Source organism: Lissotriton vulgaris, chromosome 2_1 (assembly GCF_964263255.1).
Source record: "Lissotriton vulgaris chromosome 2_1, aLisVul1.2, whole genome shotgun sequence".
NCBI classification, from domain to species: domain Eukaryota; kingdom Metazoa; phylum Chordata; class Amphibia; order Caudata; family Salamandridae; genus Lissotriton; species Lissotriton vulgaris.
In genome coordinates, this window is record NC_141687.1 from 1,976,787,526 (window position 1) to 1,976,859,614 (window position 72,089).

Consider the following 72,089-nt stretch of genomic DNA (forward strand, 5'->3'; position numbering starts at 1 on the left):
CTTACTGAACATTTCCAAGCTTTGAAACACACGTGCGATGACCTCAGGTGATTTATTTTGGAAAAAATCAGAATCAATAGGAGAGGTGGTGATATTGAAAAAAGACCAGAAAAATGAGGGAACAGTGGTATTTTTGCCACTTAAATACAATCTATCAAGGCTTAAATAGTCGGGAAGATTGGACTAAATGCTTATAGATATTTAGATTACTTGAATTGAGTGTTTTTACCAGCGTAGTAATAGATGTAAATCTGTAGTAGTCTTTGTTTGTGCGAACTTGGTCCTTAAAAACAGGGTTTCCTTGTTCTCCAAAATGATCTTAAATCTCCTTTTTCCCTATCTTTCCATCCCATCCCGGGTCTCACAATGTAGGTGTTCTCCCATGACAACAGACGGTTTTTGGTAATATCCACTTGTCTGTCCCTGATCCTTCTCAGCGAGTTATGTAACTCACACGACCGCCATAACTAACTTGAGCTATCTCACCCATAGCGGGTGCTTTTTTCAGCACAACAATTGTGATATCGGTATGTCACAATTATCTGCCTTGGACGACATCTAGGGAGATTCAAACATGACCGGATTATCTTGTGTGAGTCCTCTCACTTAATAATATATGCCCCCAACAAGAATTCTGTCTTAGATCGACGGAGTGGTTAATCTGACCACGAGTCCCGCCCTTTTTAGTTCTGCACATTGTTTTTATCTTTACTATCCTTTATCTTAATCTTTGCAGCTTAGCGATATTGCTGATCTCAGCTATTTCTGCGGATGACACCTTTAAGATAGTCACCTGACGCATCAACATACCATGTGCCAGTCTACGTCACAGTCTATCTATGAGTACAATTACTTCATTTATTTTTTCCTACACGAAGATTGCTTTGGCCCTTAAAACTCTGAACAATCCCACCTATTGCCACACATTATATAATTCGGGTTTAGTTTAGGCATGACCTCCCGAGCATATTCTCAAGAGCAGAGGCTTACACTACGGACCAGAAAGGAAACCATGTTTTGGGTCCCCTGATTGGATAGTTAGATCCAATAGACTCAGTATCCCTTTAAGAAACTCATTAGCATACTCTGTATCCAGTATCCTGTCCCGGATTGTTCGATTCAATATCCAATCAGGCAACAGTCTCACGAGCAGAGGCTTAAACTACGGACCAGAAAGGAAACCAGATTTCGGGTCCCCTGATTGGACAGTTAGATCCAATAGACTCAGTATCCCTTTAAGAAACTCATTAGCATACTCAGTATCCAGTATCCTGTCCCGGATTGGTCGATTCAATATCCAATCAGGCCACAGTCCCATAGATATAACCGCAAGCAACTCTGCTAGTCCTGACACACGACTCGGTCCCCCACAGAGAGCAGAACCCTTATCTACTAACTAGGCGAGTGAACATCCTGGCCTTACTTCGATTTCTGAAGGAAATTAATAGAGACTGTAGGTCTTATTTAAATCCGGTATAGCTCTAATTTTTGACTGCCTGTTTATAACTTATTTACAGGTAGACTCTCATTATATTTGGCCATATCACGATGACCAAGGGACTGTGAAACCTTAGATCGTCCCATTAGGTAAGCTAACTTAATTTTCTTACTCAATTAGATTAGTATATCTGGAGAGTAACTTAGAGCCAAAAAAATCCAGCTAAATTACATCTTAAATTGATTTTAGGTTATCTTTGTGAAGCCTAAAAGAGAATTACAACCGCAACCTTCTAAAACATAACCCGTCAGAAGTGGAGAATTTGTGATATTCATATTTATACATGGTAACTTCCTTTCAACAGATGCTATTGATTGTTCGAGCTTTATGTTAAAACTCGCTAGCTAACCCATATTCCTTGGTTTTTCTTTCTTGTCCTATGGTGCAGGCAATTGTGGCCTGATTGCATATAATACTTATGGTCTACAACACAACCATTTTTCCTTGGTCTCCTATGGTCAGGGGGACAACAAAAGATCGCATTTATTCAGAACAGGTAGGCATGAATCTAAACTATCTCTTCTATCCCTAATAATGTAGCATTATATAAGATATGCATTCATGCAAAACTCCATGTTACCACAGAAACAAAAATATACTACTACCAGCAGCATTGTATTAGGCGACTACAGAAGCCCACGCTCCAATTAGGAAACGTGAAGTGATCCCTATAAAGGATCCTCAATATTATCCCAGGGTAAGCTGATATTAATATGACTACCCCATATGTCTATCTCTGAAACTTGGGTGTTCTTTGTTACAATTCAACTGGTTTAGTGGACCCGTACCCCCACTTTGTTTCAAGAGTAGTGAAATCTGAGGCCCCAAGTGCCCCTTACCTGCGTTTCTAGAACAAAATCTTTATATGTGGAATCTAGGTAGGATAATTGGGTTACCTAGGACGGGTCCTAGAACGTTTTCCGAATAAATAGCCTTACTTACTGCTTTGTTAGCTCAAGACATATTGGGAAAATACAGGATATGTTTGCAGTAATTTTTGTTGTCGATAAACCATGTGGCCAAATTTTGATCGACAAAGTCAATAGCCATGAGCCACTTCCAATAAATCGTTTCTCTGTTTTTCTAAGGTTTTTCTAATATTTTGAAAAAATGCACATGTTAACCTAGAGAAAAAATGGTGTCCATTGTAACCAACATAAGTAATAGAGATGACAGAAGACAATGAATTGTAAATATGTTGTGATTTTTTCCACGTATTAACTACAGTAATGCTATAAGTCCACTGAGTTAAAAATGTATTTATTTATTTATTTTTAGCATTTGTTAAGCGCGAACAATTGCCCGCAGGTGTCTCGGCGCTGTACATTTTATTTACTCTCCTGTATGGTCTCATGAAATTGTTTAGAGGTTGAATAACCAAGTTTTCAGTTTCTTCCTGAAAGACATTAGGTTTGGGCTGGAGCGTATGAATTGCGGGACTGTGTTCCATAATTTTGGGCCGGCCACTAGGAAACGTCTCTCTCCCCAGTTGACCAACCTGGTCCGCGGCACCACCAGGTCGTTCTGTTTTGCTGAACGACGTGTCCGAGAGGGAATGTATGGGACAAGATGGTCTCTCAAAAATTGCGGCGCTTGATGATGTAGTGACTTGTAAATCATACACAGTGTTTTAAATTTAATTCTGTTCCTAACAGGGAGCCAATGAAAACTTCTCAAAGTCTCAGCTATAGGCTTAAATTTAGGAGTATTTGAGAGAAGTCTGGCAGCCGCATTTTGGATTACCTGCATTTTCTTAACCCCTTCGAAGCTAATGACGAGCTGGGCTCGTCATGGCGCTTACCTGCCATGCGCGGATGACAAGGCCAGCTCGTCATGATTTATGGTGTTTTAGATTTTTTAGCGCAGGACGGGAAAACGCCTAGCAGCCATGTGGTTAATAACCCTGATTTGGGCATTGGCAAACAAGCCATTGCAGTAATCCAGTGCTGATAGGACAAGAGCACTGACAAGTGTCTTGCCTACATTTGTGGGAAGGAAAGGGAGAATCTTCCTGACCAGGCGTAATTTGTAGAATGCTGTGGCGGCAGTCTGATTGGCATGTGCCATGAAATTTAGGTTGTCATCAAAGATGACGCCCAGGTTTCTTACCTTTGTGGCAGGTTTGGGCACAGCTCCGAAGGATGATGGCCACCATACTGGGGACCAGCTAGGACTGAGATGGCCGAAAGTGACCACCTCAGTTTTATCGGAGTTTAATTTCAAACAGTTCGCTGACATCCATTGTCCAATGGCCAGCATACCTATTTTGAAACTCTCCGCTACTGTTTCCCCATCGTTTCTGACACCCAGAATCAGCTGGGTATCATCTGCATATGAGGTAAGGTTCATCCCGTGCTAATGCTAATTTTCTGCATGACATTTACTCCTAGGGCGATTTTACATACCCTCTGGTTCTGGAAGACAAAATTTATGTCTTGATAAAGGTGATCATAATAAGGAGTTATCACCGAAACGCGTCGACGCACCCTAAAGCGTATAATTCAAGTCTCCAACACCATAATAGATACGCTGATTTGGTAGTGATACTACTCTGGTGATACTAGAGCAGAGAAAGTATATACACACCTGTATCCAACAAATGTATGTTGTAACTGTTCTGTCTGCTTGTAATTGTGCAGGTCGCAATTATATGTATTGTCTCAATCTTATCTTGTTTTAGTCAGGGATTTAGTTTAGTTATCCCTATTGATTGTTTTTTTAATATATTCAGATAAATGAATTTTTAACTTTTCCATATTTTGTTGTATGTTTTTGCTAAGCCATAAGGTACATTATTTTATACCTGTCTTTATCTGTGCCTTAAGGGAACCCTTTCTCTTACCCAAATCACTAATACTGCCAAATCACTAATAGTAGAGAGGGTTAAAAGAATGGCAGAACTATTGGGGTCTATAGAAAAGGAAATTGTAAACAACACAGATCTAACTAGGTAATTGACAACGTGTAGACAAAAACAATCCATGTGCAATACATCATCAGGGCTGATATCAGTTGACAAACTACATAGCAAGGATTCACCACCAGTACAAGACCAGAACATCTCGGCCCCCTGCACAACAGATAAGGGCCATACTACTCCTAGGGGAAATGGAGGGGAAGGGCAGGTTAATAAATTAGGCAATTTTCAAACAACTGTAACCAGGACACCTCCCCCGTCAAGCACCCAAGGTTAAATCAGTAAAAAATAGACCTGCCACCAGAGGCCGCGCCCTATGTCGTGGTATTGACTGGGGTTCCGGAACTAGCGGTCGGAAAAACTGAAGGCCACCAAGAGCTCAAGAACAAAGTGATATACTGGTTGAGTAACAACAGGCCATTACCTCCCAACTTTAATGGCGAAATCCTCCATGTAAGAAGACTTGGATGGGTGGGTCATAGACCAAAGGACATAAGGGGGGACGTTATTATCATTAACTTTAGGGACCGAAGAGTAATTAGACATATTGGTGACTGGTACACTGAGAGAGGTGGGGAAGAAATCTTGACACACGATTTAAGTTATTTCTACCCTCAATCGTTGTTGGCATATCCTCCAAGATCCCGCCCCCTATATGGGTGCAGCACAGAACGTTCCGGTTTCAACGTCCCCACCTTTTTTTTTTTTTTTTTAATTTTTAAAACCTTTATTATAAAACAATGCACACAGCTATTCAGCCTTACATCCCGGAGGCGAGGCAGCAGAGCGGACCACAGTAAGTCAAAGTGCAGAATCAGTACTTCAGAACGAAGGAAGGTTATTTTCAAATTTTATATAAGAAACATGAGAAAGAGAGAAGGAAAAGAAAGAAGCGCCAAAACTGGCGCAGTGAAGAAGGCAATGAAGTTAAATTACAGTGAGGCGTAAGGAGGGGGCCGGTCAAGCACAGAGAACACAGTAATAATCAGTATAAGAGGGACACTAAGAATGCTGGGGGAGGGAAACACAGGATAGCAAAGTATGAAGTCTCCAGTTGGAACCATAGGCTTCGGTGATAAGTGTTCTTCCTGTGGAGCAGATTCCGGAGGTATGCAAATGTCACCCCTATATTCGTTCCAAGCCCCCCACATTTTCTGCCACTTTTTAGGCTTACCCCTGGCAACATACACAGTCTTTTCCTGGAACATACACCAATCCATATTGGCCTTCCACCGTACAACCAACGGAGCCGACGCAATGTCCCGTTTCGCAACCATATTGCCCAGGGTCACCCATCGGGTCTGGGCCACGTTGTGGTCTGTCGGGCCTCATATATTCAGGAGGCATCTTCTGGCTTCTGCATGCACTTCCACCCCAGTAACCTCGCTCATAATCGAGTGCACGCGCCGCCAGTAAGAAGCTATTGCATCACATTCCCATATAATATGCATAAATGTGGCGAGGGCACCACAGCCGCGCCTACAGAGGCCATCAGCAGAGTGTCCCATATGTATAGGTCTGGGGCCAGTGACGTAGACTCTGTGCAAGATTTTCAGCTGCACCAACCGAAGACGGGAAGAGATAGCGACCTCCTTTGGGGAAGAAACCGCACTCTGCCAATCCTCGTCATCAATCTCTATCCCGTCACACACCCACTGATCCCTCACTCCCAGGGGGAGATTTGTACGAACATTGATAAGCTTCTTATATGTTAATGAAATGGCACTGTCTGGCATATGGCCATCCAGTACCCTGTCCTCCAAGGGAGAACTGTCGGGAATCGCCTCGCCCTCCGGCATGACGGACAATAGTGCGTGCCGCAGCTGAGCATACCGGAAAAATTCCGTTCCACCCAGCTGAAACTCTGCCTGTAACTGGGCGAAAGTTTTTATCTCGCCACGCAGCAACATGTCCTCCACCCTAGAGATGCCAATCAGGTCCCACTTATCAAAGCCTTTAGTATGCCACAATCTACCCAGTATGTCCGAGTCATAGAGTGGGGTCACCTTCGTTAGCCTACCCTTCCATCCCTGCGCCTTTGTAATAGCCCTCCAAATATGTACGGCGGTTTTCGTTGGACCAGACATCCGTTTGTCAAGAGACCTCGTGTAGAGCGCCCTATGATATCTCCCGCCGCACAGAAGCCACCGATCCATAGCATACCCCGGATTATCCACAGGACCGTAGTGGCCATGGTTAATAGCCGCCAACTGGGATGCCCAGTAATACCTCCGCACGTCAGGCAACGCTATCCCCCCATCGTACCACGGTAGCGTAAGCTTCGTGATAGCGATGCGAGGGCGACCATCCCAAAGTAGGGCGCGTTGTAAGCTCTCGATCTCACCGAAGTATCGGGCTGGCACCGGGTCTTGAGTGTTTTGTAGGGCGTACAGGAACCTGGGCAAGGACATCATTTTGAATAACGCCGCGCGCCCGAGCAGAGAAAGCGGGAGTTTACGCCACCCCTCCACATCGCGCCTAAGGCGGAGAAGAGGGGGGAGCAAGTTGCGCTCATAGCGTACTTTGGGGTTAGTGGAGATGTATATCCCTAAATATTTGAAGCCTTGGCTCGCCACCTGTATGCCGCAACCTCTCGGAAGGCGTGGTGTTCCCCCTTTTAGGACGTACAAATGTGACTTGGACCAGTTAATAACTAGTCCGGAGTACTGGCCGAAAAGTCGCAACACGTCGCAGGCCACAATGAGGGACTTGCAGGGGGAAGTGAGGTACAGAAGAATGTTGTCTGCATACAGTGACACTCGGTCCTCGAAGTTAGGGGACCACCGGATACCATGTAGGTCGGGGTGGCCGCGCAACCAGGCCGCCAACGGTTCGAGAGCTAGTGCAAACAGGAGGGGCGACAGGGGGCAGCCCTGCCTGGTGCCCCTTTGAAGAACAAAGGATGCTGAAACTCGACCATTGACCGCTACATTAGCCAGGGGGCCAGCATATAGGAGTTTGACCCACTCCACAAACTCCGGGCCAAAACCGAGCTTCGCCAACACTGCCCACAGGTAACTCCACTCAAGGGAGTCGAAGGCCATCGTGGCGTCCAACGACGCCAGGACAGCCGGCTCCTCAAGTGTATGGGCCCTGGCCAGGACACCGTGAAGTCTACGCAGGTTAAGAGCAGTGTTGCGGTGTGGAATAAAGCCCGACTGGTCCGGGTGCACTAAGTCGGCGATGACGCCAATCAGACGATTAGCGAGCATTTTGGCTAGAATCTTAGGCTCCGCGTTTAATAGAGAAATGGGGCGATACGATCGGCACAAATCTCTTGGCTTCCCTTCCTTGTGGATAACCACAATGGTGGCCAACCTCTGGTTGTGGGGAAGCATGCCCGCCTCCCGCGCCTCCAAGAACATGTTCAGCAGGTGCGGGGAAACCACGTCCGGTTTGATTTTGTACAGCTCTACCGGAATACCGTTAGGACCAGGTGCCTTGCCGGACCTCAGAGAGCGAATCGCGAGCGCAACCTCGTCCGCAGTGACATCCCTGTCCAGATCATCTCGATCCGCCTCAGACAGGCACGGGAGATCGATCTCCGACAGGAGAGCACTCGAGTCGGCCTCAGACCGGTCCGAAACAGAGGAGTAAACGCCCTGAAAGTATTCCGAGAATGTCTCAGCGATTGCGCTCGGGTCGGTAACCAACAAACCGTCGTCTCCCAGTATCTCCGGGACGACTCGGCTGGCCCTCTCTTTCTTATCGAGCCAAGCTAATAGCTTGCCCACCTTGTCACCAACATCGTAAATCCGACCCTGCTGCTCCCTACCCATAACGAGAGAAGCGTCGGTGGCAAGGTCTCGATACTCCGACTGCTTTAGGGAGAGATTATGTAGCAGCTCCGGCACGGGACTCGCCTCCAGTTGAGAGTCCAGTTCCATAATCTCCACCTCGATGTGCACCATGTCGGCGTCTCTGTCCCTGCGAGCTTCCACTATGAGGGCAAAAGCCTCACCCCGCAAGACCGTTTTAAACGCCTCCCATAAGGTAGCCGCCGATGCAACCGATCCCACGTTCTCGGTAAAATAGAGCTCAATAGCCTTGGCCAAGAGACCACGCGTCTTTGGATTTCGAAAGTACCACGGATTGACCACCACCGGTCGTTCCGTAACAACGATGTTAAAATCGAATGAAACCCACAATGGGGAGTGGTCCGAAATGCCCCTCGCCAAGAAGTGGGCCTCAGAGATCGCCGGTGCATGAGCAGCCAAGGCAAGAACATAATCAATCCTCGAGAGGCTACCATGTGCGCCGGAATGAAAAGAGTATTGAATTTGGGTGGGGTGCAGGAGTCTCCAGCAGTCGACCAACCCCATGGTATCAAGGAAAGTGGGAAGCCACAGTTGCGAGCTACGGAGGTCTCTAGGCGGATGTCTGTCCAAGGACCCGGAGCAAACCGAGTTGAAGTCACCCCCTACAATAAGCAACCCAGCTGGCAGATTCAAAATGGCGCTTCCAAGGTTCTGAAAAGTGTTGTTTTGCAGCCCGGGGGGAACATAAACCGAAACCAGAGTCAAGACACGCCCTTCCCACCGCCCTGCGACGGCTGCATACCGCCCCCTCTCATCCACTATAGTGGAGTCAATTTCAAAAGGGAGGGACATGCGCATCATAACACCCGCCCCCCCGGGACCCCGAAGAGAACCCCGAATGTGCCACCATCTTGAAACCCTTCCTGTTGAGAGCTCGGCATGTATTCCCCACCAAGTGTGTCTCCGGCAAAAGAATAACATCAGGCATATGTCTTTTGAACAGTTGCAATACCACCCCTCTCTTAATACGATCACCCAAGCCATTGACATTCCAACAAAGAACTTTCAATTTCCTACCCCCCATCGTCGTATCCCAAACCTTCGCCACCCCCCAAAGGCCTCACCGATACATGAAACAAAGCAGAGCATACGACCCATTGCCTAAGAGAAAGAAGAAAGAAGAAAGGAAAACACACAGAACCAACCCCCACACCACCCCCCACCCTGCACCCCTGCAGCAGACTAAAAAGCCCCCCCAACCAGCAGTGTGCCTGTCGCCCCATAAACTAAACTACAAAAAGACCCTAGAGGAGTAAGGAACCCTCGCAGTCCCCCCCTGCCACCCTTCATGGGAGAATAGGATATAACCAATAAAGTGCAACAGCTTGGCATTATAGGTCATAGTCAACGGTCACACCAACCGACAAGGGTAGTGTAAGAAGTACTATTCCTGAGGATCGAAGCCACCAGAGGCACCCCCAGAATGTTCATCCTGCTCCTCGCGCCGGTGCGGCAAAGTGTCCAGCCAGTCACTCGCAGACTCAGGCATATCAAAAAACAGGGCGCAGCCATCGCGTTCAATGCGCAGTTTAGCGGGGAACAACATAGAGTATTTCAGCCCCAAGTCTCTGAGGCGCCGCTTCACCCCCGCAAAATTTTGGCGCTGTCTCTGAACAGCCCTGGTGAAGTCCGGGTAGAAGTTCACATCTGCGTTTTAGATGAGAGGCCCATGTCGCCTCGAAGCCTGAAGGATCGCATCTCGATCTCTGAAGTTGAATAAACGGGCGATGATGGGTCTCGGTGCGACGCCCGTTTCGGAGGGCCGCCCGGTATTCGGTGTGCCCGCTCCACTGAGAAGAAATGACTGAGGCCTGTTGGAGCCAGATGAGCCTTAACCAAGTCCTCGACAAAGAGGTCAACGGACGCTTCCTCAGCAGCCTCCGGTACACCAATAATGCGCACATTCTGCCGCCTGGCACGTCCCTCGAAGTCCTCCAGCCGCCTCGAGAACAGATCATTAACCGACCGTAAGGTACAGACCTCCGCTTGCAGGTCCGATACATCGGTCGTGAGGCTGGAAGTTTGGATATCGAGAGATTTCACTCGATCGTTCGTTTTGCCCAGGTCGGCCCTGATCAAATTGAGATCAATAGCTAGGGTGTCCACCTTATGTGCTAGGACCTCGTGTTGTTTGTGCATCTCAGTCCTGATGCCAGCGATAGCCCCCATTATGTCGCGAAGAGTGGGCTCCGACCCTTCGGGCGAGCCCGCCCGTGGGGAGCCCTTAGATTGAGCGACAACAGTGGGCGAGGTCCTTTGTTGGGCGTACCGGTCGATCTTGTTGGTCTGGGGTTGGACCGTCTTCCTGGTGGCCGGGTTCGCCGTCCTGTCGGGATCACCCCTGCCAGCCATGTTGGGTCCGGGCAGAACAAAGGGTAGCAGTCCGATGTCACTGTAAGCACTCAAACAGGCGCGAGCGGAGCCTCCCCGAATGTCTGGTCAACAGCCAGCAACTCCGCGGCTACGTTCACTCCGCCAGCAGGTATAAGAGGCGCTCACTCAGCATATCGATCATGCTCTGCATCGGTTCGATCGTCGGCCATCTACAGGACAATGGTGCAGCTCTGGCACAAAGTTCAACACGACGTAACTTCGCCAAGGAATGTCGGATTCGGGAACGGAAAGCGGGCCCCGTGTCTACGACCACTCGCCAATTGGAATCCACCACCGTGCATCAGGATTTCTTCCAGGATAAGTGCGGAGGGTCGGAGGGTCTGCGGAGCTCCGAGCTTACGCGGCCATCTTGCTTGCCCGCGAAGCTCCTCCCTCCATCGTCCCCACCTTTAATCACTTCTCTACGCTCTCTAGGCTGGAAGGAGTTGATTGACTCCCCAACCAGGTTCTCGGGGACAGTCATGAGTTTAAACAACCGGTAATTCTAGAAATTCCAATTGTTGTTCTCGAAGACAGTCAGTCTAAATCAATGTTTTCCGGTATATCACCAGCGGAACTAAACTGTACAGAAAAGGTGATAGCTAATTCTGTAGTAGGCAGCAAAAACACCAGGTCCTTAGTAAGCGTCCCATCCACTCTTCCTTTTGGAAAGGATGTGGTACTCGGAACGATCGATGATCCACTGGTAGAACAGGCCACAATGCTACCGGATAATAGCCCTGTTAAAGAAGGTCCTCTTATAGCGTTTCTTTTCTGGAATATAGCCGGACTCCGTCCCAAGGTATAAAATGGCACTGGGTTGAATTTTATTCAGAATTACAGTATAATTTGTCTCCAGGAGACTTGGTCTACCACTGAAATCCATCTGGTAGGTTATAAAACCTATTTCTCCCCGCATTACCTGTAGCGTCTGGTAGACCAAAAGGTGGTTTAAGTACATTCATCTCAAATTCAATAGGGGGGGTGGAAATAACCCCTGTAGAACTGGAAGTGAATTTTCAGATAGTTAGTCTTCGTTTCAACAGAGAGGATACCGTTCCCTTGGTAAGTTTTTATAACAACTTACCTGATGGAGAAGTGTTGAAAGTTTTGCGTAGGTTGCGCCTCAAATTATCTCCCTTGACAAGGGGGTCCGTTGAAGGAGCCACCATCATTTGGGGGGGGGGGGTGGTGTGATTTCAATCAACACCCATGCAACACAGTAACCGGAATTTGTGCGGGATAACAGACGAAAATGAAGAACCTATAGTCCATTTTTCCCACTCAAGTATTGAAAACTGCCTAAATGAAATTCCTTTTGATTTGGATCTCGTAATCGCTAACAAAAAGAACGCCTCTAGTCAGTTGCTGGATCCAACATTTCTCGGCAGAGGAAGGCAGACCACCATAGATTTTATTTTGATATCAAGCACCGTGGGTAGTCGTGCCACTAATTTTGCAACACTGATTAACGTACTAAGTGATCACTGTGCACTTAGTTTAACATTTTGACCACTTTATCAGCACAGTACGCAAAGTATAGCCAGTTCATTGAGACAAAACACCCTACACTTGGACAGATCAAACGGATTTTCCATAAAATGGGAGAAACTCGATCCTCCAGAAATCACAAGGAGAGTCATAAATACAGCCTATCTTCCAATTCTTAAATGTCTAGATCTGTCCACATGAGATGAGGAAGTATTAAGCAATTTTAGGGTGTTCCTAAAAGCAATAAACTAGGCACTTTTTGTAAAGTTAATAAAAATACCCAATCGAACAAAGCAAGGTGGTTCAATCATAGATGCACAGCAGCGCATTCCAAACTAAAAATAGCCCTGCAAAAATCTAACAGGGTGGCCCAAGAAATAGCAACTCTTAGGAGGGAGTATAACATAGCGATAAAGGACAGGAAATCCGAATTAAAACAGGCTTTATGGGACCAATTACATAAAAGTTGCATCCATAAAAATAGTTCAGCCTTTTGGGCCGTGATCAAATCCCCATTCCTATTCGATCACAAGCCTGTGAGGTGGGTCTACTGGATTCATGGTGTAAATCAATTATGGTCCCTATTTTTAAAAAGAGGGACCGTCACGAGGTATCCTGCTACCGCCCGATCTCACTGCTGGACTCCTTGGGCAAAGTGGCGGGCAGAGTTATCCTGAGCGCCTCCAGCACTGGGCGGACGATAGCGGGATCCTCTCGGACCTCCAATTCGGGTTTCGTGAGGGCCTAGGGACAGTTAAACAGGCCCTAAACCTGACAATGCTATTAGGCAAGTACGTACGTGCGAAGGCGGGCAGTATGTATATGGTATACGTTGATCTGTCCGCAGCCTTCGACTGCGTTTGCCATGCCAAGCTTTGGTCCGTGTTATTAGATATGGGGGGAAATCCACCATTGGTAAATTTTCTGCGCAAATTATATTCCAATGCCTGAGCTAGGGTGAGTTTCGGGGTGAAGGGCGAGTTATCCGCGCCGTTTGAGTAGAGAAAGGAGTCCGACAAGGTTGTGTCCTGGCTCCCTTCCTCTTCACGCTTTACACCAACGGTCTGGAGAGGGCCATGTTGAAGGGGAGCCAGGATCTTCCATTAATAAAAAAACGTCTGATTCCAGCTCTACTCTATGCGGATGACGCAGTGATACTGGCCCATACCCCCCTAGAACTCTAGAAGGCACTAAACAGATATTCCAAATTTATGGGGAAGCAGGATTTATGCATAAATATCAAAAAAACCTTTGTTATGACAGCAGGACCAGGGAAAAAAGGACAAAGGACATACATTTAAACAAGGAGATAATGGCAATCACAGCTCAATAACCAAATTTGGGAATTATTATCGACCATAAACTTAACTGGAAATCAGCAATCGAGTCCAGAAAATTCCATCTTATGAGAGCCACTATGGCCCTCGTAAATGTTTCAAAATAATTGGGAAAGAGGCCGCCGGTAGAGCTTTTAAAGATATATTAAGCTAAATACCAATCAGTAGCCCTATATGGGGCCGGAGTGTGGGGGTATGCAAATACCAACAACTTACAAGTGGCTGAGAATGCCTTTTTGAGATTCCTTCTAGCGGTACCAAAGAGTGTATCTACTTTCTCATGTCACATGGAACTGGGGATCTCTTATTTATCGGATTTAGCCAAAATATACAACCGCTCCTCCTTTGGCATCGAATTTGGTCGACAGACAAAAATGAATTCACACAGCGAATCATTTCAGACTGTATGGTTTTGGACCACTCATATAAAATTGGCTGGTTGTCTATATAAAAAGTTTCTTATATGACTTAGGATTTGAAAAACACTCTCTGGTACCAACCTCTATTCGGTCATTATCAAGGAAGGCACTACAGGTGCTGGCCCTTACACACTTAGAAGAATTACGCATAACCAAAGAAGCCTCTAAACCATCTGCCCAACACTGCATGGCTGTTCAAACAACTTTCTTAATTCAGCCTTATCTAACCCATGACTTTACCACCTTTGAGAGATTTCTCCTGACTAGGTTCAGGTTAAATGTTTTACACCGTCTGGTTGCCTTCCCAACAAGAAATAACTGGGACTCAGAACTACCTCTTTGTCCGTTTGATGAGATTTCTACTCAGGCAACCATTCACACTTTCTTTTTCTGTAAATATTACAGGGGGCATAGAAAGATCTGGCTGATTCCGTTATTAAAACTTATGGGCATCAGAAGATGCCGACCGGCCTTGCTATTTTTACAGTTTTTGGGTGAGGAGTGGACATCGAAGTACATTGTTTAGTTTCTGAAATGTATTCTACAACGCCAATGAAAATGGCCGCTGAAGAGGAGCCCTAGGGAAGAGCTCCGGGGCTAGGGATCTCCAAGTCTGGACTAAATCCCTGAACAACCCCTAATCACGACCTAGGACCAAGCGGAACAACTGCTCGATATTCTGAGCCAACTAACAGCAAAAACGAACACAGCTATCGCAAGACGCTGAAGAGAATCCGGTACCTGGTCAGTGGACGAGGCTGACTCCCCTCCACGGACTCCTCGGATGACGGACCTTCACGTTGCGGACCACCAGCTGCGGAACGGTCAGGGAGAACCCTCAACGGACATTCCCTCGGATGTGAGCGGGACGAAGGGCTCTTTGGAATAATCGGCGGCAGCTCCGGTGCACACAGACTGACCATCGCGGAAGGTGGAGCTGGGAGACATCGATGACCGACAGGAAAGGTAGGATCGCCTACACCCCCAGCGCGGCCCCACCAGCTGGCAACTCCCCGAGACTGCAACTCCCCGAGAACAAGCATGGGAAAAAACGGGGGATTCCGCAACTAAGGAGGAACGAGAAGCGGCTCGCCTGTCCTTAAAATGGCGGCTGCATAGGACCACTATAATCACGCTAACAAATCGAATTAGCCAATCACCATCCGCGAGGCACAGATATCGAAACAGGACTGTCGAGCCAAGGAAGATAGACACCCTGACCCTAACGAACCGACAAGGAAAAGGGACCAACCAATTTAATAATTTGAAACTGAAAAAGGACTGGCGCCGGGAATCAAGTTAAGGAGTAGTAAGAGAGAAAGGACCAAGGGAAATTAAAAGGGACTAACCAACCCTTAGAAAAACAGGGGAAAGAAAGAAAGGACCAAGGAAAGAAACCGACAAGATAAAGGGACCAACTAATCGAAGAATAGTGGAAAGAAAGAAAGGAACAAGGAAAGAAAAAAGGTCTAAACAATTTCAAGAGAAAAGAGAAAGAATCCTCCCCCCTCTCAGGAAAGCATCGGGGATAGACTCGGCTGGCTTCTGGTCACTGGCCACTTATCTCCAAACAACTAGCTCTCACAATTAGGGATAGTTAATTTGATTTTTAAATTAACTTAATTAATTACTATTGATGTCATCATAATATCTACAAAGAACTGATTTGATGTGAATAAAGTAATAGAACTAATAAGGACCAATCAACTAGAAGATCTAATACAAAACAGTAGTTTGGAAGTCACTGTCACCCCCTATATCTTCCACGCCTACAAAGGTATTATAACAATGAGCAAACTATACAACAAAGAAACTATACCTTACACCTCGAAACGTGGGTACTGAGTGACCACCACCCCCAGGGGATTTCTAGGTTCTGAGTTACCACCACCCCCAGGGGATTTCTAGATTTCTAGTTCCACCTGGTTACACTAGCTGGGAACTACTCAGTTCAAAACAGTCAATAGGCCTCTGCAGACCCTCAACGTGAAGCGAAAATGGAGGGAAGATACCAAGGATCGACTGGGTTCAATGCAAAGAGCATAGTCTACCCCTCAACGCTATCCAGAAATGCTGCCAAAAAATTCAAACACAACACCTTGAGAAAAAACCCGGACACGCTGTTTTCTGACCCATATTTTGATATAGTCAAAGGCATCAAGATGAACGACCTTATATTCTACACAGACAAAACAGCCAAATGGCGTAACGCCCTGACTGAAATGCTATTCACTAAAACTATAAAAAACATACCATATGGCACAAAAATAACTACCACATTAACTAAAAGAAGTAAGACAGAATAATGCATTACTATATATAAAACGGGAATAGTGCAGCAACCAACAGAGAACTCGAGAAATTTGAGATAACTTTCCAAAACTTAAAGGAATACATAGATGGACCAAGCTACCAACAAAACCGGACACTTCCAGATGACACACTTGAAAACAAAGACTCCAATACTAGAGACACCAATCAAAAGGACGGCCAGAACAACCATATCGCTAACACCGGAGATTCAACCGAAAACGCGTTGGTAATAACAGAGAATGAGACAGAAAGGACAGCGTTGTCCACTAACCCTGGAATCAAAGAGAAGAACCAGGCCCCAAGGAAAGAGCCGTTGCAGCTAACGCATAACTCCACCGCGCTTCAAGAGTGTACCCCAGCTCCAAGCGAGTCCCTCTATGAAGTTATTGAAATAAACAAGGTAGATGATATCGACCCTCTCCATCCTCCCTCGGAGATGAAACCTGAGTCTCTTAGATCACTATCCACAAAAACACCCCTTACATCCCATAACATAAGAATTAACGAGGACACCTCTTATAGAGCCAGAAATCACAACCAAACTAAGGACTCTGAGAAAATATTTATGGCAATGAGAACAGATCATTCACGGAGAAGAGCAAAATGCAATACTCACCCAACCAGGTCTATCTCACACAAAAAATCATCCCGAACACAGAAAGAAGTCAAGGAGCTCCAGAAACTTGTAGGTAACCTGACACAAAACTCGATGAACGTCTCACAGACAATTGGAAAAATCTGGGAGATGGCGATAAGTACGCACTCCAAGGTTTCACACATCCAGAATCTGGTACTCAGACACAACAGACCTAACAGGACTAAGCCCCTGGCAAATGAAGAAGCTCTGGCTTTACTCCGATCCTATGAACAACCTGCCTGGAATAGGGAGGAGAATATCAAAGTAGTACCCACTGACTCTAATAGAACGTCCAGAAAGAATGACAGGAAAGCAATTCACCAAAATTTACAACATATTCAGCTAATCGCACCCGAATCTGATAATGGAAAACGCGTTAAATCACAGAAACCCCTAAATTGTCTACTACTTAACTGTCGTTCGGCAACTAAACATGCATCAGACATAGCTGCCCTCATCATTAATAAGGAAATTGACCTGGCCATCCTCACGGAAACATGGCTCAATGAATCATCTTCCCCCACCATGGATCTCTTAATACCACCTCATTATAACATCGTCAGGTTAGACAGACCAAGGAATGTGGGAGGAGGCATAGCTTGCATTCATCGTTCAGAGATCAAGGTCTGCCAATTCCAATCTGACCCCCTAGAATCATGTGAATACCTTGGTGTTAATGTAAGAACACCAAATAATCAAAGCTGCAACTTGCATGCATTCTACCACCCACCAGGAGAGAGTGCTAAGTTCACAGACCAATTGATGGAGATCATAACGACCAACTCTAATTCGGATGCCAATAATATATACCTAGGCGACTTTAACCTACATTGGGAGGACGGCAATGACAAACTGGTCAACTCGCTTAAGGACTTCCTCAGTGAGCTAAAACTTATACAAGCATGTAACCAACCCACTCACTCACAAGGAGCGACCTTAGACTGGATTATCTCAAGAAATGATGAGGCATCAATCCTCGCAATAGACCCATGTGATTGGTCTGACCATCACGCCATAACATTTGCGATACCTACAATGAAAAAGGGCAGGACCGTACAACCTTGCAAGCTCAAGAAACTGATCCGAGACACAAAAGAGGCCAATATTGAACTACTGGTTGAAAGGTGTGAGAAAGATCTGAAGCCACCCAACAATAAGCAAAATGTCAATGAGCTGACGGATCACTACGTAACCTCGATCGGTAATATCGTCAATGACACCATGCCCCAAAAACTGAAAAAAGTCTCAGAGAAACCAAAAAATCCCTGGTTTAATGAGTCATTGAACGAGGACAGGCGCAAACTAAGAATGGCCGAAAGGAAATGGAGGCAACATCCCTCCTCCCCGGAGCTGAAAGCCCTCAGAAAAACAAGAAACGAATATAACAAAAAGATAATCAACTCCAAAAAAGAATTTATCAGAGCTGAATTGGACAGTGCCATAAACAGACCACGAAAACTCTTTGAGATTTTAAACAACAGTCAAACAAACTCGCCAAAACGGTTCAAGAGAATACTAAAACTCCCATAAGCTGCGAGGAATTCTCCTCATTTTTCACGGAAAAATCCAAACTGCTAGAAATTGAACTCACAAATGCAGCAACTAACCTGTTGACCCTTCCTCCACCTAAAATTGAGGCCAATGTCTCAACAGAGGGTCTCCAAACAAAAAACAAGGCAAAATGGGATACATTTGAATTATACGACCAGGGAAAGATCGCCAAAACGCTGGCGGAACTCAGACCGAACAATCACTATCAAGACCCTCTACCGGGAAAGTGTGTAAGAGAAATCAGCCACACTCTAGTTCCAATCTGGACCGAGATAATAAATGCCTCACTTGCACAAGGGACTCTCCCTGACTGCCTAAAAACAGGGCAGGTAGTGCCCATCATCAAAAAACCGACAGCTGATGCAACAGACCCGAACAACTATCGTCCAGTGACCAACATCCCTCTACTTGCCAAACTCATTGAGAAATGCGTGCAAGGCCAACTAAGCCAACATATAGCGAAATTCTCGCTACTTGACGATTGCCAATCAGGATTCAGAACAGGACACAGTACTGAAACTGCGATCCTGCACATTGTCGATGACGCCTTACAAGCCCTAGACCGTAACCAAACATGCCTACTGATCCTCCTTGACCTGTCATCAGCATTTGACACGGTAAAGCACGAAGTACTAATGACCAGGCTACAAGATAGGATGGGTCTGTCCGGGAACGTACTGAAATGGTTCAATTCCTTCCTACAGAATAGGACTCAGCGATTCCTGGTTAATCAAGCAATCTCTTCCCCGAGCCCTAATGCAATCGGGGTCCCACAAGGCTCAACGTTATCCCCAGATCTATTCAACTTGTATGTAGAACCTCTCACGGAGATTCTTCAAAAATCACAGATAACCTATCATATGTATGCAGACGACACGCAATTATACATAAAGATCGCCTCCCTTGAAGACATTGACCTAATGAACAAGACACTAAAGGAAGCTTTGCGATGGTTAACAATGAACCATCTGAAATTAAACGCCCAGAAAACAGAATTCCTGCTAATTTCACCGACAAGGAGCCAATCTGAAGTCAAGGAATGGACTAAAATGGTGACGGCGCTGAATTGCACCCCGACCCTAGTTAACTCAGCCAAATCACTAGGAATTACGCTAGATGAAAACCTTGACATGAAAGACCATATTAATTCAATGGCCAAGAGCGCCCGCTTCCACTTGAATTACTTAAGAAAACTGAAACCCTTTATCTCAGAGACGGATCTAAAACTGGCTATCCAATCACTAGTTATATCGAGGATCGAATACGGCTGCACCACACTAGCTGGCCTACCGAAAACATCCACAGCACCATTAAAAGCCTGCCTCAACGCAGCGGCAAGACTCATTACGGGAACGAAGAAATTCGATCATATATCTCCTCACCTGAAAGCACTAAACTGGCTACCTTACGAGGCCAGAATTCAAATGAAGATGGCCTGTATTACACATAAAGCGGTTCACTACAACACCCCTAGATACCTAGCCAAGAAACTTAAGCTATCAGGAGGTAACAGAACAACTAGAAGCGCAAGAGAGTTGCTATTGCGACCAGCCTTTTTCCACAAGAAAAAGACCTACAACCGAGCATTCTCTGGAGCTGCCCCCAGAATCTGGAACTCAATCCCGCCAAACATCAGGAAGATCCAAAATACAGTAACATTCAAACGAGAACTTAAGAACCACTTGATGAGTAAATACCCGACATAGAGAAACCTACTGATTACTGAGATGACCATTTACGCTTACAGAGGATTGTCCTCTTTATGAAAATTGGAAGATCAATACCTGACAATTGACTGCTGCCATGTTCAAGCAGAGGCTAGACACGCTACTGCTACCTCATATACCTGTAAACTTATAACTATATCTCTCAGACAAAACTATATAACCACTACCTCACTCTTTGTATTCATCCTTATTATTCTTCATATGCACTGGAATGCCATATAACCCTACCTCACCGAGCTTGGTTTGGTACCATGATACTAGCCAAGCCCTACTAGCCATCTAAGGCCAATTGCACATACATTAGGAATTTATATATCTAATCACGCCCACACATTTTATTGCCTTCTACCTCATATCTATTTTTGTTGTTATTAATGATATTATAATGTATATATGTTTAACATTAGGAATGTATATAGCTAATTACGTCCATACACTATACTGCCTCTACCTCATATCTATTTTGTTGTTTTTACTACTATGATAATGTTATATGTCATTCTTTACCTGTTAAGCGCTCTGATACCCACGGGTCTTGTCCGCGCTATACAAAACTCTATAAATAAATAAATAAATAAATAAATATTTTTCGACATCGACCAAATTTGTAAAAACCATTGTATAATCATGCGCATTGACAAATCTATTCATGCACGTAACAACCAAGATGATTTTCCCTTATAAGGTTCCATGTATATATCATGAATTTGTTTTTAAGTTGTATATATCATAGGGCATTAAATAGTAAATTTGCCTATTTTTAGAACAACTATACGTTTAAATTTTTTTTATTTTAGAGGCAGTATTTCGTTTTAATGAAAAATGTGAAATGAAATTTTTGTGTGAAATTGCTTTTATGGTTTTTTTACATGATAAAAACCGAATAAAGAAATACTTACTTACTTACTAGGAATGTCCTGTTGTCACCGGCTGATGTAGTGCCCTTAGCAGGACACTTAGGGACTAGAAAAATGCAGGACAGGTTTGAACCTCTGTTCTACTGGCTAAGGATGCGCAGACACACAGAGACAGTGTGCAGAACCTGTCCATCTTTTCAAATGAGTGACAATACCGGAGAGAAAACAAAGGCACTGTTAGTGCCTTTACCAGTTGTAGGTGTTTGAGCAGGTGACAATAGACATTGTTGGTCCACTTGACTTCTCCTCACAGACAGCAATAATATCTTGTTTGTGGTGGACAAGTTGTGGTTGACCTCGACCTTACCCAAGGGCCGAGTCACTCTCCTGCCGCTACTGCTCGCCCCTGCTGCTCCCTACTGTAGGGTTTGAGCACCCGTGACTCACCAGCACTACATGTGAGTTGATCATTGTGCTTCACTGTATTTTGCCACTGCCTTTTGCCTTCTGTTGTGAGTTCTGCCGCCCGTTTTCTCATTTATTGTACCCATTTTTCACCCGTCTCAACCCGCCGTAATCCCCCACCTCTTGCCTTGTGTGCCTCTGGTTTCCCGCCGCTTCCCCGCGGCCACGCCCCCTCGATGCTCAACTCCCGACTCATAAGTTGGCCTTCCACGCTGTCCCCTGGTGACCTCGACCTTGCCCAAAGGCCGAGTCACTCTCCTGCCGCTACTGCTTGCCCCTGCTGGTCCCTACTAAAGGGTTCGAGCCCCCGTGCCTCGCCAGCGCTACCTGTGAGTTGATCATTTTGCTTCACTGTATTTTGCCACTGCCTTTTGCCTTCTGTTGTGAGTTCTGCCGCCCGTTTTCTCATTTATTGTACCCAGTTTTCACCCGTCTCAGCTCGCCGTAATCCCCCCTCCCCCCTCTTGCCTTGTGTGCCTCTGGTTTCCCGCTGCTTCCCCATGGCCATGCCCCCTCTCCACCCCACTCACGCCCCCTAGGCGTCCCCTCCCCCACCTTAAATGGCGTCTGCCGCCCGGACGCGCAGCGTACGCGAGCAGTGGGCGCGCCAATTGCACGCCGAAGGCGCACCAAAGGCAAGCCCATCTGTGCCCGTCCACGCCTGGACCGCGCCCAGCGCCCGAACCCCTAGATCCCAAAGCCACCACAACACCAGACTGTGCTACGACTCCAGCACCCTCCACGCACTCAACCCCGGACGAGAGCACTCTTGCTACCGGGCCACCCCAAAGCACACCCAAGGACCCTTCACCTGCCGGAACTGCAGCCTCACCAGCATCTGGCCCGCCAACCACCAGAGAACCCAACCACCTCCGATGCATCTTCCTCAACACCCACTCCGCTTGCAAGCACGCCATCGAACTCCGGGATCTCCTAGACTCAACCACCCCTGACATCGCCTTCCTGGCGGAGACCTGGCTGAATGCCGCCTCAGCACCAGACATCGCCATGGCCATCCCTGAGGGCTACAAGATCTCCCGCAGAGACCGCACCAATGGAGTCTCATCCACAAAGACACCCTCAGAGTCTCGACCAACACCGAAGACACCCTCACCACCACCGAGCACATGCACTTCCAGATCCACACCGACCCCAACACCACCCTCAGAGGAACACTCGTTTACAGACCACCCGGACCCCGACCAAAGTTCAGCGACCCCATCGCCAACCTCATTAGCACCCACGCCCTCGCCTCCACGGACTACATCCTCCTCGGGGACCTGAACTTCCACCTCGAGAACAACAACGACGCCAACTCCACCGCCCTGATCGACAACCTCGCCAACCTCTGACTCAAACAGCTCGTGACGACACCCACCCACGCCGCTGGACACACACTGGACCCCATCTTCTCCCCAAGTCCCTATGTCTCCTTCGACCACACCACCAAACCCCAGTGGACCGACCACAGATTTGTCCACTTCACCTTCAAGAAACCCACCACAAATCACCGCACCCAACAGCTACCACGCCGCTGCTGAGGCAAGGTCACGAAGGACCAACTGACCACCACCCTTGCCCTGACACCACCCGCAGACCCCACCGACCCCGACACCGCCGCCACCAACCTCCAACAGTAGATCAACGACTGCGCCGACATCCTTGCCCCACTCAAGACCTCCGCTACCAACCACACCAACAAGAAAGCTGCATGGTTCACCGAAGACCTCCGGACCTCCAAACGCACCTGCCGGAACCTGGAGAAGAAATGGCTCCGCGACCGAACCCCAGACAGCTACACAGCCCACAAGAACGCAACCCGCAGACACCGCCAACTCATCAGGACCGGCAAGAGGACCGCCTTCAAGGACCGTCTAGACAACAACGCACACAACACCAGAGAGCTCTTTAGCATCATGAAAGAACTCTCTAATCCCAGCTCCAACACCAACGACATCCTACCATCACAGGACCTGTGCGACTCACTGGCCATCCTCTTTCGACTGCAAGATCACCGACATCCACAACAGCTTCAACTCTGACACCCCCACACCCACCGCCGACACAACCACCCCTGCAACCTCCACCCGCACCAGCCGCCTGACCGCCTGGACCAACATCAGAGACGAAGGCACCATCAAGATTATGAACTTCATCCACTCCGGATCCCCATCCAACCCATGTCCTCACCACGTTTTCAACATATCCAGCGCAGCCGTCGCACCCCATCTCCGGAAAACAATCGACACCTCCTTCGAGACAGCAACCTTCCCGGAGAGCTGGAAGCATGCCCAGATCAATGCCCTACTGAAGAAACCCAAGGCGGACCCCAAGGACCTCAAGAACTTCCGGCCCATCTCCCTGCTCCCCTTCCCGGCGAAAGTCACGGAGAAGATTGTCAACAGACAGCTGACCGCTACCTCGAAGACAACAACATCCTGGACCCATCCCAGACTGACTTCTGCAGCAACCACAGCACCGAGACCGCCCTCATTGCCGCCACCGACGGCATCAGGACCCTGATGGACAAAGGAGAAACAGCCGCCCTCTTCCTTCTGGACCTATCAGCAGCCTTCGACATGGTTTGCCATTGCAACCTAACAGGCCGCCTCCATGACGCCGGAATTCAAGAAAAGGCCCTGGCCTGGACCACATCCTTCCTCACGGGCAGAACCCAGAGTGTCCGCCTCCCACCCTTCCGCTCCAAGACGACCGAGATCATCTGCGGCGTCCCACAGGGATCTTCCCTCAGCCCGACGCTGTTCTACATCTATGTGGCACCACTCGCCCACATTGCACCACAACATAACCTCAACATCATCTCCTATGCCGACGACACCCAGCTGATCGTATCCCTCACCAAAGACCCCCACACCGCCAAAGCCAACCTCCACAGAGGAATGAAGGCCATCGCCGAATGGATGAAGGTCAGCAGGCTGAAGCTGAATTCAGACAAGAATGAGGTCCTCATCCTCGGCCCCACCCGTCAGCCTGGGACGATTCATGGTGGCCAACATCGCTAGGAACAGCCCCAGAACCCACCGACCACGCACGCAACCTGGGGATCATCCTCGACTCCGCCCTCGCCATGACCAAGCAAGTCAATGCCGCCTCGCATCCTGCTTCAACATATTCTGTATGCTACGCAGGATCTTCAAATGGATCCCCTCCGACACGAGAAAAACCGTCACCCAGGCCCTCGTCACGAGCAGACTGGACTACGGGAACGCCCTCTACGCAGGAACAACAACCAAGCTCCTGAGATGGCTGCAACGCATCCAGAACGCCTCAGCATGTCTGATCCTCGACGTCCCCTGACAGAGCCACATCAGCCACCACCTGAGATGCCTACACTGGCTCCCCGTCAACAAGAGGATCACCTTCAAACTCATCATCCACGCACACAAAGCCCTACACAACCCTGGACCAGCATACCTCAACGACCAACTCAGCTTCTACACACCCGCAGCCTCCGCTCGGTGAACCTTGCCCTCGCCACAATTCCTTGCATCCGGAAAACCACCGCCGGCGGCAGATCCTTCTCCTACCTCGCCGCCAAGACATGGAACACCCTCCATACCAACCTACGACAGACCCAAGACCTGCTGGCCTTCAGAAGACTCCTCAAGACCTGGCTCTTCGATCAGTAGCGCCCCCCCCAGCGCCTTGAGACCCTCACGGGTGAGTAGCGCACTTTACAAATGTACTTATTGATTGATTGATTGATTGATTGATCACTCCACCAGGTACCCTGAGGCTGTACCTCTGAGGAGCGTACCTGCAAAGCATGGGCGAATTTTGCGAATCTCGCATTCGCGAATTTTGCGGATTTGCGAACTCGCAATCCGCAAAATCCGCGAATTCTCGCGAATTTGCGGATTTTTTTTTTGTGTTCGCGCGGGTTTCTGCCAGTTCGCGAGGGTTTTGTACAATTTCGCAAACGCGAACTTACCTGTCGGGTCGCAAGTTTTGCGAACTTGTTGTTTCTACGTGTCCAGCCTGTTTGGGACACTCTTCTTCATCACTGCCACTCTCTGTCACCACTGCCACTCTCTGACTACTCATGCCACCCTCTGGCCCACCCATGTCACCCTCTGTTTCATCACCGCACCCTCTGGTTGTCCAGTGTACATTATTTTCGGCAAAGCAAAGCACACCTTCCCTGCCTCAAGTGACCTGAATTGATTTGGGGCTGATTAATGTGTCACAGAATATTTTTTTAGCTGGCACCTGCTTCCTTAGTGCTTCCTGATTAGTGATCTTTTGCACTTGGTAAGTGCTTTCATTGTTGCAAAATTAGTTACAACACCTGCCCTGCCCCAACTGACAATAATGAATTAGGGGCTGATTAATGTGTCACTGGATTTGAACTTCCAGCCTGGCTCCTGCTTGTCTGCCTTAGCTGTAATTCAGGACCTTTGTGTAACTATTCTGAGGGTCAGAGCAGGGTCACATAATAGTTGCAAGTAGGCAACTGAACTCTGGAGGGGCCCCTCAGGAAGCACTACAGGAAATGGCTACTAATGATGAGCTTGAACTTTTGAACCTGGTAAGTAGTTTCAGTTTTGCTAAGATCGTATTTCTGCAATTTAGCGCTTATTCGCGGGGCGCGAAGTTGAACTGGGAAGCCGCGAACTCACGCGAACAGTGCGAGCAAGCCATAAAATCCGCTGCTCGCGGATTTGCGGATTTTGCGGGAAATTCGCGAATCTCGCGGATTGCTAATTTACCGAAAATCCGCAAAATCCGCGAGCGTAACGGATTTTCCGCCCATGCTTAGTGGTAGCGAGAGCTCTCCTAGGGATTTTTTCTAGGTTTGGATTTCCAAGGACGGTAAATTCTGACCGGGGAACCAACTTCATCCCTTACATGAGAGAGATATGAGAGCAAACTGGTGTGACATACTAATTCTCCAAGGATGCTTGTTTCCGATCCAAGAAAGACCTGGCTTAGCAGTTCGAGCTGGACTGTTCCCAAAGGCTCATGGTCAAGACTGATTTGCATATGGCTGGGTCTGAACTGGGGTAACGAAGTGAGCATAAGAACGCTGATGGATTGAACCCAGATCAGTGACTGGGGGTGAGTGTCTAAAAAGTTCCCCGTGCTCCATCCATCATCCCCTTGTGTTTGCATTTTTTGCCCTAAGTTGGCAGGTTAGGCCCAGACGTGGGTCTCTTGCTCTCTTTGACACCGGATTTAAGCTAGCCTGGCTGATGAGGGGTGTTAGCCTGAAGCTGGTCCCAGGGTGCTTGTTTCTGATCGAAGGAAGCCCTGGCTTGGCAGTTCAGGCTGGACTGTTCCCATGAGGTACAGGGTCGAGACTGGCTGGGTCTAAACTGGGGTGGCGAAGTGAGCTAAAGAACAATGATGGATTCAACCCAGATTTGTAAATACAAGTGGAGATGCATCAGGAAATGAAGTCCAGTTGACTTGGTGTAATATCAAGAAAATCCTTTATTTCAAATGTTTTTTCACAAGATCAAATAGCAAACAACGCTCAGCCAACGGGTGTCACTCCCTCTAGGGGCACTTCATCAGGGTTTATAAATTCATCAGTGTACGTCATGAAGTATGGATGCTCATTGGCAATTTTCTCCAGTTGCACTGGAGACCGTAGGAGTTTTCACAGGTATAATAACACCTGCATGTATGAGACCGTTAATCCGTATGTGCGACCAAACTCCAAGTCTTTGAATGGAGATGAGTGTCTGAAAAGTTTCAGCGCTTTGTCCATCATCCACTTGTGTTTGCATACTAATTCTCCATGATATTCTCCCACAAACCAATGGTTTAGTGGAGCAGTTCCAGTTCCACAAAATGCTGAAGATCATGTGGGAACTCTACCAGAGAACCTGCCATGTCTCTTATTTGCCTACCAAAAGATTCGACTTAAGTGAATAGGGTCAGTACCTTTGAACTTCTGTACGGACAATGGGTATGGGGTCCACTCACCTTAGTAAAAGAAGCTTGGCAAAAAGCCTAAGAGTCTCCACAGAAGGATTTAGTGGACTATGTGACTAGTCAGAAGAAGTTGATGGTGCAATACAAGAGTGAGTCAAAAACCTTCAGGCTAGCCAAGTGCTGGGGAAGGAATGGTACGACCAGAAAGCTACACTGACTGAGAATCAGGAAGATCACAAGGTGTTGGTGCTAAAGCCAATTTGTCCCAGGACTTTGGAGAGAAAACGGTGAGAATCATAGAAGGTAGTTCATAAAGTGTCTGAAGTAAACTACTTGATGGACACAGGTGCCACAAGGGAAACCATGAGGGTGTTCCATGCAACCATGCCGAAGCATTACCTCCGGAGAGACTACAAAGTGAATCTCATGGCTATGAGGAATTTGAGGAAGACAGTGAGTCTCATCCTGACTGACTGCATAGTGCCATAAAGGAGGGCACTGTGGAAGGGGTTCAGTTAGCCCCTGCGTTTATGCCCGAACAGCAGAGGGAGTGTAGAAAGATGTTGTGTAGGTTTGCCATCCTCTTCTTGCTGACTCCAGGGTTGATACCTGTCTGTGTGTATCACAGACACCAGTGACAGTCTGCCATTGAAGGCCAGAATATACACAATGTCTGACCTGGGTCATTGGTGCATTAATGTAGAAGTTGCCAAAAATTATGGATCTGGAAAGTATTGAGAGATCTCATAGTCCTTGGTCTTGTTCTGTGGTTCTAGTACCAAAGCAAGGGTCTACTGTCTTTCGGTTCTATGTGGACTACTGAGCCCTTAATGAGGTTACACAAAATGAGTCATCCTGTGCCTGAGAGCACCCCAACTTTTTTGCTGACTGGTGGTAACTGGCTCTTACTGATCCAGGACTTTGCCTAACCAGGGTCAGGGCCAGGGCTGTTCTGAAAGAGACACTTAAAATACAGTGAAAACACATATATGTACCAGGGTACACTAAGGGTTAGGGTACCCCTATGAATGGCATGAACTCTCTAGTACATAATAGGGAAGGGAGATTGAAACTACAGTTAAGTAACTAATATATAAAAGGTCATAGAAGTTTACAGGACAGCAGCCATTTCTGCTTTTGCATGTGTACACTGGTGAAGCCTGAGGACAGTCTGAAAGCAGCTCTGTGTTGCAGGACTGCTTTTAAAATGCAAACTGTGCCCAAACTCCACTATGGTGTTTGGGGCACTTACAAATTGATAAACTACAATATTTGGGCATATTAGGCACCCCCAGGGTTTCCCCCCATTGTCCCAGGGGTGGGGGGTCAGGTTCTTATAAGGAGGACCCTTATAAAATTAATGTTATATGCCTTGAGGTTAGTCAAATTGTATATTTCACTCCACACATTGTTGTTAAGTGCTTCCCAAAATCGACCTTTGTACTAGGAGCCTACTAGGATACACATTCAAACCCCTCAGGTCTCCCCTAGCTGTTCCAGGGGTGATGGGAGGGGTCCTGTAGATATAGGCAGGGTTCTTACAAAATACCTTTTTAGAAGTCCTGGTGATGGAAAAATGGCCCAAGTCATTTTTCCCATTCCAAACCCCCTGCCACATAGGTTAACATGGCACAAAGTTATTGGCTAATAATTCCAGCAAGGAGAATCATAAAAATACCATGCAAGGACTTCCTAGAATGGTACTGATAAATCCAGCAATATGGTATTGTTGAAGTTCTCCTAAGGTGCACAGACACCAAGTTATAAGACCTACTTGTCTGTAAGCCAAAATTCAGCCTTTTAGTGTCTGTCCTAATTGGTCAGAGTTAAGTGGAATATCTAGACTCCTTTGATGAGGTGATAAATAGCCCCTGTGTTTAAACAGCTCTTCTTGGATGGCAGGATTCTGCTACATAGGAATTCCAGACCAGGGGAAGGGGTCATAAACAATATTCTTCAATTGAAAGAGGAGACAGGCATAAGAAGTCTGTTTTAGATACACCTCTCCTCTTTGAACCCAGCCAGCTGGTAGGATTAAGGAAGGAATGAGCAGATGTAAGGGGGAGAGACTATGGAGATGATTCACCATCCTAGGGGTGTAGTTATGCAGCTTTTCTTTCCCTGCTATAAAATCAGTCTTTATGAAATTTGGAGAAATTGTGCTCTTTGGGAGAAAATAGTGCCACACTTTGGAGGATGTGATAATACCCTGGGGTGTTGCCCTCCACCTCATTGAACAAGAGTACCCTCCTGCTTGACCCAGAGATCTTGGAATAAGTATCAGAGAGGGGCCGAGCCTCTCAGATCTGCTGCCTGAAACTTAATAAAGAAGAAGGGTCCATGGCGAGAAGTCTGATTCACACCAACCAGGCCCTGCACTCTGAAGTTTGCGCCAGCTGCACAAACTAGAACTGCAGCCATGTGGACTACCTTACTTTAAACGGACTAAAGAGTGGACTCCCTGCAAGCTACAGGTTAACAGATCTCACCTGGAACATCACCACCAAGAATCCTCAGTCTAGAGTACTGTGGTGTCTTCACATGAGAATAAATGCGCAGGAGCATATATATTGAGCTACGGAGATACTTTAATTAAGCCTCAGCCACAGGAGAAATCTTCAACTGACAGCTGGAATTCTCACGTATTCCAGAATACAAGCATGAGAGGTTCCAGCACATTAAAGGTACAAGCATGAATATACATAAGCAATATCACACATCTCCCTCCCAAAGAAAAGTAAAAACAACAAGTTATAACAGGGATAAAGTTTCAAATACACAAAAATAAAGAGAACAAAACTATAATGAATAATCTCTTAAATAAGTGGGGAGTCTACGTACTCTTTGACTTCTAGGAGAAGAAGAAGACGAATTTAAACCATCAGCAAAATTAGAAGTTGAAAGATGCAAACCTTGTCTTCCATATGAGAAATCACGCACAGGAATTCTTGACTTAACCACAACCACTCTACTCCTATTCCAAATTCTTCCATCCTCTGTTTTGAAAGCATTCTTGAATACTTTCACTACAGCCCTCACGTCAGTGTATTTTGACCAGGATCTGCAACCAATTGGAGCTTTGATACGAACAAGATCACCAACCAAGATCTTTTGTACATTCACACAATTTCTTTTATCAAAATAATTCTTCCTTTCATCCTGTTTCCTTTCTTCCTTCTTACGCCACTCACCAACTCCATTATCAATCAAACCCTTATTGAGATCCATCCAACCAGGACACAACCAAGTGTTGGGAGCCCTCCCTTTAAACAAAACAAACAGGGATTTTCAAGTAGTCGAATGGGGAGCAAAACGATAGGCACTTATTCTTTCTTGAAGGACAGATTTCCAATTTAGACCAGAGGATCTTGCTAACTGTATAGCCTCTTTCAATGTTTTATTAATCCTCTCTACTGCACCGTTAGTTTCTGGATGATATAATGAACACTTTTTATGTAAAATACCAGATTTCTTCATGTATTCTACAAAAAGGCTTGAGCAAAATTGTGGCCCATTATCTGAAAGAAGACTATTAGGAAAGCTCTCTTTTCTAAAAATAGTATCAAGGAACTTAATCACTTCCTCTGAAGTAATATCTCTCACTGCACTCACCTCAATCCACCTAGAGTACAAATCCATCAGAACCAAAAGATAAGGTGTATCACTTACACCTGACAAGGGACCAACTATATCTATTGCTAATTCATCCCAAGGATGACATGGTAGAGATCTCTTAACCATGGGCATCTGCTTTGTTTTAAGTATCTTATCACTAGCACAGTACTCTGGACAATCTCTTACAAGTCTTTCAATTTCCAGATCCATCCCTGGCCACCAAAATTGCATGCGTAATATTTCTTTAGTTTTAACAATACCAAGATGTCCAGAGTGAGCATGTGGCAAAAGTTTCTTCCTAATACCCAGAGGTGGTACCATTTTTGTACCCCGAGATAAAAATCCAGAATTTATAGAAAGTTAATCAGAAACTAATGTCCAGGGTTTCTCTAACCGTGAGTTATTACTCAACGAAAGCATCACCCTTTTTATTTCTTCATCCTTCTCAAGTTCATCCCTCCATTCCTTCTCTTCAATCGCTCCTTCTGGAATTTCACATACATTTATAGAATCATCAGAAAAACCACAAACATCTTCTTCATCAAAATTTTCTTTTCCTACCATTCTCGAGAGACAATCAGCAGATTTGTTTGACACTCTTGGAATATAATCAACAGAGAAGTCAAACTCTTGTAAAGAAACAATCCATTTCCTAATTCTTGAGGAAATCGCATCTAAACTCTTCTTATCAAAAACCTCTTTCAAAGGCTTATGATCTGAGAGAACAAGTAACTTTGTCCCCCAAATTAGATTCTTCAATTTTCTCAGAGCCCAATAGATTGCAAGAGACTCTTTCTCTATAACAGAATAGTTCAATTCTGAACCTCTTAGACACCTTGAAGAACAACAAATTAAATAATCTTTTCCATTTCTTTTTTGTACCAAGACAGCACCAAGACCTTTTTCACTTGCATCAGTGAACAATATAGAGGGTAACCCTGGCACGAATGCCTGAAGAGAAGGAGCCTTATTCAACTCAGATTTTATACCATCAAATTCTCTCTTACATTCATCTGACCACACATACTCTACATTCCTTGATGTTAACTTTCTCAAAAACTGGGTTTTGTCCGCAAAATTACAAATAAATTTTCCATAATACTCCACCATACCAAGAAAGGAAATCAGTTCTTCCTTATTCTCAGGCTCTTTTACCTTGTTGATGGTGTCCACCAATTCCTTCTTTGGAAAAATACCTTGATCAGTTATTCTATGGCCCAAGTAATTTACTTCCTTCACTCCAAATTTACATTTATTTTTCTTAAGTGTCATACCTGCATCCTCCAAACGCTTGAGTACTGCACAAACACGATTATAATGTTCATTCATACTATTTCCATATATAAGTAAATCATCTTGAAAGCATCTCACACCAGGTAACCCTCTTAACCGCATCGCTGCGGCGGCTTTTCCCGCTGTGCGCGGCAAATTCAAAATTACCGCGTTACGTGACGAGCTGGCCTTGTCATCCGCGCAGGACAGGTAAGCGCGATGACGAGCCCAGCTCGTCAATAGCCTCGAAGGGGTTAAAATCCTTGACATAATTCTTTGGAAAACTGAAGCTGCAGACACAAGGCCTAACGGCATTCTCTTATATCTGTAGGTTCCCATAGGGGTGATAAATGCTGTCTAGTCCTGGGAATAATCATCTAATACAACCTGATGGTAGGCTGAAGCAAGATCTAATGTGGTGAAGAACCTAGCTCCTTCCAACGTGCTAACCATCTCATCAATATTTGGAAGAGGAAACCTGTCAACAACCACTTCCTTATTTAATGCTCTGAGATCAACGCAGAGTCTTATTTCTCCAGTAGGTTTCTTAACTATAACTACAGGGGCCAACCATTCAGTAGCTTCTACCTGTTCAATCACATCATTTTTTAATAACTTATCTATCTCTTCTTTTACTTTCTCTTGTTCCATCAAAGGTATTCTTCTCACTTTTGCTACTATGGGTGTTGCACTCTCTCTTAATCTGATGTGATGTTCGTAACCTTTCAAGCAGCCCAAACCTTCTCTGAATACCTTAGGAAACTTGTTAGCTAAATCTTCACACAACTTATTTCCTATTTCATTCATGTCAACCGTGTCTATTTGTTGAATCTGTACTTGGGGATTAGCATTGGGATTCAAAGTTACCCCAAGTTGACCCTGATGTACCCAACCTAATAGTCTTCCCAGCGGCTGTATAAACATAAGAAAACATACGGCGAGGAGTAAGGTGGGCGGATTGGATAGAAATATAATCATAAACTTAAAATATGGGAGTAGGAAACATCGAGTGAAATAACGTGTGCCTCTCGCGCTCTCTCTCGAGAAGAGACGTGACGTTTCACCTCTCGCGCTGAGGCTTGGCTTGTGCGCACATGAGGAGAAGACGCGTGATTAGTAAAGACGCGTGACCTTCTGATAAGTGAACGCATGCAAAGTGAACGCGTTCTCCCTGCGCAAGCCTGACATTGTCTTCAACATTCTTTAAGTGACAATCAGCTGGAATTGAAATGCGCTCAGAGTAAAAGAACGCTTTGAAGAAGAAGAATTCTTGAAAGTTCTTCTGCTTAACCTGAACATTCTGATTTACATCATAAAAGAAAATAAAGAAGAAATTACATCACAACAAAACAAAGGAAATAATACATTCTACTCTACAGAAATAAATGGAATTTAAGAATTACAATCTTTATCTAATATAACACAAAGAGAAAAGATGTATTCTTTATAATAAAGAAGGAAAAGAATTAAAAGAGAATTTATTGTGCAAAATTTTATTTTTCATTTTAAAGGAAGAGGAATAAAATATTTTAAAGGATGTAAGAAAACAAAATGCAGAATGTAACCCAGCCTGCTTTCTTTTTGAATACTCCTGGAGAACCAAACATAAAATGGAAAAAATGGAAAAAGATTTTTGCCAACTATGCGAGAGTATGCGGAACTAACTTGAATGCGGAAAGAAAGCTCGCTCTTCTTCTTCATTGTTTAGGAGGGGAAGGACAGGATGTGTTAGAACATCTTCCTGATTTATCTCCTGGAGAGCAACGTAATCTAAATGAATATGAAATTGCAATTGCTCAACTGGACAAACATTATCTCCCGAAAATCAGTACTATTATGGAGCGTTATCATTTTGGCTTAAGAGAACAGAAAAGAGATGAGACTGTGGAAGAATATGTGTCATCACTAAGAAAGTTAGCGTCCTCTTGTAACTTTGGATTGACTCTTGATGAAAGGATTAGAGATCAATTCGTACTTAGGTGTGCACATGATGAAATAAGAAAGGAACTTTGGCTAAAAGATGAACCACCTCTTGAGGAGGTTTTGGCTATAGCAAAACAGGTTGAACATATGACGAAGTGTGTTGGAGAGTTAAAAAAAGAAAAAGAGAAAGGATCTATAGTTGAAAAGAAAGAAGAAACAAAAATTGAAGAAGTTGTTTGTCAAGTTAAGAAGTTTGGAAAAAATGAAACACAAAGTGGTTCAGGAAAAGAAAATATGGGATCAAATTCAGTGACTCAAAACAATTTTATGGGGCAGAGTAACAAATTTACATGTTTTAGATGTGGACAAATGGGTCATTTGGCCAACTCTCAAATTTGTCCAGCTTTAAGAATTTCATGTAATGTCTGTGGTAAGAAAGGTCATAATGGAAAGTTTTGTAGACCAAATGTATTTAGACCGGAAATGACAAGGAAACGTTGGAGTCAGTCACAACCACAAGTTAGAACTATTACCTTTGAAATAAAAAGTGATATGTGTGATCACCCAAAACATCATGTAAAAGTAGGAAATGTGATGATTAACTTCAAATTTGATTCATGTTCTCGCATTACATTAATTGATGAAGAGCTTTTTGACACACATTTTGCGAGTCCTTTTTTCTTGTCTTCCTGTGTTGAGGCGAAGACCTGGGTTCACCCGATCGTCGCCAAAATAATGTGGTGTCTTCACATGAGAATAAATGCGCAGGAGCATATATATTGAGCTAAGGAGATACTTTAATTAAGCCTCAGCCACAGGAGAAATCTTCAACTGACAGCTGGAACTCTCACGTATTCCAGAATACAAGCATGAGAGGTTCCAGCACATTAAAGGTACAAGCATGAATATACATAAGCAATATCACAAGAACCATCAGTGGATTTGTAAGGGATTTGTCTAAGTGGATTGTGGGGACTGAAGTACCCAATTTTCAAAGACCATCTTGGAGCTTCCAGACCCTTGGAGTAAGTTTTGGATACTTTCGGGACCCTTTGAGGAACTTCAGGAAGAAGTTCCAGAAGTTTGGAGCAACTTTGGAAAAAAGCTCCATAAGTGGACTGACTCGACCTGCCCAGCCAAGCCGGCGACCCTCAACCGCGAGCCAGCCTCCATTCCAGGTTTGTCCTGCTGAAAAGCTGCGGAGATCCGACTTCCAGAGTTTGACCAGGAGTAAGTTGAAACCCCAGCCGGCAAAGCCTCACCAAATCCGACCTAGTGAAGAACATCAAGGGAGCCCTGAAGAAAAAGCTCTATGAATGTTTCTAAGTCCGAACATAGAAAAGGTGACCAGGACCAACTGCGAGAGCCAAGCTGCCTACCTTCAATAGTGAGCCGGCCTTAATCCCCAGTTCATCCTGCTGGAAAGCTCCAGAGGTCTGACTTCAATAAGATTGACTGGGATCTTATCGCAAGGCAAGCCGGCAAACCCTCATCGAATCTAGACTAGCTGAGAGGTTCGAGGGACCTCAAGAAGAAAAGCTCCAAAAAAGTTTCTAAGTCAGAAGGTTAAAACTTTGACTAAGACCTACTGTGAAGGGTAGCCGGGCAGGGATCTAATGCAGTTGGCATGAAACTTTGGCTTTGACCCAATCTAGCGTGACCAGATGTCCCAATAGGTGCTATCGGTTTGTATGTGCTATATAATGCTAAATCTTTAAAAATGTATACTTCCACCCAGATTGAAGTGAGGGCCTTTTAAGAACTCTCCGGGTATTGCTGGAACTTTGGCAGATTGTTGAAGTATAGTTGCCCCATTTATTGCTTTGACCTTTAGGAAGCAGCCCAGGAAAGTAATATGGACAGTAGAGTGTCAAAAGCCATTTGAAGAACTGAAGAAGGCACTATGCACAGCATCTGTACTGAAAGCACCTCACTACAGTCAACCTTTGATCGTACAGAGGATGCCTCTGACAAAGGTGTTGGAGCGGTGTTCACTCAACTGGATGACAAAGATAGAGAGCATCCAGTAGCCTTTATTAGTAGGAGATTACTAACCAGAGAGCAGAACTGGGTAGCTATCGAGAAGGAGTGCTTGACTCTTTTCAGAGTAGGGTTACTCTGAAATGATCATACACGTCTGCTTCTGCAAATTGGGACTATATGATGGAACATGGATGCAGAAAACAATGGACGTACCCCATAAACCACTTTTTTTTAACAAGCATTTGCAACGCAATAGGACTCGCATTTAGGCAAGTTTAATCTATTGACATTTTAAATGGCAATGCATTTTACTTTTGTTTTAGAACCCAAAACATAAATAAAAAGTAATGTCATTTACAATGCCAATAGCTTAAACTAATTTAAATGTGAGGCCTTTTGCATTGCAAATGCTTGTTTCGAGTTGGGTGAGCCACGCGTCTTGTTGCGTGCAGCCTCCATTATTTGGAATGTAAATTAAAAAAAATTAGTTGGGTGAGCCACGTGCAATGAGAGGCATGAGTGCCCTTCTTTAGCATATAAATTCTAAAAAAACATTACCATATCCAATAAGTAGGCACCACGGACAATGGGAGGAAGGTAGGAGGGGTAAAAGAAGACACGGACAACGGGAGGAACAGTGGAGGGTATAGAAGGCACAGATAATGGAAGGGAGGACGGGGGTAAAGAAGGCATGAACAACGGGAGGGGTGTGCGTAGGTAAAGAAGGCATAGACACTGGGAGGGATGGCGGCAGGTAAAGAAGGCAGGCACGGACAATGGGAGGGAGGTTGGGGGGTAAAGAAGGTACGGACAATGAGAGGGAGGGCAAGGTGTAAAGAAGGCACGGACAACAGGAGAGACGGTGGGGGAAAGAAGCCATTGACAATGGAAGAGGGGGCAGGGGAGTAAAGAAGGCATGGACAATGAGAGGGGGGCGGGAGGGGGTAAAAAAGACACAGACACCCGGAGGAATGGCGGGGCGGTAAAGAAGGCAGGCACGGACAGTAGGAGGGAGGGTGGGGGGGAGTAAAACATGGACAATGGGAGTGAGGGCGGGGTTGTAAAGAAGGCACCATGGACTGAATGACAGCAGAGCACGTTGTGCCTGCAGTAGGAGAAACTTGATAAAGAAAATAGTGCTTAAAGACTAACTCAATCAATCAGCGGTTTTAAAAAGCGCGCTTCTTATCTGTGAGGGTCTCAAGGCACTGGGGGGTTGGGGGGAGTGGCTCAGGATCAGTCGAAGAGCCAGGTCTTGAGTTCCTTCCTGAACGTATGCAGGGTCGAGGAGCGTCTGATGTTCACAGGGAGCTTGTTCCAGGTCTTGGCTGCAATGTAGGAGAAAGCTCTCCCGCCAGTCCTGTTTCTGCTGATGTGGGGGACCTCTGCCGGGGCGAGGTCGGCGGAGCGGAGGTTCCTCTTGGGTACGTGGAAGGATACTCTCTCGTTGAGGTATTTGGGTCCCATGTTGTTGAGGGATTTGTAGGCATGGGTGAGGAATTTGAAGGTGACCCTCTTCTAAATAGGGTGCCAGTGGAGGGCTCTCAGGTGTTGTGTCATGTGTTCGTGACGTGGTGTCCCGAGGACCAGTCTGGCTGAGGCGTTCTGGATGGTTTGGAGTTTGTGTAGAAGTGTTCTGTTGGTTCCGGCATAGCGGGCGTTGTCATAGTCCAGTCTGCTGGTTATGAATGCATGGGTGACGATCCTTCTGCACACGGGGGGTGGGGGATCCATTTGAAGGTCTTATGGAGGATCCGAAGGCAGTTGAAACTAGAGGAAGCTATGGCGTTGATCTGATGGTTCATGAAGAGGGAGGAGTCCAGGACGATGCCGAGGTTCTGAGCGTGGTCTGTAGGGGTGGGAGGGTTCCTGAGGGTGGAGGGCCACCAGTTGTTGTCCCAGGCGGAGGTGCAGCGTCTGAGGATGAGGACCTCGGTCTTCTCTGAGTTGAGCTTCAAACAGCTGTTTTTCATCCATGCTGCCATGTTCTTTATTCCTTCCTGGAAGCTGAGTCTGGTATCTTCAGGAGTCTTGGTGAGTGAGAGGATGAGCTAGGTGTCGAGGGCGTAGGATATGATGCTGATCCCATGCTGAAGAGGACGGATTGGATCCAGTCGAGGGTGGCTCCTTGTATCCCTGCATCGTGAAGTCTGGTTGAGAGCGTGCAATGTGAAATGGTGCGGGTGTTCCGTTCTTCCGTGGTTTTCTGGTTTCGCCAGGTCTTCTCGATGCGTCTGCAGGCGCGCCTGGCTTCTTGAAGTTCTGTGGTGAACTAGGCGGCCTTCAGAAACGTTGTTTAGTGGGGTGGCAGAGAGGTGCAAGCTTGTCGGAGCAGCAGGAGATCCAGTGATGGAATTTCATGGTTGCGGAGTTGGTATTGATAGTGCCGCTGGGGGAGTTTTGAAGGAGGGCGGTGTTGAGGTGTTCCTCTGTGACCTTGCTCCAGTTTCTTCGTGGCAGGCGTGGGCCGGCTTGGGTGCGGTGGTGGTGTTGAAGGTGAAGTGGATGCAGTGGTGGTCCATGAAAGGGGGCTGTGTTGTGTGGCTGAAACAGATGTTTGTTCCTCCCGCGAAGATGGGGTTCAAGGGAATGTCCAGCTCTGTGCTTGGGCATGTTGATCAGCTGCTTCAGTCTGAGGTTGTCGAGGTTGTCGAGCAGGGTGGTGTAGTCGGGGTTGTTGATGTTGGCGAGGTGGAAGTTAAGGTCCCTGAGTAGAATGTGGTACATGGAGGTGATGGCGTGGGGTGTGGCAAGCTCGGCGATGATGTTAGCGTCTGGGTGCGAGGTCCTGGCGGTCTGTAGATGAGGGTGCTGTGTAGAGTCGTCCTGGGGCTGGTCTGGATCTGAAAGTGGAGGTGTTCTGTGTTGGAGTGAGAGTCACACGTGCTGGATGTGGAGAGTCGGAGGGGGGTCTTAGGTGCGATGGCGAGGCCTCCTCCTGGGCGGTGCGGGCGGTCCTTTCTCTGGATCTTGTAGCCGTCGGGAATGGCAGAGGCGATGTTGGGGCTGGAGGTGGCATTGGTCCAGGTTTCCGTGAGGAAGGTGACGTCTGGCGAGAGGGTGTCGATCAGGTCCCAGGTTTCTACGGCGTGTTGGTGCAGGGAGCGCACGTTGGGAAAGAGGCATGTGAGGGTTGCGGCTGAGCGTGCATGAGGAGAGTCTTCGGCGGCGGTGGGAGCTTTGTCAATGGTGAAAGATCTGCATCAGGTTCTGCACGAGAAATGTCCGCGGGTTGTGTTCAGTGAGGATCTTGTGCAGTCGGCGTGTCTCCTGGGATTGAGTGAGTGGAGGGTGGCTGCATCGTAGCGATGAGGCAGCGGAGGACCAGGGTCCCTGGCGCTGGTCGCGGTCGGGTCACGGACAGGTGCAGACTGGCTTGCCAGGTACTGTGTAACAACCGAAGTAAAAGGGCAAGTCACCATGGGATGTGACAAATGAAGACAAGGTGGTACTAAGCAGGGACTTACAAGCCTATTTACGAATCAGATGCCAGCATTTAAGAAGGACTGTGACACAAGCCAAAGGCAAATTTGGACAGAGAGTGGTCGGGGCATCTATTCCCTGCTCCAGAGTAGGCCATGCGCGTGGACTCTAGGCTCGCCCTAAAAAGAGCCATCTGAGTGGTTTCCTACCAAATCTGCTTTCTAAGAGCTATTCTTTCAGTGGCACACCCCCATCATACTCTGTAATGGAAAACATATTCTGCTTAGTCACGTCATCACTTTTCTAGGTAAACCCACACCAAACTCGCAGGTTGGGATTTGAAATATGAAGGGTATACATTTATTGGCATTTATGTAGCTGTCAGACCTGGCATCCTTGGCGTGGTTTCCCCCTGTCTTTTTGCCTCTGCGTCCTGTATTTTTGCTGTGTGCATGGTGTTGTTTTGCTGGTCTAGATGCACTGGGCACTTTTGCCAATGCTGATCAGTGCCAAAGTGCAAGTGCTCCCTATGTAAGTTATGTTATGGGTTAGTGTTTCTATGATTGGCATGTTTTATTTACTGATAAGTCTGTAGCAAAAAGTGCACTGATAGTGCCAGGGTCTGTAAATCAAATGCTACTAAGTGGGCCTGCAGCACTGATTGTGCCTCCCACAGAAGTAGCCCTGTAAAGGTGTCTCAGACCTGTCTCTGCAGTGTCTGCGGGCAGTTGTTACTGCCATGTCGAAACTATCCCTTTTCTTACATGTAAGTCACCGCAAAGGTAGGCCCAAAGTAGGCCCAAAGTACCCCCATGGGTGGGGTTCAGTGTAGGTGAAAGACATGTACTGGTGTGTGTGACGTGTCCTGATAGTGAAATACAGTGTAATTCGTTTTTCACTATTGAAAGGCTATCTGTCTTATAGGATAGAATTGGGAATACTTTGTAACATCTTACAAGTATAACTTTCCATGGGGACAAGATCGAAAGTTGGAGTTTAGTATGCCTGAACTCAGAATAGAAAATGCATCTTTTAGAAAGGGTGATTTTTTTATTGTGTATTTGAAAAGACCACTTTTATAAAGCGGGTATTTTCTTGCTTGGCCATCCTATGTGCCTCTGCTGGTTTGTAGATTGACTGCCTGGCTTTGGAGTCACAGGAGCTGGGAATGTGCATTCACTGTAGAGAGCCACGGGGGGATTCAGGTGTGTCCTGCCTTTCCTGGATGAGTCAGGGCTGGGCTGAATAGACCGGGGCTGAATTTAGAGTACTGGGAGGAGATTCTGTTGCACCTGAATAGGCCTGGGCTGTCTTACACAATGCTGTCTCCGCCTCCTGCCACTAAGCTGATCCAAGAGGTCAGGACTGGTTTAGACTGAGCACAGGGCCTTTTTGCCACAAGAGAACAAACATAAATACTGTATAAATATTAGAGCTACCGCCAGCGCGATGGTTGCTGCAACCAGCCCGCACTGATGTGGTCAGCCAGAGATGAAGCTACTGTTTGCAAGGCTTCTGACACCGACGCTGGTCCGCACAGATGCGGTCGACCGAAACTGGTGGATTTGGTTGTATTCAGCACCGCAGTAGCCACAGATGGAGCTACTGACTTCATGGAACTGCCTTTTAAGGTTATTCTTGAAAAGTGCATATTTTGATTATTGTTGGTTGGATTTATAGTCGTTTTCATCTTGTTTGGTTCAGATAAAGATTGCTTAGTTTTTCTAAACTGGTGTTGTGTCCATTTGTAGTGTTTTCACTGTATTACTGTATGTGTGCACAAATGCCTTACCCACTACCGCTGAGATAAGCCTGTCTGCTTGTGCAGAGGTTGTCTATGGGTGGAAGTCCCTTACTCTGACCAGTAGCAAGGGTTCCTACTTGGACAAAGGTGCAAATCATTGCCAACTAAAGACCCCCATTTCTATTACTGGTGGTCAGCGGTGAGGATTAGGGCTTGCATTGTGCCTAACATACAGTGATTGGTGTACATTTACAGTAAAGTGCAGACCATTGCACAGCCACATACTATTTGGGGAATTTTTCTTTTTGGAGTTTTCAGCAACTTGTGAACTGCCAATTTTTGTCATGTCTAAACCAGCATCAACTACATCTGTGGATGTTGAGCTTGAAGAGGATAGGGTGGAAACCAGCACCGTGCCACAATTAAAACCCATCTGCAAGAAATTTAAAATCTCAGTGAGAGGCCTCAACAGAAAGGAGGAATATCAAAAGGCACTAAGGGCCTGGTTGGAATCAAGGAATGCCAGTGGGCATACCAAGGAGCCTATGGTGGAGGCAGAGAATTTATGTGAACAGTAGGATGGATTATCTGTTCTGCCTGAAGGGTGGGTGCTTTTCAGGGAGGGCAGCAGTGTGTTTTCAAAAGCACTGTCTCCAGAGGAGCTGGGAGACAGAGAGAGATGCAGAGTTCATGAGATGGAGCTCGGGAAGCTCAGGTTGGGGAAAGAGAGTGACATGGAGGACAAGAAAGGCAGAAACTTGCCATGGAGGAAAAGAGGATGCTCTTAGAACATGAGAGAAGTTTGAAGGGGCTGGACATAAAAGCGAAGAGTCCAGTTCCAATGGTGGCAGCTTGTCTTTGGTGCATCTGGAGGGCTGGTGGCATATTCCCAAGGAGGTTATCAAGGATTGTGTGCTAAGTAATGGCATTCGCCAGTGGATCAGGGGGAATGAGGTAGCAATGAGGTCGCACAGAGTCCCTGAGAGAGACTGAGGAGCTAGGTTGTGGAGCTGCTTCACTGCCGAAGAGAGGCACACCATGCTAGCCTTGCCTAAGGAGGATAAGATGGTTTATGCTCCCATGAAGGAGGCCTTAATCAGAAGGTATGGATTGACCCTAGAACTGTACAGGCTGAAGTTCAGGGCCTGAAAGAAACCTGAGTCACTAACTTGGTTATGGGTATGTTGTTTCTTTTTGCAGAGCATTTGATGGTTTGGTGATAGTTATCTGATTTTCAGGAGCTCTATGATTTGATGGCATGGGAGCACTTGTCTGCTAATAGTTTTCCAGAGCTTCGCCAGCACTTGATTGACAGTAAACTTACTGACCCCAGCAAGCTTGCTGTGTAGGCGGATCGCTGGGTCAGCACCAGGATCCACAAGGGGTATGTGGGAAATGCAGCCAAGGGTGTGCAGCATCCCCAAAAGAAGAATGGGGGATAAGGGTAATCAAAAGGAATTTCAAAAAGGGCCCCAAAATAATTCCCACTGGAAGGTTCCCAGTCCCCCGGTGGTAAGAAGCCATAGATCTCTTCAGGGAAGCCTGCAGAGAAGGATCCCCACAAAATGTTTTGCTTGTGATCAGGTGGGTCACTTCTTTGGGGATCCTAAGTGTCCTAAGTCTACACCTGCACCTACTGGTTCACCGCCCTGTGGGTTGACAAGTGTAGATTTGGGAGAGGACTTGGGCCCACAGGAAGGGTGGGAGCCAGCCAAACTGACCTTTGTCTCACTAGGGGACAGTGAGATGGTCCCAAGGAACCACCTACCTGCAAACACTAAGAAAGACAGGCAGTGGATGACCATTAATGGCCATAGGGTGGAGGCTCTGAGAGACACCAGGCCTGTGTGAGAGCTGTTAGTGTCGGCTGGTGTCTGAAGAGCGGGTGGTCCCAAACATACTTTACCCAGTTGTTGCAGCTGACAACTCAGAGTGCCTCTGCAAAGCGGCACAGGTTCCCTTTGAGTGGAGGGTGGGTCTCAGGTAGTTTGAAAGTAGTTGTGAGACCAGCCATGCCTGTTGACTGTGTGCTTTGTAATGACCTAGAGAGTTCCCCTTGGGAGAAGGTGGAACATCTGGAGATGTTGGGTCTGCCTGAGTGGATGTGTGTGACCATTCAGTCAATGACAGCCGGTAAGGGCAATCAAGAGGACCAGGAGCTTGAAAGTGTAGCACAGGTGCCTGCCAGAAATATAAGAGGCAGGGGTGCAGGAAACCTGCATTGGAAGTTGTCACGGTCCAGGAGGAGGCAGACCTTGAGGGGGCTGCCCTGGAGCCTACAGGGGAGAAAGTTGCCGAACTAGGAGAACTGCCTGAGCCAACCCATTGGCAGCAGGAAGAGGGCACCTTCTTGGAGGAATTCTGCAAGGAGCATCAGGAATGCCCTTCTCTTGTTGGTTTGAGTCATTAGGCTGCAACCCAGACAGCAGGTGAATAGTCTGGATCACATTGGATTTACTGGAAGAATGGTCTCCTGTATAGAGAGCCTAAAGTTGCTGAGCCTGGGTCAGACTGTGTTATGGTGCTATCCCAGCGCTTCAGAGCCTTCTTATTGGGTTTGGCTCATGACGTGCCTCTGATGGGGGAGTTGGGGCAGGAGAAGACCTTTGAAAAGACTGTCACCCAATTTTGACCCAAATGCGCAAGCACTCTGACACTCATTGAAGTTCTTGTCCAACTTGCCAGGCAAGTGGTAAGAGTGTGAGGAAGTGTAAGGCTCCTCTCCAAACTTTTCCTGTGATCAGTACCCCCTTTGAGAGGGTTGGTATTGACATTGTGGGGCCTCTGGATCCCAAGACAGCCAAGGGCAACAGGTGAATTCTGGTCTTGGTCGACGATGCTGCTGTGTAACCCGAGGATATCCCTCTCAGGACCACAACGGCCCCTTTGGTGAGCTGAGCATTGATGGGGATCTTTTCTCGTGTGGGGTTCCCCAGAGAGGTGGTATCCAACCAGAGTACAAACTTCATGACGTCCTAATAGAAGGAGTGTGGCGTTACCTACAAGTTCACCACTCCTTACCATCCACAAGGGAAAGAGCTGGTTGAGAGATTCAGGCAGAACCTCAAAGGCATTTCAAGGATCATGCATAACCCATGAGGCATAAGAGGGATGTCCTCTTGCCATGCCTGCTATTTGCTTATACAGAGGTATCGCAGACGTCCTTAGGGTTTAGTCCCTTTAAGCTCCTGTATAGGTACCCTGTAAGGGGACCGCTGAGTCTGGTCAAAGAAGGCTGGGAGAAAACTCCCAGTAAACCTCCCCAGGATGCATACAGCTACATGCTCCCCTTCAGAAACAAGACTATTCCCTGCAGGCAACTCGCTCAGGCAAATCTGGAAGCAAGCCAGGAGGAGATGAAACTCTGGTATGATCAGAATATCACTCTGATTGAGTTTCATCCTGGCCAGAAAGTGTAGGTCATGGCCCCACTAGAGCCTTGTGCTCCCCAGGACAAGTGGAGTGGGCCTTTTGAGGTGGAGGAGCGCAAGAATAAAGTCACCTACCTGGTGGACTTGCAGTCTCCCAGGAACCCTTAGCGGGTCCTACATGTGAACCGCCTCAAACCTCACTTTGAGAGGTCTGAAGTGAACATGCTCCTAGCAACAGATGATGGAATAGAAGAGGTGACTGAGCCTCTACCAGACCTCTTGTCTGCTTAGGAACATGATGGGTCAGTGGATGGTGTAATCCCCTCCCCCACCCTGACCCCTGAACAGCAGAGGGACTGCTGCCAGCTGTTGGGACAGTTTGCCACTCTGGTAACACTGGGGACAGTCCTCCTGCTAAACATAAAATTTACAGATTGACTGACAGGGTCAAAGCTAGCATCAAGGAGGAAGTCTCTAATATGTTGGCCCTAGGGGTGATTGAGCCCTCAAACAGCCCTTGGGCCAGCCCAGTGGTCTTGGTCCCAAATGCTGCCGTACCTGGTGCCGCCCCAGAACTCCAGTTCTGTGTGGACTATCGAGGACTCAATTCAGTCACCAAGACTGATGCACACCTCATCCCCAGAGCTGATGAGTTCATAGATCAGTTGGGAGCTGCCAAGTAACTTAGTACGTGTGACTTAATGTCTGGTTACTGGCAGATTGCCATAACTGACAGGGCCAAGGAGAGGTCTGCATTTTTAACCCCAGAGGAGCACTACCAGTTCTAGGTGATGCCCTTTGGGTTGAAGAATGCCCCTGCTACCTTTCAGAGGTTGGTCAACCAGGTGTTGGCTGGACTCTTAGACCCCGCAACTTTAGAACTCGCTTAGATCAAGGAACCTGCCAAGAAGAAGAGCTGTGGAAGCTGTGAGGAGAGACTACCACTTTGTGTATGCTCCACTGGAGGAATAAAGAAATGATTGCGAGAGTAAAACAAATAAAGCCAGCAAATAGATAGCGAGCAAATGTGAGTTACAAACTACAATGCCAATGGTAAGCAATGGGTGTAAATATACCCTGGAAAGCTTTCAGAATGTCTCCAAGAAGTCTTTTCACAGCCAGACAGCTATGCTGCCTGATAGGCTTCAACCTAAAAACAGAGGGCCTGATTACGATCTTGGTGGATGGAATACTCTATCACAAGCATGATAGATATCCTGTCTGCCTTATTGCAAGTTCCATAGAATATAATGGCGGATAGGAGATCCATTACATTTGTGACGGAGTAACTCTGTCTGCTAGGATGGTAATCAGGCCCAGAATCCCAGTACCTTTGAATATAGAATAACATCAAAATTACAACTAATCACAGGGGCCATATTTGGGCCAATCTGCTACTGTTGCTTTATGCCACAACTAGAGGTCATGTGATAGACTTTGAATATCATCTGATAATTGAAAAATATTTCTTTATTGCTAAACGTATCGAAACCCCAAGTCAAATAGAACATTTCACATCTGAGCGGAAAACAATATTGATGAAAGAAGTTCTTGAGGAAAGACAATAATAAAATCATGTGTGTGTTTTTTGCAGAGGAGTATCATGGATAAAGGTACACTAGAATAATGTATTTTCCAATGCATTGGATGGATTAGTTTTCATGACAATTTGGAAATGAAGCTCTTATGATATTAAATAGGCACACTCTCAGCTGAGGGAAGTAAGGCTTAGTATGTGGACCTCCTGGTCCTTCTCAAGCCCTGTTAGCTTTAGAGAGAGATCTATGGTGCTTTGTAGTCCTTGCGGAACCCAGTCATGTAAAAGACGTTGGCATTACAACCAGTTCCAGTCATTTACTGGAGAAGATGCAGTAATTTCGGGAGGTGCCCATATGACACCATATACCTCCTGTTAATTATCAAAGGTGTCTATAGCATGTCAGCGCGCCGAAGTCGCGCCTAAGTCCAGCCCGTCTGCGCCCGTCCGCGGCCGGGACGGGCCCAGGGACTAGGGATGCTACCACTGCAATATTTTACTCTCCCCCTGCTCTTATGCGCCTACAAGCCTCTGCTAGCCCCCTTTCTCCCGATACCTGGACTCGGATCACGTCACTTGGCATCGCAGGTACTTCCCTCCCCCATCTGGGGCCTGCGCTTCCACTCATCGTTTCTGCTCCTACCGAGTCGCAGATCCGGGTACTATATCTCAATACTCGCTCTTTGGTCAGGCACCAAGCCGACATCTTCCATTTACTTATGACCGAAAGGCCGGACGTCCTCCTACTATCTGAGACTTGGCTCACCAACGATTCCCTTCCCGACATCTTGGCAGCGTTACCCCCAGACTACTTTTTGTTGAATACCAACCGATCGGGGGGTCGCTCCGGGGGAGGGTTGGCGGCGGTAATACGCAAGGATCTCAGGATTCTTGCCTCCGCTGCCATGACTCTCCCTGAAGTGGACAACCTGGTCCTTAGTCTTGGGACTGAGGTGGGTGCAGTTACCCTTATGGTACTTTACCGCCCCCCCACCCAATGCCGTCCTTCCCCTCATCTTTCATCGATCAGTTGACCAACATTGCCACCTCCTCCCCTCTCACCGTCATCATCGGTGACTTCAACTACTGGTTCCAGCATGAGGACGCCGGCCCGCATGCTTCCGAATTGTTCGAGGGTCTCTCGAGCCTGAACTTCATTCAATTAATCAGGTCCGCCACCCACAATGGCGGCCATATCCTCGATCACATTTGGACCCATGGGGTCAAGTCCTCTCGCCCTCTAATAACACCCTGTGTGTGGTCTGATCATTTCTTGATCGACACTACAATCTCGGCTGTCGGGCAGATCAGGATCCCCCCGCGGGAGGGTGGCACTGCCCGTAAGTGGAGGGCTGTTGATTCCCCCAAACTGTTGTCCCAAACCCGCCCCTTGCTCCCTAATGACATCGGTACCAACGAGCTCTATGGGCAGATTGCCGACTGGCTTATGACAGCCAGCGATATCTTCGCCCCCCTAACCAAGTTCCCCCGATCCCGACACAGCAATTCCCACAAATGGTTCACCCCCCAACCTAAAACCCTCCAATTGGAACTCCGTCAACTCGAGCATAAGTGGAGGAGAGACTACTGCTCATCAAGTAGAGATACCTACGTGGCCGCTCGCAATAGGTATAAACTTGCCATCTCCGTAGCCAAAAAAGCCTATGCTTCAGAAAAAATTCTATCAGCCCCCTGTAAGTCCAAAGAAATTTTCAAAGTCCTCAACGAATTTACCTCCGATCCCAGGACGCTTCCAACTCAGGCCCCCACACAGGAAGCTTGTAACACACTTAGCACCTTTTTTATTTAGAAAATTGTATTGATCAAGGACACCATCCCAGTCACTCCCCCTGGCGCTGGATCTGTCTCCCCCCCCCACAACACCCTTTCGCTCACACAATTTCCTCTTCTAGACCCTACATCTCTGGCCACTCTGGCCTCCCGCACTAAGTCTGGATCTCCTGACGACTGCTGTCCCCCTTCCATACTCCGGGACATCTGCCATTCTTTACCCGACTGCATTCTCCCCCTGCTGAACTCTTCCCTTTCTTCCGGTACGGTGCCCAGCTCCTTCAAGGAGGCCGTGCTGGTGCCTCTATTGAAGAAACCTGGGGCTGACCCCGCCGTCCCGGCGAACTACCGCCCCATCTCCCTCTTACCCTTCTTTTCTAAAATCCTGGAAGCCCACGTCACCGCCTGTCTCTCCCAGTTTATCGAGAGCTCCAACTTTCTCGAGGCTAACCAGGCCGGCTTTAGACCCGGCCACTCTACGGAGACAGTGATCTTGGCCGTGCTGGACGCCCTGAGAGACGGCGTTGACAAGGGTACCCCCCAGGCCTTGGTATTATTAGACCTGTCAGCCGCCTTCGACACGGTGGATCATAACATCCTCCTCCACCGTGTCGAGCAGGCTGGCATCCAAGGCTTGACGCTGGCTTGGGTCAAATCCTTCCTGACTGGGAGGTCTCAGACCCTTAGCCTGGGCACTTTTAGGGCTCCCAGGGAGCACTCCCCCTGTGGGGTCCCCCAGGGATCCTCTTTATCCCCTCTTCTCTTTAATCTCTATCTTCGACCCCTTCTTTTCTCTCTGAGGCAGTGGGACGTCACCGTCTTCAACTACGCGGACGACCTGCAACTCATCTTTTCTCTCAACTCCCCTTCTGCTATTCCCAACTTTCAGGCAGCTATGTCCCACATTCTCCAGTGGATGGGCCAAAACCAGCTAAAATTGAACCCCGGTAAGACGGAGCTCCTCCTTCCCGGTAAGAGCGCCACCTTCTGGGGGCCGCATTTCTGGCCGGAAGAACTTGGCCCCTCTCCCACCCCCGTGGCCTCGGTGAAGAGTCTCGGGGTCACTATTGACTTCGGTCTATCCCTTGGGCCCCAGGTGGGGACGGTGGTCTCCTCCTGCATTTACCAGCTGCGCAGGATCAGGAAAGTGGCTTACCTCCTGACACCTGACGCCCTCCTGCAAGTCATTATGGCCCTCGTCCTCTCCCGCTTAGATTTTTCGAACGCTATCTATCACGGTCTGCCTAAAACATCTTTGGCTAGACTGCAAGCTGTTCAAAATCAAGCGGCGAGACTGGCCCTTGGGATCTCGAAGTGGCAATCCGCCAGGCCCCTCCTTTCCAAACTGCACTGGCTCCCTGTCACTTCGAGGGCGGCCTTTAAGATCGGCTGCCTCACCTTCAAGTCGCTAGCTGGGCCCTGTCCCGCCTTCCTGAAATCCCTCATCAGGCCCTACTGCCCATCTCGTAACCTGAGATCTTCCCATCTCCACTTCCTGATCATCCCCTCTTTTAAACTTTGCAGATCCGGAGGCCGGAGATTTGCATACCTGGCCCCCAAACTTTGGAACTCCTTTCCTCTTTCTCTCAAAACCTCCAATTCTCTTATTCTTTTTCGTAAATCCTTAAAAACCTGGCTCTTCCCCCAATCTAGCTAAGTCCCTCTGTCCCCTCTGCATCCTACCAGCGCCAGGAAACCTATGGTGTCAGTGCGCTCTATAAGCACCCCTTACAATACAATACAATACAATGTTTTTGCAAATATCCATCACGTTTTATGAATGCCTTTTCATGAGACTGGCCTTTCGTCTTGTTAGCTGCAGAGTCATTCTTCTGCTAAAAATCGGACACAGGATCAGCAAATGTCATGTCTATGCCTTTTGCGGGTGTGTAGTGGTGGTGAGGAGTAGGTATGTAGAATGACAGGAACCACTCGAAAGAAAGGGATGCACCATTTAGAAAACTGTTTAGGCCAAACTACGTTTGGAAAGACTGAATAGTTAGCAGTGCATGCAGGAAGGAATGCAAAACAATCTCCAAAGTAAAACCCTAAACCACCTTTAGGATGCCATTCCGGGTTCTATTGGCAAATATCTTGCCATGCACCTGCTCCCCATGTGGACCAGTATAGTCAACCCAAACAGGGCCTTTCCCAAGAACAACTAAAAATGGGTCAAATATTTCCTCCTTTGAAAAAACAGCCCCTCGATCCAGAGAACATGAACAACTACCGCCCAGTCTCCACGCTCCCATTTTTAGGCAAAGTCATCAAAAGTTGCGTTGTGTCCCAACTTGCTTCACACATTCAGAAAAGCAAACCCCAAGATACTCTCCAATCAAGTTTCTGCCAAGGCCACAGTACAGAATCTGCAATCCTCCAAATAGTCGCTGACTCCCTTAGAATGCTTGACTCCATTAACTCCTGCTTCCTGGTCCTCCTGGACTCATCTCCTGGGTTTGACACTTTCAGCCATCTAGACCTCCTATTCACTCTAGAAAAATGCATGGGTTGTAAGGCCATATTCAACCATTCCCAAGTTGTGAAAATTGGTAACACATTCTCGAGACCAGACAGGGGACATGAAGGGGTCCATCATAGTTCGATCCTCTTGCCAACTCTAGAAAAATGCATGGGTTGTAAGGCAATATTCAACCATTCCCAAGTTGTGAAAATTGGTAACACATTCTCGAGACCAGACAGGGGACATGAAGGGGTCCATCATAGTTCGATCCTCTTGCCAACTCTCTTTACCCTCTACCTAGAAACACTATGTGTGATTCTCTGAACCTCTGGAATTCTCTTCCACCTCTACACAGAGGACATCCAAATACACATGAACACCTTATCCCCAGAAGCTGTTGCCCTGCTTTAAAAAATACTCCCAAAGATTCAAAACTGGATGTCCAACCACTATTCAAATCTAAACCAAATTACGACAACATTTCTTTTGATCTCGCCTCTAAAAGCAAAAACTTCAGTACAAGAATGGATGACTAACCTTTCCACCCTGGCAGAGCGCCCCGCCATTGTCGCGACTGACAGATCACTCTGCATCACCCTTGATAATCATCTCAGTCTTCACAGCCACGTCACATTATTGGCTAATTTCACACAGCACCTACTTAGGCAGAGAATTGATTCTGAAACAAGACCTAAAAACAGTGGTGCAATCTCTTGTTCTCTGGAGACTAGACTGTAGAATCACCCTTCTCTCAGGCATTCTCAAAGTTCACCAAGGCCCACTGAGAGCTACACCACAATCTGCAGCTCGCTTCGTTTTAGGTCTCAAGAAATTTGACGACTTTACCCCTGCTCTGCTTACCCTCCAATGGCTCCCCATTGAAGAGCAGGCCCAATTCAAAACTGCCTGCATTACCCACTGGACGCTGTACTTCTCTTCACCTTCCTGTCTAAACGAGAAACTGAAAATCTCCAGAGCAAATAGAGTTTCCAGAAATGCCCAATCCCTACTTCTGGAACCACCCCACCTTCAGTTGAGAACGATACATGAGCCAGTCTTTCTCTGGTAGTGCCACCAGAGACTGGAACTCTCTGCCTTCCTTCCTCCACCTAACCACCTGCCTGGTAACCTTAAAAAAGATCTCACACTCCTCCTATTTGACAGACACTTTCGTTAGTCACCCTTGCTCAGACATAAGTACTCTCTCCACCCACCACGTTCTGAACAAATTTATTATTTTACTCCATAATCTAAATCAGTGCTTAAACTGTGTACGTCCTCTGACCAACTGCTGTAACTGTAGTAAACATCTGAGTTTATTTATCTCAAAAAGGTTCTTTCAAATTACTTTGATCAAAATGAAATTTTAGATGGTGCCCAATAGGAGATTAGATCCATTATGGACAAGAGAGGGAAGGCTGCAGTGATCCTTTTGGACCTATATGCAGCTTCGACACAGTGACTCATTCCATCCTCTTGGATCGATTAGAGGAGATAGGGATTTGTGGAATGACATATAACCTCTTTTGCTCTTTTTTAACTAAGAAGAAGCAGTCTTTCGCCTTGGAAGAATTTACATCTAAGTCATTTTTACTGACATGTGGAGTTCCTCATGGGTCGTCATTGAACCCCATGCTGTGTATCTCAGGCCTTTAGCAAGATTGATACGCTCCTTTGGCTTTTCGACGCTTGAGGCACCCAAATTGTGGTGTCGATTTCCAGTGATGCTGAGGATGTGCAAAAGTACGTCAATAGTTGCATTAAGTTGTTTGTTTGTTGGATGAGACATAATTCCCTTAAATTAAACTTAGCTAAAAGAGAGGTCCTTCATTTTGATTAGGACGTTTTTTTGGGGGAATCTGCTTGGTGGCCGCAACATTTGGGTCCCCTTCCTCTTCCTGTTAGGAAAGTTAAGCATTTAGGAGTGATTTTTTATTCTAATCTTACTTTTCCTTATCAGATCAACTAGCTCTCTACCTCCTGTTTTTGTCTTTTAAGAATGTTGAGGAAGTTCTTTCCTTTCATCTCCTTTGATCTGCAGAAATTAGTGATCACGACGCTGATACTCTCCAGGTTGGATAAGTTAGACTACAGGAATCAAATATTAAGATTCAAAATGATGACAAGCACAAAACCCCAGTCAAAGTGCCAGCAGCATTGTATGGGTTAACTCAAGCATAGAAGTGTTTGCAGTCAGAGTTGCTCTCAACCACACAGCAATGCTCTTCAGCTCTGTTTTTCGGACTCACCAGTTGTTGTGAGTTAAAGCTATACAAGGTTGTAGTATTACTTTGGTGCCCACCCCACTCACACTGAAAACGAGACCAAGAAACTGTTGCGAATGCAAAGGAAATGAGAGGAAGTTGTGGACCATCAGCAGAGAAAACCAATCCGCAAAATCGGAAGACCCAGAGTTGTGGATCCCTTTTCTTCAACTCGTTGGTATTTTCTGCACAAAAAGGAAATACTGAACCTTACATGTGGCTTCAGTGTGCCAACATAGCATGCGAACAGTGCTGTATGCAAATCCTTGGCATGAATACAGGAACCGAATTGTGGGAAAGAATTTTAAAAATCTAATTCCGACTCGTAGACCATATTAGAATTGCACCTTAAAATACGTTTAAATAGCTGTAAAAATGTTTTCACATAGAAAATGACATGTAGGAAAAATGTGCTTATTAATGATTGCAAAATAATTAAAAATAACTAACATGTAGAGAAAACATGCTTGCTTGTAGACATATGAAATAATGTAAGAGTTTTTTTGTACCAGGCTATCATTCTTAAATATGCCCCTTTAGGTGGGCCCAAAAGCCTTTCTTTTCGAACTCTTGCCCTTAGTTCATTAAGGGCCACATGGATCAAGCTATTTAGGAATAGCAAACGGTGCAATTCTGTAAAATCGGCCGTTTGTGATTCCTAAATACCTTTTTAGTATGCATCAAGCATTTTTGGAAAAATCGCTATTTTTAGCGAATTCCAAAAATGCGATTGCTCTTAAGTAATCGCAAATTTGCGACTCCTTAAAAGCAATGCATGATTAATTTAAAAATTGCGAATTCGCAATTAGGGGGGGGCAAGTTACCACGAGGGTGAACCTCGTGGTAATTTGCGAAAAAGGTTTAAAATGCTCAAATTAGCATTTTAAACACTGTCATGTTACAGACACACATGTCCTTAGGACATGTGTGTGTGAAACATCCATTTAAAAATACATTTCAGGGGTGCAGGGGGGGTCCTTTGGACCCCCCCTGCACCAATGGAATGCATTAACATCACGCGAATTCCAATTTGCGAATTAGCAATTCCCATTGATTCCTATGGGCCTTTTGGCCCATAGGAATCAATGGGAATTGCGAAATCGCAAATTGGAATTCGCATAATATTTGCGATTCGGTAAAAAAAGCGATTTTTACCGAATCGCAAATATTATGCACTTTCAATCATGCATCCCGTTTTGCGATTCCTTATTTGCGATTCGGTAAAAATCGCAAATTAGGAATCGCAAAAACGGACTTTGATGTATGTGGGCCTAAACGTTTACTTAGAGAATTTTAGCTAGCAACAAAGCTTATGTTTCTTCAGCCATATCATGTCATGTTAGCTCATCGGTATAAAGCAATGGATTATGCTGTGACTATTAGAATTAATAATGATTTCAATATTTTATACGTATGACGCACCAGAACATTAGTACTAGTTTTGTCTCAGCATGTTCAACTTGATTTGTATTAATAATTGACAGAGAGAACATCTTTTGGCATAGGTAAGAAGGTTCTCATGAAAACTTTTATCCATGTTGCCAATGGGCTAAACATTGTTTTACTGTACACCGGCGTGAATGTTTATCGTGGGAATCGAGAGGAGAAGCATCGAAAGTTCACAACACCATTGGATGAGCGGAGCTCATTGGAGGAGGATTACTAATCATTCCTAAATTTGATTCATTATTGTGTGATTTTAAATTGATATGTGTTCCTAGCTAGTTAGCCATTGCAGATTGGCAGATTGGAGTACTCTCTCACAGAGACACAGGCTCTCTGGCATTTCTTCTGATCGTGACTTGGGACTTATTTTGAGACTCAAGACATGATTTATTCTTACTCTTTGTTACCGATTGCTACTGCAAAAGGTGACTTTACTCTCTACCTACCTGCAGCCTAGTTCAGATCAATGTTACTGCAATCATCATTCATCCTTTACTGAGATTTTAACTGTTGCTACTGCAGCTGTAGGGAACTCAGCTGACTTTCCAGAACGACTCTTTATGGGAAGTTCTACTTTGCTTTTTTCTGAAAAGGAACTCTACATAGGTTCCGTTATAGGGTGGACCATGCTCTTGGCTAGTTTAGTGACAAATTATTTCATTAAACACTCTACATTAGTGTATGCCTGTCACTAATCAATCTTTTTTTATTTCAAAGTATTTTATTAATTTTCTATGATCAGATACATTAGCATTTCTGTTACGAGGTTAGCCAAATGTTTTAATCTGAATAAAGATGACAAAATCCCCTACTAAATCTTTAAGATAAAGAAAGGTTTTGAAAATGTTACCAACCTCTCATCATTGACTGAACATTAAAAAACTGAGTGTTGATGATATATGCAGGATTTGAATTTTCGTTCTAGCTCCAATTGGATTACAGTGGCAAACGACATCAGGATTTCCACGGATGAAAATCTGTAAATTGGGGTGATAATTCTTGATGACTCTTGGAAACCATCCTGAAATTTCCTGCAATATCTACATGCTTTAAAAAAAAGGAATGGCAAAGACAATAAATCTCACAGTTGGATCCTATTGGCTTTGCCAGTGGTTTTCAGCCTTGCTATTTAGCATCCTGAAGCTGTGCCTCATGGGTAAACAAAACCAAGTTCGAAAATAAGGCGCTACAACGCAGCTGTCACATCAATTTGTAGGTGCATACACCACACATGTGTATGTCTCTGTTACTTATTTGGATCGGTAAATAAAAAAAGTAAGTAGCACTTTTTTTAAGCAAGGGTGGGGCTCAGGAAGCGTCAGAGTGTTAGAAGCAACATGGAATGCTGGGGTGTGTGGAAGCAACATGGAGGGCACAGATGGGGGAGCAATATGGAGGGTGGGAAAGAGAAGCTACAAGTGCAAGACCAACAAGGAGCAGGTGAGATATCAATGAGGGAAGTACACAAAGGTAAGCGCAATATAGAAGGAGACAGCTTGACAATACACGCACCCTGATGGAGTACTTAACCCAGAAACAAATTTGCGCTTGAAAAGCAAGCAGTGGAAGCATAGAAGCCAGCCAATCAAAAGAGATGGTCAAGAGGTTATGGTCCATGGCTATGGTCCATGGGAGCGGTGAAAGATTGGCAAGTTGGGACATTAGTAAGAAGGAGGCAAATGAGAATGACTGGAGAGGCAGCCAATCAGCAATGGGTAGATCCAAGCCCTTGTATTTTCTTGAGAAGCCCACAGAATGTGTCACAAAGGACAACACATTTACTGTCTAGTAGGCTTGCCATACTATGACAGCATGAATCTCAAGAGGGATAAAGTTTATACCATTGCTTCAGTAACGTATCACGGGGGGGGGGTAGCCTTTTCATTGGCACCACCAAGCTGCACAGCCACAACTACTACGAATCAAATGAATTAAATCCGTTTTTCACTATTTTTTTTTATCAACAATATTCTCTTTTTCATTTCAACTTTTTTACTCCATTATTCTTTCAATTTGTTTTATTCATATTCAATGCTTGACATCAGTGCTCACAAAAGCTCTGGAGCGCAAGTGGGTGCCACAAATCATGTTTTATTTAAAAACAACCCAATGCATTTCGGGAAAATATTTCCCTTCGTCAGGGGCATCATAACTTGTGGTTTTTCTTATTTCTTAAACCAGACGCTACTCAATATAAAACATCTTTCATTAAGCATGCTCTTTTCTGTCTGGTCTGTTTCTGTTGCCCCAGCATATCGGGATGCACATGCTTTGTTCGGGTACAACTTCAGTAACGTGCCAGGCAGTGTCTTGTACTAGTCCTACTCTCCTTGGATGGCTCTGAGCGTATTTGATTGGATGTTCCTTGATTTAGAAAGGACATTCTGCCAGGTATTACTAAAATCACCTCCATAGAAATTGGTGCCACCAACTCTTTCAAAATTGAAGCCCTCGTGGGATAGTTATCTATGTGGTTTTGCTTGCACTGGGTGTTTGTCTAGATAGTGTAGCATTTGAGGTTTGTATATTCAGAAATAATATATTTAGAATGACTTTCCAGTCACATAGCATCAAAATTAAATTTTTAATGACTATGAATATACATAGTATCAAAAGTCCCTTCAGAAACGTTGAGACAAGCCATGGAAGACAGTTCTGGCTGGTTTGGGAATACAAAAAGAACAATGGATGGACAGAATGCAGAACAATGTCATACATTCACCCCAGTACAGCGATCTGGGCATACATCCATAGTTGTTTTGCTCACCATGCCATTCCAGTTTGGACCCAGCCATATGCAAATCAGTCTTGACCCTGCGCCCAATGGGAACAGTCCAACCTGTATTGCCAGGCCAGGCCCTCCCTGGACTAGAAATAAGCATCGTAGGACCGGTTAAGAGCTTTAAGTCCTCATCAGCCAGGATAGCTTGACTCCAGTGACATGGAGAGCACGGGACCGACGTCTGGGCATACACTTGGGGGGACAAATACAAAAAGAACAATTGATGGACAGAATGCAAAACAATGTCAATCATTCACCTCAGTACAGGTCCCTTGCTCACTTTACCACTGGATTCATGCTAGCCTGGCTGATGAAAGGTGTTACCCAGAAACCGGTTCCAGGATGCTTGTTTCCGTTTCAGGGACGTCCTGGCTTGGTAGTTTGGGTGGACTGTTCCCATGAGGCACAGAGTCAAGGCTGATTTGCATATATCTGGGTCTGAACTGAGATGGCGAAGTGAGCTAAAGAATGATGATGGATTCAACCCAGATCTGTGACAGCGGGTGAGTGTCTGAAAAGTTTCAGAGCTCCGTCCATCATCACCTTGTGTTTGCTTGGTTTGGGAATACCACATATTTATAGTTAGTTGTTTTTGTCAGTGAACTTGCCTCTCATGGGCCATTTTCCAGCTGAGCCCTCTTGAAGAATCTCATAATATGCTGGTGACCTCTGTCTGGATGGAAAGGGAAATAGTCCATGAAAGAATCTACCATTAATTCTAGAGAGAGAAAGGACAAATGCCATACACACTATTTGCGGCCTAAAACTATTAAATGCTCATGATTGCTAACACTATCACACAATTTTCATATTCCAGGGCTGCAGTTGTGTTGGTTACCCATGTCTGTCTTTCATAATCTCTGCTTGTGCATGTCAGTTACTTTGCTGATGTGCAGCCTTGCTTTAGTGGTAAAGTTGATAGAATTTCTAGGAATCGCCATCATCGTCACTCATGTTTTGAGACTTGTCCTATGGCATCCAGACCTATTTGTTACACTCTCTTTCGCTAAATTACTTCGTCAAGAGTGTATTATTTCTGAATGGAATAACCAAGAAAATATAACATGTAATGACATGCATATAGAACAGTCTATGACAGACACTATTTGGACAGGCTCTTGTGTTCAGCTTGTCTGTTTTAATTTTGGAAGGTCATTTAAGGAAGAAGTGGTGAAATATGCCAATAATATGATGCAGGGTGCTCTTGTTTTCTTGGGTTAGAGGAGGGCAGTAACAGGATTTCAGCTAAAAAAATGACAGAAGTTCTGTCCACTCTCCTCTTTATTCCCCTACTCTTCTATGACGGTGGTGTTATGTACCCTTTCTGGTAGGAGAGCTTCCACCAGCTTAGTCATCATGTATACCAAGTTTTCAAGATGATGATGAAAATGTTTTCTGATTTGTCAGTTTGCCAGCCTGTCACTGTTTTCTGTGATGCCTCCTGTTAGATTGATTTTCCCGGTTTATATTTTGTATGTTCATGACAATTAATGTGCCTTTTTATGATTGATTCTCCACATATAGGGTGAATTAACATGCCTGGCATGAATTACCATGCTTATCATGAATTATTCATGCCTGCCAGGGACATCAAGGCGACAAAGTGTGCAGGAGAGGCAGCCGATACAAGTCAAATTGACTGTGGTTAGTACTAGCAGCAGTGTTAGCACTTTTAGCGATGCCAGTCACCAGTATGGTCAGGGATTGAGACAAGATTATCGCGGTAATACAATACAAGGCAATACTACAAAAAGAAAAAGTAACCATGAGGGCAGTTACATGGCTTATAAGGCACCAACAACGGAAATTAATAAGGCTGGGTAGCGTTTTTCTCCCTGATGGAGGGGTCAGGACTTCATAGTGCTGAGCGTGACTCGTCTGGGGCAGTGTCCAGTAGCAGTTTAAAGCGAAACAAAAGGGGATGATGGGCGGAGAGTTTGAGCAAATCAAACACTCACCCCAGTCAACTGATCTGGGCTTAATCCATCACCATTCTTTAGCTCACTCAGCCACCCCAGTTCAGATATGGCCATATGCAAATAAGTCTGACCCTGTGCCTCGCGGGAACAGTCCAGCCCGAACTGCCAAGCCATGTCTTCCCTGGACAGGAAACAAGCATCTTGGGACCGGTTTCGGATTCATAATCCTCATCAACCAGGCTATCTTGAATCCAGTGGCCAAGTGAGCAAGGGACTCACGTCTGAGCATACCCTGCCAACTTAGGGCGAACAAAGCGATATAAAAGGGGATGATGGACGGAGTGTTTGAGCAAATCAAACACTCACCCCCCCCAGTCAACTGATCTGGGTTTAATCCATCACCATTCTTTAGCTCACTCAGCCACCCTGGTTCAGACATGGTCACACCCAGTCAACAGATCTGGGTTTAACCCATCCCCGTTCTTTAGCCCACTCTGCCACCCCAGTTCAGACATGGCCATATGCAAATCAGTCTCACCCTGTGCCAAAGCGATACAAAAGGGGATGATGGACGGAGCGTTTGAGCCAATCAAACACTCACCCCCAGTCAACTGATCTGGGTTTAATCCATCACCTCTCCCTTTTGTAGCGCTTTGTGCGCCATAAGTTGGCAGGGTATGCTCAGACGTGAGTCCCTTGCTCACTTTGCCACTGGATTGAAGCAAGCCGGGCTGAAGACGGCTGAAATGCCAGAAACCGGTCCTCGGAAGCTTGTTTCCGGTCCAGGGAAGGCATGGCTTGGCAGTTCGGGTTGGACTGTTCCCATGAGGCACAGGGTCAGACTGATTTCCATATGGCCATGTCTGAACTGGGGTGGCAGAGTGGGCTAAAGAACGGTGATGGATTAAACCCAGATCTGTTGACTGGGTGTGAGTGTTTGATTGGTTCAGATGCTCCGTCCATCACCACCCCCTTTTGTACCGCCTTGTTCGCAATAAGTTGGCAGGGTATGCTCAGACATGAGTCCCTTGCTCACTTTGCCACTGGATTCAAGCAAGCCGGCCTGAAGACGGCTGGAATGCCAGAAACCGGTCCGCAGAAGCTTGTTTCCGGTCCAGGGAAGGCATGGCTTGGCAGTTCGGGCTGGACTGTTCCCATGAGGCACAGGGGTCAGACTGATTTGCATATGGCCATGTCTGAACTGGGGTGGCAGAGTGGGCTAAAGAACAGTGATGGATTAAACCCAGATCTGTTGACTGGGTGTGAGTGTTAGATTGGTTCAGATGCTCCGTCCATCACCACCCCCTTTTGTACCGCTTTGTTCGCCATAAGTTGGCAGGGTATGCTCAGACGTGAGTCCCTTGCTCACTTTGCCACTGGATTCAAGCAAGCCGGTCTGAAGACGACTAAAATGCCAGAAACCGTTCCTCGGAATCTTGTTTCCGGTTCAGGGAAGGCATGGCTTGGCAGTTCAGGCTGGACTGTTCCCATGAGGCACAGGGTCAGACTGATTTGCATATGGCCATGTCTGAACTGGGGTGGCAGAGTGGGCTAAAGAACGGTGATGGATTAAACCCAGATCTATTGACTGGGTGTGAGTGTTTGATTGGTTTAGATGCTCTGTCCATCACCACCCCCTTTTGTACCGCTCAGTAGCAGTTTAAGTAATTCATCAGTCGAGACAAGCGAAAAGCAGCAACTGATGTGGCAAGGCATCATGAGCGGACACGAGGATGAAAGACAAGGCACAAGGAGAGTCCTACTGCTAGTTTGAAATGGGATTATACCACTACGCAACATGTGTATGAGGACCTTGTTAATCCTCAGGAGATCCTAGTCAGATCTCAGGATAAGCTGACTGAGTCACCCTCGCTAGAACCTATTTATCATAGTATCGTGCAGCATCGAGAGTATACCTGATCTGACAGTCGGACAGATAGGATGGCTACTAGGAAACTGCAAGGAACAGAGAGGAGAATTTCTTTAGCCTGCTCAGCGATAGGAACAAGGCTTGCAGGATTGGAGAGCTGGGCGTTGGTGTTGGAAACGGACATGGCAGGGTTGGTGGATCATAACTTGACACACAAGCCTCAGCTTCTTGACATGAAATAGAAGGAGCAGGTGGGAATAGACATTGTTGGTCCACTTGACCTCTCCTCACATACAGCAATAATATCTTGTTTGTGTTGGATCACTCCACCAGGTACCCAGAGGCTGTACCTCTGAGGAGCGTACCTGCAAAGGTGGTAGCGAGAGCTCTCCTAGGGATTTTTTCTAGGTTTGAATTTCCAAGGATGGTAAATTCTGACCAGGGAACCAACTTCATCCCTTACATGAGAGAGATATGAGAGCAAACTGGTGTGACATACTAATTCTCCAAGGATGCTTGTTTCCAGTCCATAAAAGACCTGGCTTAGCAGTTCGGGCTGGACTGTTCCCATAAGGCACAGGGTCAGGACTGATTTGCATATGGCTGGGTCTGAAGTGGGGTAACGAAGTGAGCATAAGAACGCTGATCGATTCAACCCATATCTGTGACTGGGGGTGAGTGTCTAAAAAGATTCTGTGCTCCATCCATCCTCCCCTTGTGTTTGTATTGTTTGTCCTAAGTTAGCAGGTTAGGCCCAGACGTGGGTCCCTTGCTCTCTTTGACACTGGATTTAAGCTAGCCTGGCTGATGAGGGGTTTTAGCTTGAAGCTGGTCCCAGGGTGCTTGTTTCTGGTCGAAGGAAGCCCTGGCTTGGCAGTTCAGGGTGGACTGTTCCCATGAGGTATAGGGTCAAGACTGATTTCCATATGGCTGGGTCTGAACTGGGGTGCCGAAGTGAGCTAAAGAACAATGTTGGATTCAACCCAGATCTGTAAATACAAGTGGGGGTGCATCAGGCAATGAAGTCCAGTTGACTTAGTGTAATATCAAGAAAATCCTTTATTTCAAATGTTTTTTCACAAGATCAAATAGCAAACAACACTCAGCCAATGGGTGTCACTCCCTCTAGGGGCACTTCATCAGGGTTTATAAATTCATCAGTGTACGTCATGAAGTATGGTTGCTCATTGGCAATTTTCTCCAGTAAATTGCACTGGAGACCGTAGGAGTTTTCACAGGTATAATAACACCTGCATGTATGAGACCGTTAATCCGTATGTGCGGCCAAACTCCAGTTCTTTGAATGGAGATCAGTGTCTGAAAAGTTTCAGTGCTCTGTCCATCATCTCCTTGTGTGTGCATACTAATTCTCCATGACATTCTCCCACAAACCAATGGTTTAGTGGAGCAGTTCCACAAAACGCTGACGACCATGTGGGAACTCTGCCAGAGAACCTCAGGAGAAAGTGAGATCTTCTCCTGCCATGTCTCTTGTATGCCTACCAAAAGATTCGACTTAAGTGAATAGGGTCAGTACCTTGGAACTTCTGTACGGACAATGGGTGTGGGGTCCACTCACCTAGAAGGCTGGCAAAAAGCCTAAGAGTCTCCACAAAAGGATTTAGTGGACTATGTGACTGGTCAGAAGAAGTTGATGGTGCAATGCAAGAGTGAGTCAAAAACCTTCAGGCTAGGCAAGCCCTGATGAAGGAATGGTACGACCAGAAAGCTACACTGACTGGGAATCAGGAAGAGCACAAGGTGTTGGTGCTAAAGCCAATTTGTCCCAGGACTTTAGTTGAGCAAATGGTGAGAATCATAGAAGGTAGTTCATGAAGTGTCTGATGTAAACTACTTGATGGACACAGGTGCCACAAGGGAAACCATGAGGGTGTTCCTTGTAACCATGCTGAAGCCTTACCTCCGGAGAGACTACAAAGTGAATCTCATGGCTATGTCAGAGGAATTTGCGGAAGTCAGTGAGTTTCTTCCTGACTGACTGCATAGTGCCATAAAGGAGGGCACTGTGGAAGGGGTTCAGTTAGCCCCTGGGTTTATGCCTGAACAGCAGAGGGAGTGTAGAAAGATGTTGTGTAGGTTTGCCAACCTCTTCTTGCTGACTCCAGGGTTGACACCTGTCTGTGTGTATCACAGACACCAGTGACAGTCTGCCATTGAAGGCCAGAATATACACAATGTCTGACTTGGGTCATTGGTGCATTAAGGTGGAAGTTGCCAAAATTGATGGATCGGGAAAGTATTGAGAGATCTCATAATCCTTGGTCTTGTTCTGTGGTTCTAGTACCAAAGCAAGGGTCTACTGTCTTGCGGTTCTATGTGGACTACTGAGCCCTCAATGAAGTTATCAAAAATGAGTCATCCTGTGCCTGAGAGCCCCCCAACTTTTTTGCTGACTGGTACTGGTGGTAACTGGCGCTTACTGACCCTGGACTCTGCCTAACCAGGGTCAGGGCCAGGGCTATTCTGAAAGAGACACTTAAAATAGAGTGAAAACACATATATGGACTAGGGTACACTAAGGGTTAGGGTACCCCTATGATTGGCATGAACTCTCTAGTACATAATAGGGCAGGGAGATTGAAACTACCGTTAAGTAACTAATATATAAAAGGTCATAGCAGTTTACAGGACAGCATCCCTTTCTGCTTTTGCATCTGTACACTGGTGATGCCTGAGGACAGTCTGAAAGCAGCTCTGTGCTGCAGGACTGCTTTAAAAATGCAAATTGTGCCCAAACTCGACTTTGGTGTTTGGGGCACTTACAAATTGATAAACTACAATATTTGGGCATATTAGGTACCCCCAGGGTTTCCCCTCATTGTCCCAGGGGTAGGGGTCAGGTTTTTGTAAGGAGGACCCTTAAAAAATAAATTTTACATGCCTTGAGGTTAGTCAAATCGTACATTTCACTCCACACATTGTTGTTAAGTGCTTCCCAAATCGACTTTTGTACTAGGAGCATACTAGGATACATATTCAAAACCCCTCAGGTCTCCCCTAGGTGTTCCAGGGGTGATGGGAGGGATCCTGTAGATATAGGCAGGTTCCTTATAAAATACGTTTTTAGAAGTCCTGGTGATGGAAAAATGGCCCAAGTCATTTTTCCCATTCCAAACCCCTGCCACATAGGTTAACATGGCACGAGGTTATTGACTAATAATTCCAACAAGGAGAATCATAAAAATACCATGCAAGAACTTCCTAGAACGGTACTGATAAATCCATCAATATGGTATTGTTGAAGTTCTCCTAAAGTGCACAGACACGAAGTTATAAGACCTACTTGTCTGTAAGCCAAAATTCAGCCTTTTAGTGTCTGCCCTAATTGGTCAGAGTTAAGTGGAATAGCCAGACTCCTTTGATGAGGTGATAAATATAGTGCCACACTTTGGAGGATGTGATAATACCCTGGGGTGTTGCCCTCCACCTCATTGGACAACAGTACCCTCCTGCTTGACCCAGAGACCTTGGAATAAGTATCAGAGAGGGGCCGAGCCTCTCAGATCTGCTGCTTGAAACTTAATAAAGAAGATGGGTCCATGGCGAGAAGTCTGATACACACCAACCAGGCCCTGCACTCTGAAGATTGCGCCTGCTGCACAAACTAGAACTACAGCCCTGTGGACTACCTTACTTTAAAGGACTAAAGAGTGGACTCCCTGCAAGCTACAGGTTAACAAAGCTCACCTGGAACATCACTACGAGGAATCCTCAGTCTAGAGTACTACCAGTGTATTTGTAAGGGATTTGTCCAAGTGGATTATGGGGACTGAAGTACAAAATCTTTCAAGGACCATCTTGGAGCTACCAGATCCTTGGATTACGTTCTGGATACTTTGGGACCCTTTGAGGAACTTCAGGAAGAAGTTCCAGAAGTTTGGAACAACTTTTCAAAAAAGCTCCATAAGTGGACTGACTCCACCTGCCCAGCCAAGCCGGCGACCCTCAACCGCGAGCCGGCCTCCATTCCAGGTTTGTCCTGCTGAAAAGCTGCGGAGATCCGACTTCCAGAGTTTGACCAGGAGTAAGTTGAAACCCAAGCCAGCAAACCCTCACCGTATCCGACCTAGTGAAGAGCCCTGAAGAAAAAGCTCTATAAATGTTTCTAAGTCCGAACATAGAAAAGGTGACCAGGACCAACTGCGAGAGCCAAGCTGCCTACCTTCAATCGTGAGCCGGCCTTGATCCCCAGTTCATCCCGCTGGAAAGCTCCAGAGGTCTGACTTCCATAAGATTGACTGGGATCTTGTCGCAAGGCAAGCCGGCAAACCCTCACCGAATCCAGATTGGCTGAGAGCTTTGAGGGACCCCAAGAAGAAAAGCTCCAGAAAAGTTTCTAAGTTAGAAGGTAAAAACTTTGACTAAGACCTACTGCGAGGGGTAGCCGGGCAGGGCTGTATAGCAGTTGGCATGAAACTTTGGCTTTGATCCAGTCTAGCGTGACCAGATGTCCCAATAGGTGCTATCGGTTTGTATGTGCTATATAATGCTAAATCTTTAAAAATTTATACTTCCACCCAGATTGAAGTGAGGGCCTTTTAAGAACACTCCGGGTATTGCTGGAACTTTGGCAGATTGTTGAAGTATAGTTGCCCCATTTATTGCTTTGACCTTTAGGAAACAGCCCAGGAAAGTAATATGTGTATATATATATATTTACAACAAGGGGTGGTGAGGGACAGAGTCTCTGAATTAAGCAGAAAGCTCTCACCCAGTCAAGAGATCAGGGCTAGATCCAACACCGTTTTTTAGCTCACTGCACCATCCCAGTTTCAGAACCTGGCTGTATGCAAATTAGTCTGTTCCTGTCCCAGTGCATGATGGGAACAGGGCAAACCAAACTACAAAAGCCAATTCTTACACTGGGAAGGAAACAAGCTCCCGGGGACCGGTTTCTGGCATTACAGCCGTCTTCGGCCCGGTTTGCTTGAATCCTGATGGTGCAATGAGCAAGGGTCTCACATCTGAGAATACCCTTCCACGCTTAGGGTGGACAAAAATATTTACAACAAGGGGTGGTGAGGGACAGAGTCTCTGAATTAAGCAGAAAGCTCTCACCCAGTCAAGAGATCAGGGCTAGATCCAACACCGTTTTTTAGCTCACTGCACCATCCCAGTTTGAGAACCTGGCTGTATGCAAATTAGTCTGTTCCTGTCCCAGTGCATGATGGGAACAGGGCAAACCAAACTACAAAAGCCAATTCTTACACTGGGAAGGAAACAAGCTCCCGGGGACCGGTTTCTGGCATTACAGCCGTCTTCGGCCCGGTTTGCTTGAATCCTGATGGTGCAATGAGCAAGGGTCTCACATCTGAGAATACCCTTCCACGCTTAGGGTGGACAAAAATATTTACAACAAGGGGTGGTGAGGGACAGAGTCTCTGAATTAAGCAGAAAGCTCTCACCCAGTCAAGAGATCAGGGCTAGATCCAACACCGTTTTTTAGCTCACTGCACCATCCCAGTTTCAGAACCTGGCTGTATGCAAATTAGTCTGTTCCTGTCCCAGTGCATGATGGGAACAGGGCAAACCAAACTACAGAAGCCAATTCTTACACTGGGAAGGAAACAAGCTCCCGGGGACCGGTTTCTGGCATTACAGCCGTCTTCGGCCCGGTTTGCTTGAATCCTGATGGTGCAATGAGCAAGGGTCTCACATCTGAGAATACCCTTCCACGCTTAGGGTGGACAAAAATATTTACAACAAGGGGTGGTGAGGGACAGAGTCTCTGAATTAAGCAGAAAGCTCTCACCCAGTCAAGAGATCAGGGCTAGATCCAACACCGTTTTTTAGCTCACTGCACCATCCCAGTTTCAGAACCTGGCTGTATGCAAATTAGTCTGTTCCTGTCCCAGTGCATGATGGGAACAGGGCAAACCAAACTACAAAAGCCAATTCTTACACTGGGAAGGAAACAAGCTCCCGGGGACCGGTTTCTGGCATTACAGCCGTCTTCGGCCCGGTTTGCTTGAATCCTGATGGTGCAATGAGCAAGGGTCTCACATCTGAGAATACCCTTCCACGCTTAGGGTGGACAAAAATATTTACAACAAGGGGTGGTGAGGGACAGAGTCTCTGAATTAAGCAGAAAGCTCTCACCCAGTCAAGAGATCAGGGCTAGATCCAACACCGTTTTTTAGCTCACTGCACCATCCCAGTTTCAGAACCTGGCTGTATGCAAATTAGTCTGTTCCTGTCCCAGTGCATGATGGGAACAGGGCAAACCAAACTACAAAAGCCAATTCTTACACTGGGAAGGAAACAAGCTCCCGGGGACCGGTTTCTGGCATTACAGCCGTCTTCGGCCCGGTTTGCTTGAATCCTGATGGTGCAATGAGCAAGGGTCTCACATCTGAGAATACCCTTCCACGCTTCCCATGATGCACTGGGCCAGGGACAGACTAATTTGCATATAGCCAGGTTCTGAGCTGGGATGGGGCAGTGAGATAAATAACGGTGATGGATCAAGCCCGGATCTTTGGACTGGGTAAGAGTGGTCTGCTTAATTCAGACACTCTGTTCATCACCACCCCCTTTTCTGTATCAATTTTGGCCACTATAGGTGTGGCAGGGTATACTCAGACATGAGTCCCTTTCTCACTGCTCCATCAGGATTCAAGCAAGCCGGGCCGAAGAGGCTGAAATGCCAGAAACCGGTCCCTGGTAGCTTGTCTCCTTTCTGGTGAAGAATTGGCTTGGTAGTTTGGTCTGCCCTGTTCCCATGATGCACTGGGCCAGGGACAGACTAATTTGCATATAGCCAGGTTCTGAGCTGGGATGGGGCAGTGAGATAAATAACGGTGATGGATCAAGCCCGGATCTTTGGACTGGGTAAGAGTGGTCTGCTTAATTCAGACACTCTGTTCATCACCACCCCCTTTTCTGTATCAATTTTGGCCACTATAGGTGTGGCAGGGTATACTCAGACATGAGTCCCTTTCTCACTGCTCCATCAGGATTCAAGCAAGCCGGGCCGAAGAGGCTGAAATGCCAGAAACCGGTCCCTGGTAGCTTGTCTCCTTTCTGGTGAAGAATTGGCTTGGTAGTTTGGTCTGCCCTGTTCCCATGATGCACTGGGCCAGGGACAGACTAATTTGCATATAGCCAGGTTCTGAGCTGGGATGGGGCAGTGAGATAAATAACGGTGATGGATCAAGCCCGGATCTTTGGACTGGGTAAGAGTGGTCTGCTTAATTCAGACACTCTGTTCATCACCACCCCCTTTTCTGTATCAGGAAAGTAATATGGACTGTAGAGTGTCAAAAGCCATTTGAAGAACTGAAGAAGGCATTTTGCACGGCACCTGTACTTAAATTACCTCACTACAGTCAACCTTTCATCGTACAGAGGATGCCTCTGACAAAGGTGTTGGAGCGGTGCTCACTCAACTGGATGATAAAGATAGAGAGCATCCGGTAGCCTTTATTAGTAGGAGATTACTAACCAGAGAGCAGAACTGGGTAGCTTTCGAGATGGAATGCTTGACTCTTTTCAGAGTAGGGTTACTCTGAAATGATCATACAAGTCTACTTCCGCAAATTGAGACTATATGATGGAACATGGATGCAGAAAACAATGGACGTACCCCATAAACCACTTTTTTTAACAAGCATTTGCAACGCAATAGGACTTGCATTTAGGCAAGTTTAATCTATTGATATTGTAAATGACAATGCTTTTTATTTTTGTATTAGAACCCAAAACATAAATAAAAGGTAATGTCATTTACAATGCCAATAGCTTAAACTCATGTAAATGCGAGACCTATTGCATTGCAAATGCTTGTTTCGAGTTGGGTGAGCCACGCCTCTCGTTGCGTGCAGCCTTCTTTATTTGGAATGTAAATTAAAAGAAATTAGTTGGGTGAGCCACGTGCAATGAGACGCGTGACCACCCTTATTTAGCATATCAATTCTAAAAAAACATTGCCATATCCAATAAGTATTCAGAAAAGGGGGTGGTGATGGACAGAGTATCTGAATTAAGCAGAACACTCCTACCCAGTCAACAGATCAGGGCTTGATCCATCACCGTTATTTAGCTCACTGCACCATCCCAGCTCAGAACCTGGCTACATGCAAATTAGTCTGTCCCTGGCCCAGTGCATCATGGGAACAGGGCAGACCAAACTACCAAGCGAACTCTTTTACTGGAAAGGAAACAAGCTTCCGGGGACCGGTTTCTGGCATTACAGCCGTCTTCGGCCCGGTTTGCTTGAATCCTGATGGTGCAGTGAGCAAGAGACTCACATCTGAGCATACCCTTCCACGCTTATGGTGGACAAAACGATTCAGAAAAGGGGGTGGTGATGGACAGAGTATCTGAATTAAGCAGAACACTCCTACCCAGTCAACAGATCAGGGCTTGATCCACCACCGTTTTTTAGCTCACTGCACCATCCCAGCTCAGAACCTGGCTACATGCAAATCAGTCTGTCCCTGGCACAGTGCATCATGGGAACAGGGCAGACCAAACTACCAAGCCAATTCTTTTACTGGAAAGGAAACAAGCTTCCGGGGACCGGTTTCTGGCATTACAGCCGTCTTCGGCCCGGCTTGCTTGAATCCTGATGGTGCAGTGAGCAAGGGACTCACATCTGAGCATACCCTTCCACGCTTATGGTGGACAAAACTATTCAGAAAAGGGGGTGGTGATGGACAGAGTATCTGAATTAAGCAGAACACTCCTACCCAGTCAACAGATCAGGGCTTGATCCATCACCGTTATTTAGCTCACTGCACCATCCCAGCTCAGAACCTGGCTACATGCAAATTAGTCTGTCCCTGGCCCAGTGCATCATGGGAACAGGGCAGACCAAACTACCAAGCCAATTCTTTTACTGGAAAGGAAACAAGCTTCCGGGGACCGGTTTCTGGCATTACAGCCGTCTTCGGCCCGGCTTGCTTGAATCCTGATGGTGCAGTGAGCAAGGGACTCACATCTGAGCATACCCTTCCACACTTATGGTGGACAAAATGATTCAGAAAAGGGGGTGTTGATGGACAGAGTATCTGAATTAAGCAGAACACTCCTACCCAGTCAACAGATCAGGGCTTGACCCGTCACCGTTTTTTAGCTCACTGCACCATCCCAGCTCAGAACCTGGCTACATGCAAATTAGTCTGTCCCTGGCCCAGTGCATCATGGGAACAGGGCAGACCAAACTACCAAGCCAATTCTTTTACTGGAAAGGAAACAAGCTTCCGGGGATCGGTTTCTGGCATTACAGCCGTCTTCGGCCCGGCTTGCTTGAATCCTGATGGTGCAGTGAGCAAGGGACTCACATCTGAGCATACCCTTCCACACTTATGGTGGACAAAATGATTCAGAAAAGGGGGTGTTGATGGACAGAGTATCTGAATTAAGCAGAACACTCCTACCCAGTCAACAGATCAGGGCTAGATCCATCACCGTTTTTTAGCTCACTGCTCACTGCACCATCCCAGCTCAGAACCTGGCTACATGCAAATTAGTCTGTCCCTGGCCAAGTGCATCATGGGAACAGGGCAGACCAAACTACCAAGCCAATTCTTTTACTGGAAAGGAAACAAGCTTCCGGAGAGTGTAGAAGTATTCAGTTGGTTCCGGCATACCAGGCGTTGTCGTAGTCTAGTCTGCTGGTTATGGGTGCGTGGGTGACGATCCTTCTGCACTCTGGGGTGGGGGATCCATTTGAAGGTCTTATGGAGGATCCGGAAGCAGTTGAAACTAGTGAAAGCGACGGCATTGATCTGTCGGTTCATGGAGAGGGAGGAGTCCAGGAAGATGCCGAGGTTCTGAGCGTGGTCTGTAGGGGTGGGAGGGTTCCCGAGGGCGGAGGGCCACCAGTTGTTGTCCCAGGTAGAGGTCTTCTCTGAGTTGAGCTTCAAACAGCTGTTTTTCATCCATGCTGCCATGTTCTTTATTCCTTCCTGGAAGCTGAGTTTGGTATCTTCAGGAGTCTTGGTGAGTGAGAGGATGAGCTGGGTGTCATGGGCATAGGATACGAGGCTCAGCCCATGCTGGAGAGGACAGATTGGGTCCAGTCGAGGGTGGCTCCTTGTATCCCTGCATCATGAAGTCTGGTTGAGAGCGTGCAATGTGAAATGGTGTGGGTGTTCCGTTCTTCCGTGGTTTTCTGGTTTCGCCAGGTCTTCTCGATGCGCCTGCAGGCGTCCCTGGCTTCTTGAAGTTCTGTGGTGAACCAGGCGGCCTTCAGAAACGTTGTTTGGTGGGGTGGCGGAGAGGTGCAAGCTTGTCGGAGCAGCAGGAGATCCAGTGATGGAATTCCATGGCTGCGGAGTTGGTATCGATAGTGCCGCTGGGGGAGTTTTGAAGGAGGGCGGTGTTGAGGTGTTCCTCTGTGACCTTGCTCCAGTTCCTTTGTGGCGGGCATGGGGCCGGCTTGGGTGCGGTGGTGGTGTTGAGGGTGAAGTGGACGCAGTGGTGGTCCGTGAAGGGGGGCTGTGTTGTGGGACTGAAACAGATGTTTGTTCCTCCCGTGAAGATGGGGGTCAAGGGTTTGTCCAGCTCTGTGCGTGGGCATGTTGATCAGCTGCTTCAGTTTGAGGTTGGCGATGTTGTCGAGGAGGGTGGTAGAGTTGGGGTTGTTGTAGTTGTCGAGGTTGAAGTTAAGGTCCTCGAGTAGAATGCAGCACATGGAGGTGATGGCGTGGGGTGTGGCAAGCTCGGCGATGATGTTAGCGGCTGGGTGCGAGGTCCTGGAGGTTTTGTAGTTTAGGGTGCTGTGTAGAGTCGTCCTGGGGCTGGTCTGGATCTGGAAGTGGAGGTGTTCTGTGTTGGAGTGAGAGTCACATGTGCTGGATGTGGAGAGTCGGAGGGGGGTCTTGGGTGCGATGGCGAGGCCTCCTCCTGGGTGGTGCGGGCGGTCCTTTCTCTTGATCTTGTAGCCGTCAGGAATGCCAGTGGCGATGTTGGGGCTGGAGGTGGCATTGGTCCAGGTTTCCGTGAGGAAGGTGACGTTGGGCGAGAGGGTGTCGATCAGGTCCCAGATTTCTATGGCGTGTTGGTGCAGATAGCGCACGTTGAGAAAGATGCTTGTGAGCGTTGCGGCTGTGCGTGTATGAGGCGAGTCTTCGGCGACGGTGGGAGCATTGTCAATGGTGAAAGATCTGCGTCAGGTTCTGCACGAGAACTATCCGTGTGTTGTGTTCAGCGAGGATCTTGTGCAGTCAGTGTGTCTCCTGGGATTGGGTGAGTAGAGGGTGGCTGCATCGTAGCAATGAGGTAGCGAAGGACCAGAGTCCCTGGCGCTGGTCGCGGATGGGTCACGGACAGGCGCAGACGGGCTTGCCAGGTACTGTGTAACAACCAAAGTAAAAAGGCAAGTCACCATGGGAGGTGACAAATAAAGACAAGGTGGT